General features: G+C 44.2%; 2 protein-coding genes and 1 long non-coding RNA gene across 3 annotated transcripts; 2 read left to right on the top strand and 1 right to left on the bottom strand.

Moving 5' to 3' along the window:
- Window positions 1-23,534: 23,534 nt before the first annotated feature.
- Window positions 23,535-31,332, top strand: LOC136508487 (uncharacterized). The gene is made up of 3 exons (XM_066503169.1): window positions 23,535-24,409; window positions 29,657-29,892; window positions 30,868-31,332. The coding sequence occupies exons 1-3, from the start codon at window positions 23,786-23,788 to the stop codon at window positions 31,118-31,120; spliced, it is 1,113 nt and encodes a 370-aa protein (XP_066359266.1). The 5' UTR covers window positions 23,535-23,785; the 3' UTR covers window positions 31,121-31,332.
- Window positions 31,333-33,067: 1,735 nt separating this feature from the next.
- On the top strand, window positions 33,068-51,691 carry LOC136507927 (L-galactose dehydrogenase). Its single transcript, XM_066502523.1, has 5 exons — window positions 33,068-33,334; window positions 33,435-33,666; window positions 33,778-34,077; window positions 49,249-49,377; window positions 50,365-51,691. The coding sequence occupies exons 1-5, from the start codon at window positions 33,174-33,176 to the stop codon at window positions 50,494-50,496; spliced, it is 954 nt and encodes a 317-aa protein (XP_066358620.1). The 5' UTR covers window positions 33,068-33,173; the 3' UTR covers window positions 50,497-51,691.
- On the bottom strand, window positions 35,022-35,555 carry LOC136507928 (uncharacterized). Its single transcript, XR_010771790.1, has 3 exons — window positions 35,532-35,555; window positions 35,324-35,442; window positions 35,022-35,241 (listed from the first exon to the last, which is right to left on the bottom strand). It is a non-coding gene; the product is annotated as an uncharacterized lncRNA (long non-coding RNA).
- Window positions 51,692-72,089: the final 20,398 nt, after the last annotated feature.

The raw sequence follows: 72,089 nt of genomic DNA, 5'->3' as shown, positions 1-72,089 counted from the left end.
CAGCCCGCCAAAGTAATTGAAAATGCCTAGGATTTTGATTTTGTTCTCCTTGTTTAATACTAATTAATTCTATAGCAACTTCAATACTTTGTAATAATTATTTTAAAAAATATTATTGATTAAATAATTATTTATTGTAAATAGAAAAATTTTGTAACCTAAAGTTTTTAATTTCTTTTATGAATACAGAATATAAATGTTACTAATACTAAGTATTTTGTTAATGCAAAAATATATTTGTAATTAAAAATTAATAAAACTAATATTATACGATAGGAAATTTATTATCATATTATTGTAACGTCAATGTTTCAATTTTTTCTTGGTTTTTTGACCAAAATAACAAGAAATTTATGTTGAACCTATAAAAATAAAGAAAATGTAGTATTTTTATTCTACAACTTTTTCAAATGAAAAAATGGCCTATATAAGGATTGTAGATCTTGATGAGTTGAACAAACTTAATATTCAAAACTTTTCAATTTGAGACAATATAGGGTTATGAAAACTAGTTTGTAGGTGTCGAAATTTAAAAATCACAAATTTGAATCATCTAAACTTTCTCAAATGGAAAGTTGACCAAAACAACAATATTATATCTTGATGAGCTGAACAAACTTGGTATTCAAAACTTTTCAATTTGAGACAATCTAGTGTTCCGAAAACTAGTTTGTAGGCGTCAAAATTTAAAAATCACAAATTTGAACCGTCCAAACTATCTCAAATGGAAAGTTGACCAAAACAACAATTGTAGATCTTGATGATTTTAACAAACTTTGTATTCAAAACGTTTCAATTTGAAGTCATTTAGAGTCCATAATACTAGAGTCAAAGTGTTGTTTTTTTATTTGACCAACTTTGACTTGGTCAAACTTGCTAAATGACCTCAGATGAAAAATCTCTGAATACCAAGTTTGATCATCTCAGCAAGATCTACAATTGTTACATAGCCCATTTTCCCATTTGAGAAAGTTTTATCAAACACTAGTCATAAATTCTTGAATCTCATATAGACTTTCTAAAACTATGTCACACACTTGTAAAATTTGAACTACATTTTATTCAAACTTTCTCAAATAAAAAAATGGCCGATATAAGGATTGTAGATCTTGATGATCTGAATAAACTTGGTATTCAAAACTTTTTAATTTGAGACCATCTAGGGTTCTGAAAACTAGTTTGTAGGCGTCGAAATTTAAAAATCACAAATTTGAACCGTCCAAACTATCTCAAATGGAAAGTTGACCAAAACAACAATTGTAGATCTTGATGATTTTAACAAATTTGGTATTCAAAACTTTTCAATTTGAAGTCATTTAGAGTTCATAATACTATAGTCAAAGTGTTGTTTTTTCATTTAACCAAATTTTACTTGTCAAACTTGCTCAAATGAGACACTAAATGACCTCAGATGAAAAATCTCTGAATACCAAGTTTGATCATCTCAGCAAGATCTACAATTGTTACATAGCTCATTTTTCCATTTGAGAAAGTTTTATCAAACACTAGTCATAAATTCTTGAATCTCATGTAGACTTTCTAAAACTATGTCACAACAGTGCATCGTTGTATCATGCGGGCACAACAATAAATTTCTTTTTGACATATGACCCTTGGTTATGATCTTGTCATAACCATGGAGTGTCTTTATCATTTAACATGATGCTTGGATTTTTCTTCACTATGAAGTGTGGAATTCGGACATTTCTTTCATAATCTTCTGACATGTCTGACTTGTCTTCAATTTTAACTATATTTATTTTCCCAGAAAGAACTATGTGGCGCTTTGGCTCATTGATCATTGAGTTGATGTCTTCGTTTTTTCCTCTCTTTGATTTTGTAGACATGTCTTGCACATAGAACATCTGACTCACATCGGCAGCAAGGACAAATGGTTCGTCTTTGTACCCAATATTGTTGAGGTCCACTGTTGTCATTCCATACTCTTTGTCGACTATTACCCCTCCTTCGGTTAGCTTCACCCATTGGCACCGGAATAAAGGAACTTTAAAATTAGGTGCGTAGTCTAGTTCCCATATATCTTCTATGCGGCCATAATATGTTTGTATATTCCCATTTAAATCTGTGCCATCTATGCGAACACCACTATTTTGATTGGTGCTCCTTTTATCTTGGGCAACTGTGTAAAATATATTCCCATTTATCTTATACCCTTGGTATATGAGGATATGCCATGATGGTTGCCTAGCCAACAAATACAGTTGCTCATCAATATTATCATAGCCTTGACATTCTTTTCGCAACCAACCACTGAAACTTTCCATGTGCTGACGCCTAATCCAAGCTTCAGTCTTCCCTGGACATTGTTCACCCTCGACGTCACTAGGATCATCACTTCTAATCTTATACCGCGCTACTTTATATACCAGACATTCATCCAAATTCTCGTATTCATTGCCATGGTAGAGGATGCAGTCATTAGGACATGCATGTGTCTTCTGGATTTTTAATCCTAAAGGGCAGACAACCTTTTTTGCTTCGTACGTAGTAGTGGGCAATTCATTTGGATTCGGAAGCATCTTCTTTATGAGGTTTAATAAATTCCTAAATACCTTGTCGGATACACCATTCTTTGCCTTCCACTGTAGCAATTCTAGTGTTGTACCCAACTTTTTTTTCCCCTTTTCGGCCGTCGGGTATAGCAACTTCCTATGATGCTCAAGCATGCGCTCGAACTTAACTTTCTCTTTTTCACTTTCGCATTCTTGTTGTGCATCACGAATGGCATCGCCAAGAGCATCACCGAGATCATCTTCTACCGCTACCTCTTCTTCATCTCTCCCCATTGTAGTATCATCAAAGGCACCATAGTGAGCAATAATGTCATCAATGTCTAAATCTTCTCCTTCACCTTCTTCCATCATGACCCTACTTTCTCCATGCTTAGTCCAACATATATAGTTTGACATGAAACCTAACTTAAGCAAATATGAATGAAGACTCATTTAGCTTGAATATTTCTTTAAATTCTTACATATGGCACATGGACAGCACATGAAACTATCCTGCTTATTTGCCTCGGCCACACCTAAGAAATAGTGCACACCCTCAATAAAGTCTTGGAAGCGGCGATCGGCATTGTACATCCAATGGCATGACATAATCTGCATTACACGATAAATTATGAAAACCTTGAACATAATTAAGTATTTTATTACACAACATAGATTACACACACGGTTGATTAATTAACTAAGCCTGGCTACAACATAAGCAATCTCAACTATCACTAAACAAATTAAAACTACAATGTACTTCAGTAACATAATTATTTCGTGACCGTACGCAACTAAAACAGACAAATCATTCTTCTGTTGAATATCAATAAGCTTCTCCTACTGGCTTACTGCCTCATCATCAGCAGCCGCTACCTTAAGCGCACCCGAATTCTGCACGTATGTAGCATAATCTTCCTCCTAGTACCAACCATCACATCCATTGCCCTCCCACTGAAATTAAAGCCAAAAAATATTTAGTCAAAAATATTCAAGAAAAGCAGGTCAATTAGCCATAATAATCAAATGCGTAAGAAACTCACATCGCGATCCGGGCACTTGTAGAAAACACGACCCTTGTTGGGTCCCTATCTCTTCACTCGATACTCCATCACAATCTTCAGCTTACACTTGCCGCAGATAATGAGAGGGAGTTCTGCCTCAGTCGTTTCGCAACCGAATAAGAGGCCGAGGATCCGGTACCAGTTGTCATCTACTTTCTATACTTATTTTTGCAAAGTAGTGTAAATTTCACATTTTCTAAAATAATATATTTAAATAAAACTAAAATTATTTATTTATCTAACTAAACCATGAAATATGTACTATGTATAATAGTAAAATACCAAACTATAAGTGATTTTATTATTGTAAATCATCATGTGATTTTGAGCTAAAAATGACATAGAAATCACATAGCTCAAAAACATGTTTCAATAAATAACCATCCGTACTAGTTGACCTTGCTTACGTGATCATCTCGGTGAGCATTTCTCTACCGGACGGCACCGTACTTGGCCAAGGAAGAGCTCCGATTCTATGAGGAAGAGAACACGGTCTTCCACGACCGTTGCCGCTCTCCCTCGTAGAATCAAAGCTCCTCTTTGACGTCCGTTACCGCTCGGCAGAGAACATGCTCACCGAGATAAACACGGTCCGCAAGTTCAACTAGTACGGATTTTCTATAATTTTCTAACTATTTTCTAAGTTTTTCATTTCATGGAAAATTTAATTCTAAAAAATAAAAGGCATGATTTCTAAGTATTTCATTTTATGGAAAAAATAATTCTAAGTGACCTGCTCGATATCGGCGAGCTCGCGAGCGTTTAGGTTGCCGAGGATAGTAACATTTGTAGATGACATTTGTAGATCTGAAGTTATCAAATATCCATCAAATTATAGCTCAAAAACATGTTTCAATAAATAACCATCCGTACTAGTTGACCTTGCTTACGTGATCATCTCGGCGAGCATTTCTTCACCAGACGACACCGTACTTAGCCAAGGAAGAGCTCTGATTCTACGAGGAAGGGAACACGGTCTTCCACGACCGTTGCCGCTCTCCCTCGTAAAATCAAAGCTCCTCCTTGACGTCCATTACCGCTCGGCGGAGAACATGCTCGCTGAGCTGAACATGGTCCGCAAGTTCAACTAGTACGGATTTTCTACAATTTTCTAACTATTTTCTAAGTTTTTCATTTCATGAAAAAATTAATTCTAAGATCACGTAAGCCACCGGGGACGAGGATGGCGCGTGCTTCAGCGAGGACGAGCGAGGTGTGATTTTGATGAACTAATTTAACTTTTGTTTATCCAAACATATATGCAAATCATCATGTGATTTTGAGATAAAAATGACATATAAAATTATAATAAAGTCCAACATATAAAGTTACACATACATCTACATCGCAAAATGAGATAAACTACTGATAAAACATAAGAGGATTAAGTTTGTTACCTCCAAAATCGAAGAGCAACACCAATGGAGGGGGAGAGAGCAAACCAAGCTGAAGAACAGAGGCGGTGAGTTTAAATGAAATGGCTCGGGCTCGAGGAGGAAGAAATGAGCTGGTCTATAGGCCGGGATAATTAGTCCCGGTTAGGGGGCCAAACCGGGACTAAAGATTAATCTTTATTCCTGGAGCATCACCCAAACCGGGACTAAAAGCTTTAGTCTCGGCTGGTATTACCAACCGGAACTAAAGGTAAACCTTTAGTCCCGGTTGGTAATAACAGCCGGGACTAAAGATTCCTGATCCGCGGACGACCGTTGGGTAGGAATCTTTAGTCCCGATTGGTATTACCGACCGGGACTAAATGATCCTTTAGTCCTGGGGGTAAAAAATGCCGAGGCTAATGCCAAATTGGGACATCGTTCTAAAGTCTATTCTCTAGTTGTAATCTAAACACTAAAGAAAGTGATTTAATATAAGTAATTTCTTTAGGTCAGAGATATTAGATAATAACTGATAATGCTTATGCTTTTTAAGATCTTATTAAGTTTGATGGATGCACGGGGGTTGATGGAGCAGTGGATATATAGTAACAAATTAGAAGACATTAGAGCCGTGTATCGACCCAGTCATAGAAAAAACAAGTAGTGAAACCAACCAACATGGAGATAGTGATAAAAAAAATTCTAGAAAGGATAACAAATATTAGTACGACAGTGCGGTATGAAGCCACGCACTGCGGCGCTGCCGCACCCGTACGTAGGAGTACTTGGATGTCGTCCAGGCTGTACGTACGTGTCGCCCGAATTTTTTTATTATTTTTTTGCCTTTTTTTTAAGTTTTTCACAAATATTCTCTGTAGGTATTTTTTTTAAATCTGGACCCTTATCTCGGCGTCATTGTTGGTGACACGGAGCTTACACGTCCCGGCGTCAAAGGGTTTGGCGTCTAAGTCTTGGACTGACATAGGCGTCGACGTAGACGTGGCAGTGACTTGGCAGCCACCTTGGCGCCGTAAATCTTGGTGCCAAGCATGGCGCCGTAAATCTTGGCGCTGAGCTTGACGCCAAGAGATCTTGACGTCCGAGCTTGACGCCAAGATCATTGGCGTCGTACCCTGTCTTAACTTCCTTCATTTGTCTCTTCCTCTCTCTCTCTACCGCTCCCGAGCCAGGGCGCCGCCATCGCTGCCGCACCGCCGCGCCCACCGCCGCGCAGAGCCCCAGCCGTCCCGCGCCCGCCGTGCGCCGGCCCCCGCCCGCGGCCCCAACCCGCTCGCGGCGCCTCGCCGCGCGGAGCCCCGACCGTCCCGCACCCGCCGCACGGAGCCCCTCCCGGCCTGCGCCCACGACGGCCCCGCCGTGCTGGCCGCCCGCGGCCCTAGCCCACTCGTACCGCCTCGTCCGTCCTGGCTCGCCGCGTCCACCGCGCGCATAGGCGCTCCCTCCAGCGACCCCGGCCGCGACATGGCCCCTGCTCCCAGCGTGGCACGACCTTGTCGTCGATCCCATCCTTCGCATCCCCATCCTGCTCTGGTCCCGGCGTCCGCGTCCGCGTCGCATCCCCGGCCTGCTCCGCCCGGCCATGACCACGGCACCTGCTCCGGCGTCCATGAGCCTACCCCTCCTCGCCTGCAGAGGAGGGGCTGGTGTCCTACTGCAAGGCCGCAACAACCGCAGAGCTCTATTCGCCTCCAATGTCGCATGCTTTGTTCATTGCATTGACTTGGATAGGTAAAAAATTTTAATAAGCAATGTAGGTACTTAGTTCACTTGAATTGTAGTGCTACTTTGATTATTTTGTAGTTTCTAGTAAATTTGATGATGTAGGTAGTTGATTTAGTTAGTGAGATAGATATAGTTAGATAAATATAGTTAGATAGCTAGTGACATAGGTACATAAATATAGTTATTAGATAGCTAGTTGATTTAGTTAGTGAGATAAATATAGTCAGATACATATAGTTAGATAGCTAGTGACAGTTATTTAGGTAGGATTTAGCTATGTAGTTAATAGATTGTATTTATATATTTAGGGTGTAGTTGGTTAGTATGTATTAGAGATGTACTATATAGTAGATACTTTGGAGTAAACGAACTGTATTTCAATTTTTATTTGAACTACTAGATGGACAACCTAGTGAGCATATATCATGGAGGCACTGTGGAAAGAGATCGCTATGGATATGTTGAGTTTGTTGACATGCAAAGCGTGCCTGTGTTATTCAATGAGAAGCCTTCATTTAGTGAGTTGGTTGCAAGGGCTCAGAAGGAGCTACATTACCATAGAGCTGATGATGATGGTGGCATCTCAGTAGAGGATGTACTTCACCTAGGTTCCCTTCCCAACATCCTAAGGAAGATTATCCCAATTGAGTGTGCAGACCAGTCGGAGAACTATATAAGATCGGCTATGAAGTGCCAATTCCAAAGTTTGGACGTGGTTGTGCGTCGGGTGTTAGTTGATCCCATCCCTCATGGGTTTTCCCCACCAATGGATCAGCAGGCACACTTCGACCCTCCTGTCCCGGAACCTGATATGGATGTGGAGGTTGCACCTACAGTTCTCGATGCTCAATCTGCCCCCAATGAGCTAGTTGGAGATGCTTGTCAGACTCATGATATTATGGCAGATCCTCCTCGTGAGATCCCTTTGACACAAAATCATCCAAGTAAGTGTCTTATCTGCATGGTTATTGGGAGCTTACCCCTTCCTTACATCTATTTTTTCATTCTTTCCTCATTTTGCTACTTATGTTACAAGAGACATTCCTGACAATGTGGATGTGCCCCCCTGTTGCTATGCAAGTGCACTGTGGAGATAGATTCTATGGCTCCAATAGTATTGAAATGATGAATGATTCGGAGCCATATGAGATGACAAGGGCTCTTGATTCTGATGATGATCGCCCTATTGGAGAGCTGGCAGAGAGTGATGTCGAGATGCTGAGGCGTATCTTTCCTGGCCGCCATGATCCAAGAGTTCATGAGTTCAGCGATCTTGCTCATTTCGATCAGGCGTGTGCAGAAGGACAAGATGATGAGCTCCTAGAAGTTCATGAGGCCAGCCCTAACATGGTAATTAAGAAGGGTAGGGTATTTAAGGACCTCCCTGCATTGAAGAGGTGGTTGTAGGCATTTGTAGTGATACGAAAGAGACCTTACAAGGTCTTGCATTCATATGCGGAGTGTTGTTACAGAGTTGTGTGTGACAAGAAACGTTGCCCATGGAGGGTTTATGCAAGGAAGCAAAAGGTCACTGGAAAGTGGAAGATCATAAAAGTTGTTGGGCCATACAATTGTGCTGACCATGTGCTGACACTAAAGCACCAGCAGTTGACATCTAACCTCATTGCCAAGCGATTGATGGAAATATTGCAGAGAGAACCCAACATGAAGGTTAGGACAATTATCAGGACCATTGAGACGTTATATGGAGGTTATGTGATAACTTATGATAAAGCTTGGAGGGCTAAGCAGCGAGCATGGAAGATGATATATGGGGACTGGGAGGATGGTTATGAGCAGTTGCCAGTACTTTTTAATGCAATCAAAGTGGTGAATCCAGGCATGCATTATGAGTACATCCCAAAACCAAATGCATGGAAGGATGGGAGGCAGATATTCTTCTGTGCTTTCTAGTGCATCCCTCAGTGTGTCGAGGCCTTTAGGCACTGTCGTCCTATCTTCTCCATCGATGGTACGTTCTTGATTGGCAAATATTAGGGCACACTTCTTATAGCCATATCCTATGACACGAACAATAAGTTGGTTCCTTTGGCATTTGCTTTGGTTGAGAAGGAGAACAATGATAGTTGGGGATGGTCCTTGAGGCTAGTCCGGATACATGTGGTTGGGCCTGGCAGGGAGGTTGGCATCATATCTAATAGGCACCAGAGCATACTTAATGCCGTGTGAGAGCAGATAGAGAGGTATGCACCTTTACACCATCATTGGTGTACTGGGCACCTTGCCGAGAATCTACTTCAAAAGTATGGTGTGAAGGATAACTTTGATCTGTTCTAGGAGGCTGCTCGACAGCTTGAGGACAAGTACTTTTAGAAAAAGTTGGAGCAGGTTAGAACCGCATCAAATGCAGAAGGTAGACAATGGCTCACAAGTTTGATGAGGGATTTGGAGAAATGGACAAGAGCTCACAATGTCGGTGGATGGAGGTACGAGTTTTAGTGCAGCAACATGACGGAGTCTTTCAATAAGTTGCTATTGGGGATATGTGTTATGCCCATGAATGTAATCGTTCAATTCACTATTACAAGCTTATGGCCTGGAATGATAGACACGCCCATGCATTGAAGTTGCGGAGTGATGGAGAGATATGAGCTCCAAAACCAAAGGCACACCTAGAGAAGGCAAATGAAAGGGCTGGCACACATGAGGTTATATGTTTTGACCATGCCACAGGGACTTATCAGGTCGAGCATAGGGGCAGTACAATGTTCAACAGCGAGGTCCGAGAGTCGAGAATGCATGTGGTAATCCTTCAAGATTTCACATGCACTTATGGTAAACCAAGACAGTACCACTTTCTATGTTCTCATTTGGTGGCAGTAGTTAGGCATCGTAACTATAATATCGAGAGCAGGATACCTCACGAGTTCAGTGTCAACACGCTTGTGCACACATGGAGCCCCTGCTTCATGCCTTTCTGGGACCCTGGAGAGTGGCCTCCATATGATGGGCAAAAGTACATTGTGGATCCAGCTTACCATTAGAACAAGTGTTGATCAAGGAAGAGGACGAGGCACAGGATGGTTATGGATCAGATAACCAAAAAAACAAGGCGTGGGAGAGGAACCCCATTTCTTATTGACCCAGAGCAGTATGAGTGCGGCAAGTGTGGTAGACTGGGCCATAATTCATACACTTGCCATTGGCAGATTAGTGAGGTGCGACTATTGGTTGTTTTCATTATTTCATATTTGTCATATTCATTCAATTAATTATGCACGTCTCAATTTGTGCTTATAATTGTGTCAATTACTTATACATTTCTAAGTTTATGTTTTATTGTATATTGAATTTCTATTTCATTGACTTTTTTGTAGGATGGCGCAATTCCACCTGCTCGACTCGGCGTACGAGGAGACCCACCGAGGACGTCTCATAGCGGAGGGGAAGTCGATGTGGGCGTACCTTTGGGACCAGGTTAGGGTTCCGCATGCAAGGTTAGAGCAGGCGTGCATTGAGTTCACGAACGAGCTAGACACGCTCATGGCGTCTAGTGTAAGTAAATTTTATTTCCCATGCTGGTTTGAAATGGTTTAGCATAGCATCTAACATCTTGTTTGGACATGTTGCAGGTGTCGTGGGAGTCGTACGATGGAGAGGGGGCACTTCCTTTTTAGTTGAGCAACATGTGTGGGTGCGACGACGACTTCTACAAGATGAGGTGCCCTCTAATCTATTTCTATGCTGTTGAGTTTCATCGGCCAGATAGAGTTGTACGCCAATTTAGAGTGAGATAGCTTTGGCCAACGGCTCCGTTCTCGACTAGCGTTGACTTACACAAGTAAGTATTTTACTATTTCAATTGTCTCGTGATGGTCCATTTCCATTAATTCCTATATAAGATAAAGTAATGATGACATACGTGCACTTTTAATATGGTGACATGTACATTGATCGAGAAGCATGTGCATGTATGGGCATTTCTTGTTCTCATCATTATGGCAAGTTATAGGACTATGGGTTTAACCCATGTTGTGATCTATTTTCTCTTCTTTCTTTGGAACCCACATGGTAACATTTTCCATAGTGAAGCTTACATACGATGATACTGTTACGTATGATTTCTTCAATCACTCTGTACCTTTCTTGTGAAGCTTACATCAAATAGTTGCATCATATAGCTTAGGTGCCATCATTTTATAGCATCAATTTCATCCCTAAGAAACTAACATCTTATGTGATGTGCAGGTTAGATCGTTAGAAGAACAGGAAATTTTTTTATTGGGAGAAGCACCACTAGTACTACATTGAACAATGGGAGCTGTTACACGACAACGTGGATGAGAACAACAAGCCGCACGTGAAACATGAGTACAGGCGCTACCAAGCTTGGTACCAAGGTGCGACATGTTGCAGGCGGAGGCTACAATGGACAGAAGATGACTACGCCAACATCGAGACCTCCGACGATGAAGACATGGCTTACGACCAAACTACTCGTGTAGGAAGGTAGGTGGAGGCAGGACCAATCTTGGATAGAGTGGTAAGTCAATTCCCTTATTTTTCTATGTTAAGTTGCATACCAATACATTCTGCGTTTGAGGTCTCTATTTTTGTTAGTGGCACCTTCGAGCCGTAGCATCCTTATAATTAATTTAATCATGCAAAATAATCATGCCTTCAGAAGAGGACTGGATGGAGTTTGATGCATGACCAAATGGATATTGTGATGACCTGTAGGTGACGGTACAAATTCTGATGGTTTAGTCCTAGTAGTTTTTTAGTGAAATTTTCTTCTACAAAAGAAAATAAAACTTGTTGCTATCTGTTGAGAAGTAAATATAGGAGTTTTAATTAGAAGCTAGCTTTATTAAAACAAGCTTTGTTTGGAATTTTATAAGAAAAAAACAAGCTTTGTTTGTAATTTTAGAAGAAAAAAAGTTCCTGATTATGGTTAGTTCATTACTTAATGCTTATGTTTGGTTGTGGAGGAGGCAACACACCACCACAATCTTACTGAGCAGGGCAATACCCTCAAATGCTCGGTTGAAAACATTAAGCGCTTTCGTCTGAGAGTTAGGGATGACGACACACTTAGCTTCCTAGACGTAAGATTTAAAATATTCTTTTAGATATATTATTAATACGTTAAATTCTTTCAGTTAACATAACTTTGTACAACAGAGGCTGTCACTTCGGCTACACCGTGCGGTTACTCATTGTGGTTGCAGGACAGCCATGACGCAAGACTTGCACGTTCCTTCCGCAGCCAGAGGAGGATTAGGTTCGTCTAACCAAGCACCTACAGGGTACATAGGCATTGCGTACGAGGACTAGGACGACGAGGTGGACCAGAGGCACGTGGAGCTTGGCCCGTCTTAGCTCCAGGACGCTCCCTCGACTCAGCCTGCACAGCATTCAGGCACTAGACGACGCCGTCCACCTGACCCTTACACTCCAGGCACCGACGCTCTTGGTCACAAAGGTAAGGGTAAAACTAGGAGATAGTGAGGGTTTGTGGAAGATGTTATTATGTACTATTATGGACTTTGTGGACTTTCATTATAAACTATTGTGGACTGTATGGACTATTATTATCGACTATGAACTACTATGGACTATAATTATGGACTATGTGGACTATTAATATGCTTATGTATATGGTTTAAGATGAATATGGCATATATTTGTATGTTTGAACATGTTGTATTGAGGTTAAATATTCATCTCATATTTGTGTATAGATTGCATCAAAAATAGGGGAAATTTTGCCAAAATTTTCTGCCTAAAGTACTTATTAATTAGCATCATCAGTTTTTTCAGTTCATTAAGTAATCAATTTGTTTTTTGTTATCAGTATGCATGTATGCCTCTCGGCCTACCGTATTGGTTGAGATTATCTTTTCTTTCATGTAAAAGAACCAAACATGATTATGTACAACATTGGTTGAGATTTTCTTTTCTTTCCTTCCATTTTATGCAAAAGAACTGAACGTAATTACGTGCATTGTATGCGTGTGAGCCAATCTTGCATGTGAGTGGCCGAGCACTGAGCCGTTGAGCAGCAGCAGAGTAGACTAGCGGGCAGGTACATTTATGTCATCGTCTCCAACTGCAGTTAGTAAAATAATGTAGCATTTATAGTGATTTGTCATGTCACCGTTGAATAGACTTTTCAGTGTCATTCGAAATAGTGATTGAAGTCTGAAATCAAATAGGCTTTTCAATCATGGAATCTAGGCTCTCCAGCGTTCTTCGATGTAGGCTTTTCAGTGATTCTGAGTAGGCTTTCTAGGAGCATTTACAGCATAATACAACGGCTAGCAAACCTGCCTCCGTCTATATATATGTGTTCTAGGATGTATTGCTAAACAAAAGAAAAATCAAACTAGTATTTGGTTTCGTTGGAGTATGAATGTCTGGAGGGTTATCTAGAGGAAAGGGTTTTGGGAGTGGGAGAGGAAATGAGGGGACAAAGGGAACTCCCACTGTGTGGGAGGGGTTTCTTGGACCTGATTTCTTTGAGGAACCAGTGTATCAGTTTTCCCCCGAGAGCAAGAGTGATTTCACTAAAGAGTGTCCTCTTAGAGGATACGATAAAAGAAAGGAAGATTGGCCAAAATGCATGCATGGTGAGGACTATTTAGTGCAGATGTTTACCGAGGGGATCGACGAAGGTCGTCGCTTCTTCAAATGCCCGCGAGCATGGGTAATTGCTATTACATTTCATTTATTAAATATGTTTCTCGAATACCCTTACAACTCACAGGACATACTTATTGTAATCTTCCGAGTCCGAAGAAAATTATAGGTTCACTAGGTGGGTCGATCCTCAACCAATTTATCTACATTAGCAGTATATCTACTACCTGCAAGACCAAATCTTTGATCTACAAAGGAAAGTTAGCAGCGGGTACACAGAAGACGAAGACGACGACAACAACAATGGTGCAAGTTCACAGGAGGCACTCTGTAATGATCCATATTACACCTGTCCTAATCACAAGAACAAGGGACCTCCGTCGTCACCCCCGCCACCACCATCATCAATAATGGGAGGCTACTATGGAGAAGGTGCAACACAATTTGTTATGTGGCCACACTACTAGGATGACCCTATCTTTTTCACATGACACATCCATGTGTTTGTTGTTTAGTTTAATTATCTAAGGCATGTTAGGTTAGTCGAAGAAATTATGTACTCTTGTTTGGAACATGTTCTCACATGTCATTTCGTGTGCTTATTGTTCGCTTCAATTACCTAAGGCATGTTAGGTTTAGTTTAGGACCTCTGTACCCTAGTTCGGTACATGTTCTCACATGCCATTTCATGTGTTGTGTGTGTTGAATTATATAATGTCCTACTTCGTTAGGTTTTGTTTGCAGCACGTGATCACATTTCACTACGTCTGTAATATTAAATTGAATATTATGACCACAAATAATGAAAACAACTACATAATGAAAAGTCCAATACTATGACACATTAAACAACACAATAATACTAGAAGTACGTGCCGACAAACTAAATAACACAGTATATGACCTAAGCATGCCCATACTTAAAGTGCATTACATGACAACATAATGAAAAGTCCAACAGTAGACAACATTGTTCATGAATAAACCATAGAACTAGCAAGTAATGGAGACTACTGAGTGCAACGAGGCCACTTTCCCTTTCTCAGGGCATCGGGATTCTCCTCCATCGCTGCTTTCGCTCAACGTGCACGCTCAAACTTCTTCTCCGTCTCCCCCTATACGTAGCAACACGCCTCCTTTTCTCCTCTTCCTTGTACTCCTTTTCTGCAACCTTCTCTCTATGTCTCTTCTCCATCATCTCCTTATCCTCTATCTCTCACCGTAACAGTTTCTGTATCCATTCCTAGTTTTCATGCTCGATCTTAGTGTCGATCTACTGCTCAAAATCACAGAGCGATGGAGGGGTCTGCAACCAATACAATTGTTACAAAACAAAAAAAATCATGCAAGATGTCATATGACACAAAATAATTATTACACAATATTAATTTCTCACCATCTTATTAATGCGGTGCTGACGAAGTGTAGGCTCAAACGCAAAATTAGAATACATCCAATACCTCTGCCTATACGTGTCCTCTTCATCAGACTTGACTACCTTGCAAGGATCGCCGCAAAAGCACATGGGCACTAGAACACCACTAGGCAAAGGCAATGGGTCGAACGCATTTCTGGTCATCCGGCCATAACTACAATTTAGCCATTTTCATTCTAAGAACCGAAAGCAATTAACATTAAACTCTACACCTAGGGTTTTCCATTTGATCCACAACAATGAATCCATAACATAATAACGTGCGCTGAGGTCAACTTGGTTTGCTAGCTTTTCCATATCATGACATCCTACGGTTATATAATATAAATATTAAAATTTAATGAAACCCTAAGTAATGACGATTCTTAAGTTGAAAAATCTGACTAATATATACCGAATCGATGTGAAAAAAAACTAGAAGGGAGCGAGGATACCTTGCTCTCGAAGATCTACAGATCAAATCAAAATTTCTAAGGTCCAATATGCCGATTCGTGAGGTAGGATGAAGTAGGGAGAGAAAAACTAAGTGGGAGGAGAAAGAAGAGGAAGAAGGCTAGGGCAGCAAGGTTGGGCGCCGGGTTAAAACATCACCTTGGTGCTAGGATCTTTGGCGCTAAGCTCTCAGCGCCAATATCTTCGGCGCCGAGCTGGCTGTCATGTCAGCGTCCACGTTGTCAACATGGTCCCGACCTAGGGGCCAAACTTTCTAACGCCGAGACGTGTAACCTCAGCGCGACCAACAATGACGTCGAATTAAGGGTTCAGATTTTAAAAACATACAGCATATTTGTGAATAACTTAAAAAAAAGGCAAAAAATAAAAAATTCAGACGTGTCGGCGCGTCGGAAGTCAAACAGACTGAAGTAAAGTCGGCATGTTGTTGGAAGAGTCGCGCGGCGTGATCCAAATAAAGCTGTCGACAGCGACGACACGCGATCCCCGCGCACCGCGCGTGTTGTGTTCCCAGGCGCACCTCGCAGGACACGGCCACGGGTAGTGGATAGGATTCGGACCACGGAGTCAGCAAAAACAAGCAGGTTTCTTTAATTTGGCCCGCAAGCCCGCAACCACAGGTGGTGGTAAACAATACGCCATCGCCATGCTGGAGACTTGGCCGACCACGAGTATTCTACTGAGGAATTGAAGGATTGTCTACTCCGTACTCGGGCACATAAAAAAGAAGATATCTTCTATATTCGAATTTTGACGCATGCATGGAAGAACAGCAAGACTGCTAGTAGCTACAGCTAGTGCAATGCGTTGTGTGTGGCGGCTAATTAGACGAGGATGGAATTGTCATTCTCCACGGCAACGAGATTTTCACCCTGTTTGTTGGTGGGTTTTTGGACTGGTTTGGATTGATTGGTGCTGATTTGTTGTGAGAGAAAAACATTATTGGCTAGTTGGTTTTGACTAGCTGAAACCAACAAGCGAACAGGCTATTTGACTTGGGCTCACGAATAGATTACTGTATGAGGAGCAAGGCACCAATTGGCCAAGCTTCATTCCTGAGTTCAAACTTTTCTCGCATATCATGCATGCGTCCATTATTCATGGAGCTAGTCTCTGAAATTATTCAAGTGTGATGGGGACGGCTATCAATATCTAGGGAGATACTAATACATTCCGTGCATATCTGCTCTCTACTAGTCTTGCTTCGTACGACCTGCATGTATGATTCTTGTAGACTACTGTAGATATGGGAATGGGAGGATGCCACGGCTGCACGTATATACGTACGCTTTGGCTCCGTAGTACCATTATATTACGCGCATCCAGCGACAGCGAGTGACTTTTGAAACGCGTAGTAGGTGGACGTGGCATACAATATTATTAGCGGTCCGCGTCGTGAGTTCGATTACATACGCACACACTGGCTTAAGGGCGTCTTTGGAAGAGTTTTAGATTCTTAAAAAAACAGTTTTTTCCTCTAATTTCTAAAATCTGGATTCTGAGCAAAAACTGGTGAGGTGTTTGGATCCACTAGTTTTAAAAAATCTGGCAACATTTATTGCTCACGGGGTAAAAAAAACTGGTAAAAGCTGAGCTTCTTGACAAAAACTGACACAAGAAACTGAACAAAAACTAGTCTAATTGGATCTTATCCAGAGAAACCAGATTCTTAAAAACCCGAGGATCCAAACATGCCCTTGGCTATCATCCTGTACGTGTACCTGCACGGGTGCACAGGCTACTGAATTTAAACTGATATAAATATACAAGTCTAAGGGCAGTCCCAATAAAAAAAACTAGTAGTTTCTATAACATAGGATACCGCACCAAAAAAGGTACTTCTTTCCAACCCATGGTTTCTATGAGTAATAACTATTTTCTCTTTCTCTCTCCCAACTCTATCTTTTCCTCCAATGGGAGTGCGACACGAGCTCTCTAGAAACTAGTGGTTTCTCCCCAATGGCGATTTCATGGTTTCTTAGTGCATTGGGTCAAGAGTAGATCTGGTTTCTTCATGAAGAAACAATTTCTATGATTTTTGCTCTCTTTCTTCATTAATTACGTTGCCACATCAGCGTTTTGCCTACGTGGCAAGTCATTTAATAAGAATAAAAACCATCATCAATGCATCATTGGGACTGCCCTAAGAAACCATTAATTTCATGTTTAGGACATATATACATCGCATTTAATTTAATTTAGCTATTATCCGGCCGCTTGCTATAATACAACAGTTGTACAAATACTGAAATTGACACGCCGATCGATCGACGCTGTCGGTCCACGTTCTCCATATGTCTGAATCATCCTAGGGCCAGTTTGGATGTCAAATTTTTTTGGCAAAATGCTACTGTAGTGTTTTCCTTGTTATTTGGCAATTAGTGTTCAATCTTAGTGTAATTAAGCTTAAAAGATTCGTCTCGTGGATTTCGTCTAAACTGTGTAATTAGTTTTATTTTTTATTTATATTTAATGCTTTATGCATGCATCCAAACAAAAAAAAAAGAAAGCTAGAATTTTGTTTTTTTCTTTTCTTCTTTTGAAACCCATTATCAGGTATACACGCAGATGCCTTCATCATCTGTCGTCATTGTTCACCGACTTCAGGTTCAGTAGTCCGAACGGAACGCGCCTGCTCCACTCCTGCTCCGATTTTGTGGGGACGTGCTAGCGTCATCTATCGATGAACGGCCTGTTCGGGAGCCGTATCATATTGTGGATTATTTACTGTTAGCTGGTTTGGTGTGAGAGAAAAATACTATTCTTGGTTGGAAATTTATGATCGTTTACGAGCAAGTGAACAGGCTGAGTATTCACGCCTGTCCATCTTGTCCAGCCGCAAAAATAAGTAGACGTATGTTTGCTATCCGGCTCCGTTCGACTTACCCTATATTTAATTTGTTTGGCTTGTTTTTTTAACCGGAATAATATTTTTCTCTCATAATAATTCAGCTGGAACAGTGTTTTCAGCCAGTTTCAGCCAAGATTCACATCAGCGAATAAGGCCAAGATTCAGATGCCGCACAAGCATGTTTCTGTTATGAGAGCAAGGCTAAAAATATAGTCGGCTTGCTGGCTATAAGGTTCCTTGCAGCCTTCTTTCAGCCTACTTATATAGTAGTTAGCTCTTTACAGTTAATACATGGCCCACTTGTCTCTCTCATAGACTTTCTTGGTTTTTGTGTCTAAACCGGTTGTAAGCTTACAGCCCGTTTCTCCTCTCTCTCTTCTCCTCTCTCCTCCACCTCAGTATTTAGTCGGCTTACAGTCCACTATTATACTTGCTCTGATGTTAGCAGTCACACGATAGGCTCGTCGCGTGCGCAACACAATGGCGGCTTGCGATTCAATTTATTGTTTTTCTAGCTAGTGCTGTTTTTGGCATTATTACTGTTTGCTAGCGTTTTGTTCGTTTGGTTTATAAGTCGTACTTTTTCAGTTAATGTATAGTATTTTTTCTCATAATAAATTAGCCAATAATACTTTTAATCATAGCTTATCAGCCAGCGAACCGGACATATATATATACTCGGTTAACTACGGGCCTATGAAAACCGTGATGGCTCAGTACACGAGGCACGTGATGTGTGCTAATGTTATAAAGCTAATTTCAGTGTAGAGGATTAACTAGTACTGCTTCTGTCATGAAAGATATGTAAATATATAATTCTATCTTTACTTAAATTATTTAAAAGTTAACCAAATTTATAAAAAAAACATCACTATTCAAATAAATTGTATTAAAAAATTAATAAAAGTATTTGACATCATAAATATCGATATTTTTTTATATAAATTTAACCGAACTTAGCATGCTTTAACTCACTACACTTTTTTAAATTAAAATCATTTGTTGATGGAGGGAGTACTCTCGTGTCATTAATAACTGATACAATATATACGCCGTTTATATTGGTTACCAGCTAAGTTCCCCGTTTACGAGTTTTCAAACACGCACCCAAAAATACCCATGTTTCAATTAGAAATGAGCGTGCCCGATTTAGGTGGACATATGACCAAATACCGCTACCACCGCTCTTTATTGCATTCAGCTTGTCAGTCTTGAACAGTTAACTCGGTCATGTTCGGCATGCGCACCGAGCTCAATTTCCGGCTTCATTTGGTCATAAAGCACCACATTATAAGTAAATCAGCCGGTTCGTTTGACTGTGGCTTGTCGTAAACAATCGTAAATTTTCAGCCGAAACAGTATTTTTCTCTCACACAAACCAGCCAGCAGTACTTCTTCACGAACCAGCAATGATACGAACCAGCCAACCGAACATGCTGAATATCGATATTTATGATGATGTGACTACGAGCAGGTCGTAGCAGGCAATGCCATTCGGTAGTGACGGGATAATAAATGCAATGCAACACAGAGTAGGGCACGACGCGTCGGTATCTACGGCACCAAGCTCGACGCCAGGATCTATAGCGTCGAGCTGCCTATTAAGTCACTGTCACGTCTGCGTCGAGCCCAAGACCTCGGTGCCAGCAGCGATGGTGTCGAGCAGTGTAAGCTCGGCGCCAGCAACGATGAGCGTCGAGATAAGGGTTCAGATTTTGAAATCTTTCCTCCAGAAATATATTTGTGAAATTTTTTCAAAAAAAAGAGCTAAAAAAAAAATCGGTCGATCAGTCCACGTTCTGCGTATGCCTAGCTGCATCATCCAAGTGTGCAGATGCCTTCAGCATCAAGGTCTGCCGTCAGCATTGTCCAAGGGAGTTTAGGTTCAGTCCGAACGCCTGCTCCACTCCTCCGATAATGGGGACACGTGTGTTCGCGTGATCGATGAGATCAGCCGGCGCCGTACGTGCTTTATTACAATCATCACTCGCTGCTCATGTCCGGCCGGTTTGCGCATGCCGCACGTGCATGATTCTGTTATCTTGGCGGGATTAGTGCCTGCGCTGGTAGGATTTTGGACTGATAAATTCGATTGGGGTTGGTTTGCTGTGAGTTGGATGGGTGATAAACCTTGGTAGGAAGCCATCCACTTTTTCTATCTGCCACTCGCCGACTCTTCTATCAGTGGGCGGCGGCCCAACAGCCATCTCCTACTCCCTCTCCTTTTCTCTCCCCTACACTTTGGATCCAAGTTGGCCCAACTCATTTCCCTTCTTTTCCTAGCCTTGGCCCATCATCCCAGCAGTGGCCACAGCTCCCCACCAGCAGCACAACACGTGCTGATAAAAGCCAGGACCCATTTATACAATTCGTTTTTTTTATGAAATGAAACTAACAGCAAACCTTTCAAAATTCGTATATCACCCATCCGACTCCGATTGACATATTTTTTATTTATAAATTTATATAGAATCTAACATTGACATAAAATAAAATTTATACCTAATAATAAAGAGGCAAAATTTTCGATTATTTTTTTTGTTCATCTATTTTTTTCGTCCACCTTCCCCTAACTACCGGAAGTCGAGAATTTCTTCTGTCTAAGACCCTAGATAAATAGATCTCTCCGAGCCTAAATAAACTGAATATGAATAGAAATCCTAATTCAAATAGAAAATAAATTAGACAAAATTTTATTTTACTTGGCAAAGTTTCCACCATGATATTTTTTTTCCTGCCACCCGTATCTACTCAACCACACAGGGATCTCTGTTCTAATCGGGTTTGTCAAAAGCAACCACCAAATCCTTTACGGATTAGGATCACGCACTCCGGCGTTTTTAAAATTGCACACATGCTGGGAGTTTATATGTCCATATATATATGGTAGTACGTACGTGTTCATACTTTTTTTCTTTTTTAAGGTGATGACTCCATGCCATATATAAAAATGGTATTTATTATGTATATACAAAACACAAGAAAAAGAAATATTTATGTGTACCTGAATATTATACCTAAAACAAAATGAAGTATATTTGCATACATTAGTACGACCGCACCACATACCAATTGTCGGATTGTTTTAGCTCCGGTAATGTCTAGTAACGTGATCGCGTAGACGGATCCAGATGGTAGTACACGAGACACAAGGATTTATACTGGTTCGGGGCACGGTGCGCGCTAATCCCTACTCTAGTGGTGCTGCTGCTCTTGTATTCGTATACTCAATTACAGGGGTTGTTGCTCCTAGCTACGAGGTAGATTGGGACAGCGGAAGATGGATCCCGTGCCCAAGGTCCCTTCCCTCCTTTATATAGGCAGGAGATGTAGGGTTACAGAGAGGACGATCGGACTAACAGATTGTATTCCTAGTTTATATAAATATCTTTACACAAATTATATTTTTGAGTATTAAAATATATTTTTGCCTGACTTCAAATTTAAACTACATGTATTGTTAAAACGATCCTTAAATTTCAATAAAATACTCATATGAGTGTAGTGTTGCATTTCAATGCTACATGTTAGAAACAAAAAATCAGATATTTGTATACTTTACAATTTTATTGTTTTGTCATTTCATATTTTCTGTAATTTAATAGTACCAAAATGTTTAAAAAAAATCCAAAACTTGGTTAGGGATTAACATACAATATTATAACATCCCTAAAAAGGTTTCATATAGAAACTATAATTTTTGTAACAATTTGATTTATTTGATGTTTATTTCAAAGTTCTGGAGGACTTTCTCCTGGCAAGAGAGTTCCTCCTACAGATACTACAAATGGTGAAGCAATCACCTAGTGTGTCACTAAATCCGTGTGGGACTATGGGCAGGGGACCTAAGTTGTCCATGCGGGACAATCTGCGTGTGCCCAGAAGCATTTATCTTTACTATTACCAATTTGGGGCTCTAATAGAGCTTCCACGTTAGATACGCTAGAAAAAAGAAGATAAATCCTAAAAATTTTCATAATAATCCAAAACATCGAGCTTTAATTTGCTAGAGTCTAATCGTCATAATAAATAATAGATATTTGATCTACTTTGTTTCATAAAAATTATCCACCTTTGTTATTATAATACATAAAGTAACCCCTTGGTTCTAAATTCCCCACCTCTAGCATTATTAATCGGTGCATGAAAGATAATTCAATGTAGCCCTCTAAATTTATATATAAATTGTCCACCTCTACCGGTATCAAACATAATTCAAAAGAACCCTCTAAGTTTGTATATTACCCACCTTCGCCATTTTAAAAGATAATTCACAATAGGCCACCTAAATTTGTATATAAATTACCCACTTCTATCATATACTAAATTATCTTCATATACTCTTATGAAAGGTAATGTAAACTAACCACTACATTTGCGTTCAAATTACCAATATATGTCATTACAAAAATATTAATTAACACATTTTTTATAAACATAAGCAATGGTGGTAATTGGATTTGATGGTAGAGAAGCAACTAATAGATGTGGTGGATCCAATGGTCCCTATCATTGTCCGGTCAATGAAAAATCTCGTAGTGAAGACCTTATGCCGCTGCCAGGCCACATCACAATTAAACATTTGAATGTAACTGCCGAGTGATTTTCCAAACCAGCAGTGAAAATCCGACGTATCAATGTGTCTAACACCTGCAGTACTGCCAATTTCGACAGTGATAGAAGGCTTCACTCCTAGGTCAATAGGATCACAATCATTTATTCGTTCGCTTCGCTGAAAAAACAAGCCGAAATATTGTTTCCGCTGATTTGTTGTGAGAGAAAAACACTCTTCTGACTAAAAAAACAAGCTGAAAAAGATGGATTATAAAAGAAGCGAACAAGGCCATTATATGGATCCTATGTCTTATGACCTGTCAATGAAGCTGGATTACTGCTGATTCTAGTACACACGGTAGTGATAGACCGATAGGGATTCCATGTTATGTGTATTGGTGATTTTGAACCTCCTCAAAACCAGGGGTCACGCCATCCACAAGCTCCGTCGAAGACGAATAAAAATACTGAACAGCTGGCATTTCTTAATGGCTAAGTCTTGTGCATTATGCCACTAGTCGACTGTTGAAGATTTTACTAAGGCCAGTCTCAATGGAGATTTCATAGAATTTTATGGACATTAAATATGCTGACATGGCACTGTCTTGATGAAGAGAGAGAAGATAAAAGTTTTATGGGAGTAGAGAGAGTTTCATGGGATGAAACTCTTCTGCACTGTTTCCAAAATATGGGTGTGTTGGAAACTAGAGATGAAACCTCCACTGAGACTGGCCTAAGAACATCTGTTGATTATCATTTCGAAAAAAGAAATGCGCATGCTTGCACATGGTCCCGTATATATACTTTGCTTTCGTTAAATAGGAACCTTACCTAGCACACATTCAGTCACAGCTCATGTCAGTGGACCTACACCTACTACACGAGGAGAATAAAGTTGTTACCACACCCACGGTACTTGCCCAAAGAGATGGGGGCATCTCAACGGCCACAAAAGATGCGTACACACCACCAGGGACAACATATGCTATTGGATCAGTTGGATGGTTCATCCCCACACCACATGCGATTCTCGGCTGCTCCTAGCTCTAGTCTCCTCCATCCACACTGTCACTGGTCTCCCACCAAAACAAAATAAAGCAGGCCGGAGAGCGAGAGCGCACACGACAAGGACCTGCCCTGTCCTGTAGCTTCCTGCGCCACCACTAGCAAAGCTAGCTAGTGCCTAGTGCATGCGGTGTCCATTGTTCATGGGCACATCCTGCCTCCGCGGCCTCTGCTCCTGCTGCTTCGACAAGCCTAAGCCTAACCAAGAAGAGCCGCCGATAATGGCCGCCGCTACAGCCAGCGCCGACGATCAGACGACGACCATCACCCACCGCACCGTGGAGCTAAGCACCGGCGTGCGCCTGCACCTGGCGGAGGCCGGCCCATCGTCCTCAGCCGCGCCCACGGTGCTGCTGCTGCACGGCTTCCCGGAGCTGTGGTACACCTGGCGCCACCAGATGCGCGCGCTGGCCGCGGCCGGGTACCGCGCCGTGGCGCCGGACCTACGCGGGTACGGCGACTCCGACGCGCCCGCGGTGGCGGACCCCGGGCAGTACACGGCGCTGCACGTGGTGGGGGACCTGGTGGCGCTCATCGACGACGTCCTCGGCGGCGAGAAGAAGCAGGTGTTCGTGGCCGCGCACGACTGGGGCGCGCTCATCGCGTGGAGCCTCTGCCTGTTCCGGCCCGACAGGGTGCGCGCGCTCGTCGCGCTCAGCGTCGCCTACACGCCCCGCAGCGCCGCGCGGAAGCCCGTCGACGGGCTCAGGGCGCTCTTCGGCGACGACTACTACATCTGCCGAATCCAGGTACCTCTAAAATTAAACTACCTGCATGTGATGCACCCAGGGCTGTGCCGGCAAAATCTGGGGCCTGGGTCTAAAATTTAAAATAGGCCCTACCCAATTTAGAAAAATAGAATGGCAATAATACATATGCTAAAATATACTCTTTTCTTAAAGAAATGTTTTATACAGCAAACCTCTAAAAGAAATAATTCTAGCAGTGAAGTCCTATGCAAACAGGCGAAAGTTTAGCAATCATATGGTTCTGGGATTCGCCCCGAAATGACTGAATTTCGGTGAAATTCACCCATTTCGATGAGGTCCGAAATAGCCAGAAATTTTCGATTTTTCAGTCAAGTCTAGAGTTCAAACATGCCTACAAGTTCTTATTTCAATATAGAATTGCAAACTTAACAAGCTATAATTAGTTCATTTCATCTTCATGCTTTTTGATCAAATTTTGGCCAAAATTCCATCAAATATAAGCTAAATCTGAAGAGTTTGACCGGTCAAAACGAGTGAAAACCGGTCCGAAATTACCAAAATTTCCGAGATTCATCCATTTCGGTCAGATCCGAAATATTGTCATTTGAATCCCAGAACCCCAATCAAAAGAAATAATTACAACAATATACAAAACTATATAAGACAATACCAAGCAGTTTGGGGCACTACGGACAGGCAGCCCACACAGCCTCTACGCAGACTTGAGATTTCCAGACCTATAGCGGAGACTGGGAGATAACAAACGACAGAGTGGCAGAACGACGTAGATCAATTAGACGGCTATCAGTTCGACGAGTTTGGTCGGCAGATGGACATGCAAGTGCTGGGTTGACTGATGCAGTATCACAGCAATTTCCAGACTCCTCATAGACTGTAAATTAATTTGAGGCCCCAAAAAAATCTGAGGCCCTGTACGGTTGCACGTCCTGCACAGCCATGGGCCACATGCACCCTTGCCATGCTTGATATTGCTTACTATTATATCTTGCTTCGTGTGTTGATTCAAATTATATTTTTTTCATTTTTTTTAAGAGGAAGACGGGTGTGATTTGATAGAATCCCTAGCGTTGCACTACTCATGTTCTTCGTCCAAAGTCATGCATCTATACCTTGCTTCGCCCGCGCTCTTACTTTGGTCGCTTTCACGGGTAGTGTCTAGTGCGCACATGTCCTTTTCCATGTCTCAGCATTGCAACTAGCGCGTGCTAGGCTTGTCCGGTCTATTTCCGTCACTGTCTATTTGGTTCATAAGGAATCCAAAACAAGCTAAGCCTTATGATATTTGTAGTTGCATTGTCTATTTTCAGTGCAGCTTCATCCTAATAAGTTACGGCGTCCATCGATTTTGTTCTCGAATACGCAAAAGGTTTGCACATCTTTGTATTGAGATCGAGAAATAGTGCAAGTTACAACGACGCGCCACGACTGACACACTAGGCGAGGGATAGTTAGGCGTCCACGGATTAAATTACTTACACAGTGCAACCCTTTTGCTTGGACCATATATATACACTATGTCTAGATACATAGTAAAAGCAATATATCTGGAAAAATCAAAACGTCTTATAATTTGGAATAGAAAAAGTATAATATAAAAAAGTGTTCCTTCTTTCTTTAATTGTCTTTTAACCAATACAATCGATCTTAGAACGCAATGGGAGTTTACTGTAAGTAGAACTTGATCAATATAAAGTGCCTTCAACTGTTTTTGTCCGGCAAAAGCAAGTCCAACTTATATAGCAATTAATATAATATCTGGCTGCTGCCTACACAATATCAGGGTCTTATTAACAACAACTAAAATTACGGTAAACATATGTTGAACTGCTTTTCCCCAGCAGTGTGTAGACGAACCTGATTAACCACTTCACTACTGAAACAGTTATCAGAGAGGACCAATGAGCAATGATTCGATCATCCATCTGCAGATGCGGCATTAGAAATATCTCGAAGCCCAGCGCAATCTCCAATTTTTTACTGTCATATCGTCGTCATCTTCCACCAATGCAAATTGCTTGCATGCCAATATGTTCACTGTCCTGTTCGTTTGGCTGATAAGGCATGGCTGAAAGTACTGTTGGCTGATTTGCTATGAGAGAAAAATACTGTTCGTTGACTGAAAAAGTACGGCTTATAAGTCAAGCGAACATGGCGCATGTTGAAAGCAGTTTCAATAGTTTTTGGATTTCAACAATCTCCAAAAAGTTGCCGTAGTTGGCAGTTGCTACTACATAAATCAACATTCATGTTGTTAATCACTATTGTTTAGATCTATCTTTTGAACATGAAAATCCATGTGACGCCAAGGATTACCCAAAACAATCAGCCTTTGATTAACATGCATGTTGAACAGGGGCGGAGACAAGGGGGCGGGCAGGGGCCTAGGCCCCCCTATGAATTTGAATTTTCCACTAAAATTTTTAAATTTAAATAAATTTTAAAAATTCAACACTGTTGGCCCCCTTAACATTAAAAAAATCAACTTTCTGGCTCCGCCCCTGATGCTGAACTAGTGCGATGATGCTTTCCTTTGTCCGTTCTCCGATTCCTTGCACGCTTTAGCCTTTTACGTATTCAATCCAAAGTATTTGGTGTAAGGCCGTGACGAATGTTATACTTTGCTTAAGAATTCTACCAACAGTAATCTCTTGCTCTATATTGGTCTCTGTCTTCGTTAGTATCCTTTCCATAGGCAATCTGAAAGAATCAACTTCATTTAATTTATTTCTTTTTAATAAAGGAATAATTTAATTAATTCAAGATCATTACATCGAGCTCAAATAATAATCATGTACCCATTTGTGGTCCAAATCAACTTTGTTTAGGACATCCTTTATACTTCAGCTACAAGGCACCTGAACTTTGTTTAGGACATCTTTATACTTTAGCTACAAGGCACCTGCTAGAGATGTCCAACCATCTTTTTTTTATGTTGTCAAAAAACCCCCCATCTTTTTTAAGAAAAATACAGCTGTATTTATTGCTCAGAATTCAAATTACAGTCCCGCAAAGTGAAATGCCAACTGCTAATAAATGCTCTATTCTCTTTTATCAGTTGTATTAATAGGCGTCACATATGACTCTAAATTCTAGGAAAAACACCACCTAGACGGTGTTTTCTGATTTATACAAGTACTTAAAAAGGATTTATACTAGTACTTAAAAAGGATCGCACGTCTAGGTGGTGTTTGATCATATTCTAGGTGGAGTACATATCTAAATAAGATATGGATATTAAATGTCCATATTCATATTCAGATTATTCATTTTGTGTTTGAACCCCTTTAGACAGATGCATATCGGTAATATCCGTGCTGTTTTCATCCTATTTCTGCCGCAAGGAGATCGCCTTGCCTGCGTGCGATCCTCGACATCTGAGCCAATGGTTAATTTAGCAACGTGAGCTCGAGAGAACCTGTCTCGCTCGCAATACAAAGCCTAGCTTCCCCTGATCTGACCTGCACTTGAATGCCCCATCAACATTAGCTTTTAGCCAGCCCGGTTTTAGGCGGCTTCTAGATCGCAGACTCTCTCCCTGAAGGCGTGTGCATTCCTTGCAGCCATAGAATTTCAACAACGGAAGCTTAGGTTTGGCACCAAAAGGAATTCTGCTGTTGTCGGATGTTGCATAGTCTCTACAGTACATGCAAAAAGAAACCGGAAAGATCATGTACAGAACAATTTATCAGATTCATGCGTGATATTGTTAAATACCTACAATGTTCTGCAGAGTAGTAAAAGAAATTGCACTCCCTCATTTGTGTCAAGCTTAAGCAGAAGGCTTAGCATACCTTGAGGATTCAAACACAAGAGTCGCTCCGCAATCATCCAACAAACTCCAGTACCGCCCGCATGACTTCTCTCAGGAAACAGGCATTGGCCGTTTCTCTTTTGGCACCATATGCGCGATAAATTTACTAGTCGATATGCAGACCTAGAGCCAGGGCAATCTTATAGCCTTGGATGGGCGCTTGAAAAAGCCGTCATGCAGAACTACAATGAGGGAATCACTTTTATGCTTCCAAGGTCCCCATTTGAGACCATGCTAAAAAATTCTCTTACTCGTAATCTAGAACAAACTTGTTTTCATTAAAAGGCTGCCTCCATCGGTACATGTAATCCAAAAGCCTTGTTTATCTCTACAAACAGGACATTTAGATTGAAAAGTTGCCCCTAAGAGTAAAATCTAGCTATGGCAAGTCATTCTTTGAAGCTTGCACCACAGTGGCCTTCAGATAAAACTACTCATCTTACGGCATATGTTTGGTACAGCTCAATTTCACTAGTGAATCAGCTTTCGTTAGTTTTAGCTCTAAAAACAGCTTTACTGGTAGAGCTGAAACCATTTTCATAAACGTTTGGTAAAACAACTTTTTAGGGAAGATAGCAGAGAGAAAGCTGGGAGAAACTAGTATTTTCAGATTCACCTCACTTTACCTAGAGAACCGTGCGTGTGAGGGGAGCTAAAAAAAGCTTTTAGGGAAAAGCTGTTTCGTTCGGACGCGTTTAGCAGGAAAAGCTGAAAACAGCTTTGTGAAGCTGGTAGAGAAGCTCTACCACACACCCCTGCTTTATACGTTGCATGCATCACATTTTCCATTTGACCCAAAGTTCCATCAAAATTGCCTATGACAGCATTTGTAGTAGTGGTACCTACCGACATCACCATGTTTCCCGTACCTCCTCCAACATTGTCCTATCGACCCTTGACGACTCCATCAGTCCCATCATGCATGGGAACTAGGGTTTGCATCGATCATACATGCCTGAGCCATGTTCACAATATCACACTATCAGTTTTAAGTGGGAAACCTCGTCACCAATCCCTTTTCACCCCCACCTTAGACTAAAGAATGAGAAAACGCAAGGACAGAAGGAACAAATGAGAAAGAGGATGGGAAAAAGGCAAAATTAATTTTCCTTTGGACTGGATTGTATAAGTCCTATCCATGAAATCTTCCAAGGGTTGTTTGGAACTACCATGGCAGACTGGAGCTAAAGCAATCACTTCAATATGTTTGTTCTGCCTTATTTTCAAGGTCCTTGATTCAAACCCTTTTCATATAGCGGAATTCTTAGGTATGCTTAATTCTCTTGCATGAATCAATTTGTCATGTCATACGTTTTGTTCCACTTCAAAAAAAGATGGCAATTATTGGTATTTTTGAGGCACACAAAGTGTAACGATGCATACATGCCTTTCAGGCTAGCAACACTATCTTTTAGCTAGTAACTAACTATGATAATAATGGATATTATATGTAGGAGCCCGGAGAAACTGAAGCAGAATTCGCACGCCTTGGCACTGAGCTAGTGCTCAAGAAGTTCTTTAGTTATCGCTCCCCTGGACCGTTGTTATTTCCAAAGAGTGGTTGGGGCTCACCAGACGATGAAGTACCTTTGCCGAGCTGGGTAACGGAGGAGGACCTCAAATACTACACCAGCAAGTTTGAGAAGACCGGCTTCACTGGAGGACTCAACTACTACCGTGCCCTGAATAAGTATGTTTGTTATTTGATACTTCCTCCATTTCAAATTAAAGTTTACTTTCGTTTTGTCCTAAGTTAAATTTCTCTAACTTACATGTTATTTTAAACATATTAAAATCTAAAATTTCAAATAAATGCAATGTCAAAATATTTTAATGTAGAATTTAATGCAACTATCTTGATGTTGTAGATGTTAGTGCATTTTCCTATATACTTGGTTAAATTAAGAGAAGTTTGTCTTAGAACAAAACTAAATAAACTATAATTTAGAACGGAAAGAGTAACTAGCTGACGGGTTCATGAGCTGTGAGCCTTGTCAAATGATGATATTATATTTCTCATATAAAGTTGGTACATAGTTTTCTCTGTTGTGTCTCATAAGTTTTGAGGGGGGATATTTTAGAAGATTGACTTAATTAATGCATTTAATTAATCTGCATTTGAAACATTGGTACTTAATAGATAAATAAGCAACATTATTATTATAAACTAGAAGTGAAAAAAAATATAGCAGCCCACGAAGGAACCAGAACCAACACTCTTCCATAAGAACTAATAAAGTTGGTTAGTATAGTGAGAATGGCTCTATTTTAACAAACAAATAACTTACATATATTTACTTTGATAAAGGTTGTAGGTCTAGTAAGGTTCATCCAAAGTCAAACTCTTTTAAGTTGACCATTAATATAGAAACTTCTATACATATTGACATTACTAGAACCATTACGAAAAGTTCTTTCACAATATAAAACTTTTTTATGTAAGACAATATGTCTAGATATTGCTTAGCGAAGCTGACTGAGGTTGACTTAAGACAACTAAGATAGATTTATAGTTCTGATCAGAGGAAGTATATTAATACTATTTAGATATGATTTATTTAATTATATGCTGCTTACAGTTAATTGATATTGTAGATTATGTGCATTATCAATTTCATGGATTACACATTCCAATGTAATAAAATCCTAATCTGTGTATATTTAGGACATGGGAGCTCACATCACCATGGACTTTAGCTAAGATAAATGTACCTGTCAAGTTCATCATTGGAGATTTGGATTTGACGTACCATAATCCTGGCATACAAGATTTCATTCACAAGGGTGGCTTCAAAAAGTTTGCTCCACTTCTTGACGATGATATTGTCGTCATGAAAGATGTTGGGCATTTTATCAATGAAGAAAAACCAAATGAAGTTAGTGAGCACATAATCAACTTCATAAAGAAATTCAGTTGACTAGAGTTCTTTAAATACACATGTGGTGCTATAAATCACATAAATGGCATGCAATAATTAAATATTTGGAATCATTATTCAGTTTGTTGGGTTGAGGATCTAAATGTAATTCATGTTCAAAGCTTGTCCAAATGATATTGTCTTTCGCTCCGCCATTGGACCGTGGAATGAAGTTTAATGTTATGATATGAGAAGTACTTTAATTTGCTTTATCTATCACAGTATTAGTTTCATGCAAACCACTTGAAAATAGTAAAATAGTGATGTCCACAAAAATGGGCCCATCACTGCTGAAGCCTTAGTGGCAGATGTAACCAAAGTGCATCAACTTTATGTCCTTTGTGTAGCGACATAGCAAGATTGGTCACTTACATATGATGAGTGACAAATGACTGGTGTTAACATCGATTGTCCCATCTAGAAGTGATATACATTATTTCCACTATAATTGAACCAACTTTAATGGACTATCATCTTTATCCTTAGCGCCTGTGTTCAAAAGCTTATCCGGTCTCTTTCATGAACGATTTTAAACAGCTAAAGTATTATTTGGTTTAGCAAAAGGGACGGTAACAACAACAGAACTCATTTCCACTGCTACCTATTATAGAGAAATCAATATGGTCATTTGTTTGGTTTAGCAAAATGGCTAGGAAATGTAAACGGAAAAAGAATGCATCAACAAAAATATGAAATTAAAGAGCTCAAAGGAGAAGGAAGGAAGTACACATGCCCCTTGATCCGATCCTCCCGAACCCAATTTGATGCGAATCGTCTTCTCCCCATGTCCCTCTTGCAAAACTTCCTTTTTACCGAAAATTCCATCAAAAATTCAAGAACACAGTCCATGGTTACGGTTTGGGGAAAAGGTTGGGGTCGAAGGGAGAGGGAGATGGCGAAGGGAGAGGGGATGAAATGGGTCATGTTCACTGTTTAGGATGCCGCAGAAGCACTTGGGTCGTTGGTGAGCGGGGTTGTTGGCGTCCTAGAGTTAACGCTGGAGCATGATGTAAGGTTGAGATGGCCAACTGGGGGTGAGAGGTGGGGTGAATAGTTGTATCTAAAACAATCACTTTGGCTAATCAAAACAAATGTAGAATTAACCTCGTCGATCTAGCCATGACTACACTCCTCTACCTTTGTTCACAGGACCCCTACAAAAAATATTAATCAAGGTAACAACTATGGTGCTGAGTTGGTAGTGGGATCTCACCTACACAAGATCTAGTTAGCAAGGTCACACAACCTAAGCTACTAGAGCACAAGCTAGCACAAAGTGAGCTCTCCTGCATATACTAGTGAGCAATGGTAAGCAACTACAACTAGCTACACTAGTACAAGAGCAACAACACTAGCCCAAGATATTACAAGTAAAGAGCTACTATCGGGGAGTGCAAACCACACGGGAGACAGTGGATGACATGATAATATTCCTCCCAAGTTCGGTGGCTTGCCAACCACCCCACCCGAGGCGAGTTGCCAAGTTCAAGGATTATCGATCCTCTCGCTAGCTTCCAAGCCCAGCCCGGACTATCCCTCGAGGTAGGCTCAAGGTGAGCACTAGACTTTGACTCGACCAATAAACTTAACACTCTCAATGCCTCACTTTTACTAGAGCTGCTTTCCGCCTTCACCGACCGGGACAAGGACAAGAGCCCTCAATAATATCTTTATCGGAGAACCGCACAATCTAGTTGCCAGCTTTTACGGAGTCACAGCGTTTAAGCTTTATAGGTGGCAACTTCCAAAAATAATAAACACGATCGTCTAGCGTCACATGACCCGCACATGCTACGAGACAAACTCGCTAAGAATCCAATAAGCAAGGTGGTACAGTAGCTGCCTAGCTGGCAAGACATCAAGCAGCCCAACTTTGTCATTGACATGGTCCGGTCATTCCGTGACCCATATGTCAGTTACATATATAACCTTGACCTTGAGGTAGATGGACTCCATCCGTGGCGCGCACACTCGCGCACCCACTCCAGTCCCCTCCCCTCCAACTCCAATCCGTCGCGCGCGCCTATCAGCAAAAGCCTGAGCCTGACGAGCCATGGAGCTCCGCGAGCTGGGCGGTACGGGCCTCCGCGTCAGCGCCGTCGGCTTTGGTGCCTCCCCGCTCGGCAACGTTTTTGGGGACGTGCCCCGCGACGCCGCCCGCGCCGCCGTCCGCCGCGCGCTCGACCTCGGCATCAACTTCTTCGATACCTCCCCGTACGGAACTCCTCACTCCCTTTCGTTTCCTCGCCTAGTCCCCTCTCCTCTCCTCCTCCGCTGACTGATGCCACTGGTCTGACCGCCCACCCGCGCTCAGGTACTACGGCGGCACGATCTCGGAGTCAGTCCTCGGCGACTGCCTCCGCCACGCGGCCGTTCCGCGGGATCGAGTCGTCGTCGCCACCAAGTGCGGCCGCTACAAAGACGAGGGTTTCGACTTCTCCACCGACCGCGTGACACGGAGCATAGACGAGAGCCTCGCCCGACTGGGGCTGGACTACGTCGACATCCTCCACGCCCACGACATCGAGTTCACCCATCTCGACCAGGTCCGGTCCCGATTACGGCTTCCGCTCACCATCTGTTTGACGAATTGCCAGGCTCCCGTGCAGTGAGCTGAGCCCGGAATCTGGGCACACTGACACTCATTCTTGCTGTAGATTGTGAACGAGACAATTCCCGCACTCCAGAAGATTAAGGAGAGTGGGAAGGCACGGTTCATTGGCATCACCGGGCTGCCCCTCAGCATCTACCCTTATGTCCTCGACCGGGTAGCACCAGGCTCGGTGGACCTGATTCTATCTTACTGCCACTACGGGATTAATGACACCTCCCTTGTTGAACTGCTCCCCTACTTGAAGAGCAAAGGTGTTGGGGTTATCAGTGCTTCTCCCCTCTCCATGGGTCTTTTAACAGATAATGGGCCACCAGAGTGGCATCCTGCACCAGAAGAACTTAAGGTATATCCTTAAATCTGTTATGTGCCTGTTGATTGAACAGCAAGCTTCCTAGAGTACAGTTTTATTTTTTGTGGCTGTTGCTTTATGAATTGTCAAACACACCATTTTTACTGTCCTAATAGGCATGTTGACAGTGTAAACCCCCCATATTTAGAATGACTTTCTAATATTCAAAGTTCAGCTAGGCGCTAGGCGGAATCTAGGCGCTGACCCATTGCCTAGCGCCTAGTCGGGAGTACTCGGTCCTAGGCGCTCCTAGGCGTTTTCCTAGGCGTTTTGGCAATATAGCCATAAATTATATATATATTATGTATATAACTATATATATAATATAACTACTATATATATGAGTCACAGTAAGTATAAAAAGAGGGTCAGTAGACATATCTGACTCCTAGCTGGCTTACTCTTGCATGTTCCTAGCTCCTGCAACACATTTTGACAGCTAGTAGTTAGTAAATTAGTCAATAGACAGCTAGCTGTTCATAAAAAAAAATAGAAAACACTAAGTTGTGACTTATCTGGATGATTTCAGCAGCCTCCCATCCATGAGCACACCATATCAGTAGCTGGTAATTACAATACAAGTGGATAGGGCAGTAATACAAGTGCACAACACAATTTATAAATAAAGGACAGCACAAGCGCATAGTTCTTAGTTCAGGTCTCACAAATCACAAAAGAAGACACACAGACACAAAGTGACACAGCTGTAGTTCATAAGACCAGGGCATCACAAAAGGCTTCACTACTAGATGGAGATGGTCCAGATCATATTTCTTCTTCACTGTAGTACATATCCTCATCGTCATACTCTTCTTCTTCAGACTCAAATTCTTCTCCTTCATAGAGCTCCCTCACTCTTGCACTTCTACGCAGCTCAAGTTGTTCATCTGCTCCCACTGCCTCTCCAATGACAGACCAAGGTATCCCTGTACCCTCCATCTCATCTTCCTCCCCATCTCTAAAGTCAACTAATGCACAATCATCCCCACCCTCTTGAAGAAAACCTTGAGCTTCAGTTGTATCACTAGACAAGAGAACATCAATGATTTTGTTTGACTTGATCTTTTCTCTCTTACTAAGCAGCTTGGAGTTGAATTGGATATACACCAGCTTGTTGAGGCGGGTTGTAGTAAGCCTATTCCTCTTCTTAGTGTGCATCTACAATTTAAAAAAAGCATTCTCAGTTCTACAATTTAATTGTAATGCTGCTGAAACTGAAATGTTCATAATAGATAGGTACCCCTTCAAACCCACTCCAATTTCTTTCACAACCAGAAGAGCTTGATGTCAAAGATAGGATCCTTGTAGCCATCTTCTGTAAAGCTGGTGTTTCATATCCATACAGTCTCCACCATGATGCTGAAATAAAAAAAACACCTCTATTAGTTCAGAAAACAGCAAACAACAAACAGCCATGAGCCATGCAAGCTTATAGGAAGTACCTCTACCTGGGTTGTAATCAAAGTTTTCAAAAGTCCTAGCAAACTTCTTGCTAAAGGGTCCTTCTCTATTCTGAAACTTCTTTAGTTCAATGTTGGCAGCCTGATGCTGCATGTCGTCATTATGATAATAAAATTTCTCAACACAAGCTATAAACCCTTTTGATATTTTGGGTTGATCAAAGATTGATGGGTCACTATCTATAGTGAGGATTCAGCAAATAGGCTGTCAAATGCAATGGAGAATCAAGTCTTCCATTCATCTTCTTGTCAATAACAGCTATTACATCCTTGAACCGAGCCTCAACATTTCCAAAGGCCTCTTTGATCTGTCTCTTTGACTTTAGTAGTTCTCCATAAAGGAAACCCATGGATGGCCTCACATCCCCATCAACCAAACGGAGGACTTTGACCAATGGCTCAAAAACAGTCAATGTTAGCTTCACATCCTTCCAAAAGCTTGGACTCAATATAGTTGCTGTTGCCTCTTTTCCTTTCTTTGATTTCACATCCTTCAATGAGTCCCACCTACTATGAACCACCATCTTCCTTAACTGGTCCTTCTCTTGCATGCTACTCAAAGTGAGAAAGTTTGAAGCAAACCTAGTCACTCCTGGCCTCACTACCTCTTTCCCCTCTGTGAAGTATCTCAAGCACTCCAATGTCCTTGTGTGGCCATAGACAAATATGGTAAATGCCTTTGCTTGGTCAACCACTTTCTTGAACCGAGTCATGTTGCCAAATCCTTGGAGCATAAGGTTGATTGTGTGAGCTGCACAAGAGGTCCAAAATATGTGTGGTCTCTTCTCTTCCAATAGCCTCTTTGCTCCCATGTTGTTAGAGGCATTGTCAGTCACTACTTGCACCACATTGTCTGGACCAATCTCTTCAATTGCTTTGTCCACAAGATCAAAGATGACCTCACTGGTATGTGAGACATGTGACATCTCCTTAGAGCTGATGAAGGAGGTTCCATCAACACAATTGGTGCACAGATTCATTATGCTTCTCCTCTTCCTATCTGACCAAGCATCAGTCATAATAGAACACACATTTTTCATCTTCTCGGCTTCACGCTCCTGCAGCAAACTCTTGGTTCTTTCATATTCTTCTTCCAGCAACTTCCCTCGCAGTGCATCCTGAGTTGGAGGTACAAGTCCTGGACCAAACTGTCCAATTGCTTCGCATATTTGCCTGAACTCATCATTATCACATGCATTGAAAGCAATTCCTGCCAACACAACATTGAAAGAAGCATAATTAGTGTTCAGTACAGGAAAACAACATCTAATGAACTTTGAAATGTAAAAACAGCATAGTATACTAGCAATTTACCATGTGTATATGCCCATCTTTCAATGTACTTATGCACCTCATTGGTTCTTTCTTTCCAAAGTTCCTTGTTCAGCTGTTGTTGCTTCAAAGAATCAGACTTGGTAGCTTTAGGATCAATAGCACGTGTCCATTTGTCAATGGGTCCTAATTTGTGGGGCTCTGAACTTCCAACACAGGTGACTTCATCTGAATCTGTTCCAACCCTAGATACATGAACTTCCTCTCTAATTTTTAGCTCACGAATAATCTTCTCCTCCCTCTTCCTGTTTGCATCAGCTAGCGCCTTCTTGCACTTCTCTTTAGCCTCCATAGCCTGTGGTGTTCTTGCTGTGCATTTCTTCACATTCTTTCCTTTATGAGCCAAATGCTCCTTCAACCTATGAATCCCTCCTCTCATCTCCTTGTCACAGAGCTTGCACTTCACCTTGTTCTTGTTGCTAGCATCAACAAGAACACCATATTTCCATCCAACATCATCTGAGTTCCTTTTCAGGAGATTAGTTGCCTCAGTTCCTGTTGCATCTGGTGCAGAAACACCTTGTTCTGTCGACATCCTACATTCAAATTCAAGAGTTCACCAATGAACCGCAGTACAGAGAACAGGGAACAAAGCATGCACATTAGACATTCAGTAAACTGCAACTGCAATCATTCAGTAGGAAATTCAGTAGGAACAGAGCATGCACATTAGATATTCAGTAGGTAAACTGCAACTGCAATCAAAACTAAAATTATTGGAAGACTTCACTGAACAAACACATTTTTACTGTTAACTAATGATGACAGCAGCACTAGTCTCATTCAGTAGACTCATTCAGTAAACAAAAGACTTCACTAAACAAACACATGCAAATTCAATCATACAGGGGAGATGAGCAGGGGAGGAGCTGCCGGCATGGGAGGGGAGAGGAGCATGGGAGGGAAGGGAGCTCACCTTGGGGACTTGGGGTGGCCGGCGGGGAGGGGTTCCAGTCGAGGACGAGCAGGACGGCGGCGGCGAGTCGACGACGAGCAGGACCGGCGGCGCGCGAGTCGGGGACGAGCTTGGACGAGCAGGGGAGGAGCAGAGGAGGAGCAGGACCGGCGGGAGGAGCAGGACCGGCGGGGAGGAGGTCGTCCGGCGGGATGGACCTCGCCCGGCGAGGAGGACCGGCGGCGGGGACGACCAAATCTTACGCGGGGACGAGCGAATGGCGCCGCGCTCCCTTCTAATCCTCCCGCGCTTGGGTCTCGTGGCCGCGCGCGGGCCTGGCCGCGCGGGAATTCCTCCTGCGCTCCGATTTGGCGCGCCAAAATTGGCCGCCCTCGAGCTCGCGCTCATCACGCGCGCCTACGCGCCGCGTCCACTCCCGCCTAGCGCGCCTCCGCGCCGCGATGCGCGACTATGCCCCTAGTCGCGGCGACGGGCTTCGCCCAGCGACTAGGCGCGCGTAGTCGCCGCCTAGCCGAACTTTGCTAATATTTCAATCATGCATCCACACCATTCTATCTTTTGGCCTGTAATTTTCGTACTTCTGCATTTCTTATCTATTTTCCATAAAGGCTCTTTGGAGCCCCATAGATGCCTGAATTCTACTTAGGAAATGAAAATATTCAATTCATATTCATTTATTTTTTGATGATTGTATCAAATCACAGGGAAGGAAAATGTCCGTAATTATATAGAGCTTATGGTTACAAATGAGAAGAATAAAATAAAACTTAAGGGCTTATGGTGAGGAAGTTTTGAGTGGGGCACTTGTGCAATGAGAAGGTGTAAAGTGTAGAGGGAGGGAGGGTCTAGGGTCCTTTGCTGGAACCCGAAAAGGGGAGGGAGCAGGGTTGGGGTGTCACTGAAAAAGTGGGCTTGGTCTAGGGTGGGTTGTGTTTTAAGAGAGAAGCGATGATTTTTTATGGGATCTTCGTTCGAAGTTAATATTGGGTTGGGAACTGATTTTAGAAAGCCTCATGTATTACAGAAGGCAAGGGACACTAGGAAGTTAGGAGCCATTTCAATCATTTATAGTTTTTTCTTCAAATTTTGATTTTTTTGGGTAGTGAAATTATTATTTTTTGTTTACGGAAAATAGGATTTTAAAATTTAGGAAAAATCCAGAAATAAGTTTTTGTTGTTTTGGCAAAAGCATCGGATGCTGCATAATATGCCCATTGCTCCTTTTGTGGTATAGTTTGCCAGATTTATCACCCTCTGTTCACTGTTGACAGCCCTCTGCAGCTATCCTTTTCAGCTTTTCTTACAATGGTGTTATTATTGAGTTCCATAGCTTCCCTATCCACTTTTAAACCTGAACAGGCAACAGTTGCACAATTTGTCCATTTGTTGTAAGATTATTAATCAGTTAAGTTAGACTATCTTTCATGCCTGTTAGCTGGGTAGTCGATCCTTATACAGCTTCTTCCCAGTGCCGACCCGTTTCCTTACTAGTTCAGAGATTTCCAAACATGAGGCATTGGGGCCAACCTTGTCACCTTCTACAGCTTGTCACATTCCCAGGAGATATCAAAACTGGTAGCTGTGGGTAATGGCAGGCTGTTGTTTTTCAAACTTTTTTGAACTAGGGTTATGGGACATTGTGGGGGGATGACCCCTGATACCCACAGGGCTGTACATGGGCCAAGCCGCTAGGGGAGGCCTAGCCCGCAAGACTACGCCGCGCGGAGCACAGCACAGGTCGGTATGCCTCGCAAGACTACATGAAGATCCTTGGCGATCAAGGATGATCTGTTCGGATATGCAAGATTCCGCAATCTCTGTAATTCAGGATAGAAACAACCGACCTGTAACCTTACCCCCCGAGCTATATAAGGCGGGTAGGGACCCCCCTCGTTTTCATCCAATCTCTCGTAATACAATCCATAAAGATACATGACGTAGGGTATTACGTCAAGCTGACGGCCTGAACCTGCCTAATCGCTGTCTCTTGCGTTTTGTGTCACCATCCGGTTCCCTCACGCGTACCTCCACCGATTCATCTACTACCGTGGCCATACCCCTCGGTAGACCACCGGACATATTTCGTCGACAGTGATGCGCCAGGTAGGGGGTGTGCGTGCTGAATCCATGGCGAGCCAGATGGTCCGCTTTCCGAGCTCCATGGCCCTTCTCAAGCCGGGCCAGATCTTCACGGTCAGATCCATGACCTGGGTCATCGGCCTCGACGGCAACGGGGAGATCGTGGAGGTGGTGTAGGATCACCCTGCGCCGATCGCGCCAACACCTGCAACGGCATCTCTGATTCCGGCGCCCCGCCGCTGGGTTAGGAGATCCATCAGCAATGACGATTTGATCGCATCCATCGATCGGGTCACAGACCACTTAACGGAATGCCAGCTCCTCGTGGATTCGGTCTTAGATCAATCTAGAGAGAGCGACGAATTTCTTGCACTCCAAGATCACCAAGTCGCTGCAACCGAGCGACCTGCTCGGCCACATCGTTCGAGGCGGCTAGATTCCGATTTGGTGATTACGACCACTCTAGAGGGGCACACGGTGCGGCGCCGTCCACTTCCTGCTACCGGCCTACGCTTGGCCGATTATGAGGTCCCGATGGAGAACCCGCCAGGCTGGAGGGTGCAGGATCCTCGTACCAGAACGCTGTCCACCACCTCTTCATCGACCACGCCGAGCGCGACCACGTCGACGACCTCTACAGGATTGATCTGCCTGAGGCAGGTTAGCCCGCGCCCGTGGTGAATATGGTGGCTTTTCGCCACCTTTCGGACGACTCCCTCCACAACGTCCTGGAGGAGAGCCCCGGTGATTACTCCGAGGGCTCAACCAAGACTGCATCAAGCTGCCCTACTTTCCCTCCGGGGTTTGGGGGCATGATTTTCCACGTCAGCCACGACAGCGCCATTAGGGACGGCGAAATCACCGACGAGCGCAATGCTCGCCTAGCGAAAAACGCCGATCGCCAACGTCGCTGAGATGCAGAGGCGGCCTACGGGGGCGACGTGGATGGACACGGCCCACCGCGCCGGGGGCGTAATCTGGAGGAGTTCGACATGGTGGGCAACCAGCCGGTCCACCAGACCCCAAGTGCTAATCTCACCGTTGCTTTCAACGAGCTCGAGAAACTTCCTCAAACTCTAGAGGTCGAGAAGGTCCGAGCGCATATCATAGCAGCTCAAGTTCAGCACCGCCATCGTTGTTGAACGAGAAGAGGCCGGACACGCATACAAAGTCCAGCGCCCAGTCTACTTCATCAGCGAGGTCCTAAACGAGTCTAAGACTCGCTACCCCCAGGTCCAGAGCTGTTGTATGCCATTCTGATCACATCTCGGAAGCTCCGTCATTACTTTGACGCCTACCACATAGCAGTAGTGATTGAGTACCCACTCGGCGACATGCCCCGCAACAAGGAAGCCAATGGCCGCATCATTTAATGGGCGGTCAAGCTCGGCACCTATACCATCGACTTCAGGCCTCGCCACACGATCAAGTCGCAGGCGCTCGTCGATTTCATCGCCGAGTGGACGGATATGCATACTCTTGTCCCGGTTGACCACCCCGAGCACTGGACCATGTACTTTAATGGGTCTCTCAACCTCGACGGCGCTGGGGCAGGTGTGTATTTCATCTCGCCATCAGGGGATAAGCTTCGCTATGTCCTCCGCCTACGCTTCCGAGCATCTAATAATACCGCTGAATACGAGGCGACACTTCATGGTCTCCGTATAGCTGTCGAGCTCGACGTTAAACGCCTCCAGGTGTGCGGCGACTCCGCACTCGTGATCAATCAACTCAACAAGGATTGGAACTGCACCAATGAGAAGATGACGCTTACTGCGCCACGATAAGAAAGTTAGAAGACAAGTTCTACGGCATCGAGTACCACCACGTGGTCCGGGCTGACAACCAAGCAGCCGATGAGCTGTCAAAGTTAGGGTCAACCCGGGCCGAAGTTCCAGCCGGAGTGTTCATCCAGGACCTGGTGATGCCCTCTATCAAGCAGGGGCAAGAAGGACCCAGCCCAGTCGCAACACCGGTGTCTCTCCGTACTTCATGGTTTTCGGCTCTGAGGCCGTTTTACCTGCCGACATCGCCTTCCGAGCACCCAGGGTGGAGAACTACAACGAGGAGAACTCCGACCAAGCTCGGCTCGTTGAAGTGGACAGCTTAGAAGAAGAGCGCCTGGTTTCATGTGTTCGGATAGCAAAGTACCTAGACAACATGCGAAGATACTATAACCGCAACGTCAACGATCAATTTTTCGTGGTTGGAGACTTAGTACTCCGCAAGAAGCAGAAGACTGATGTGATGCACAAGCTTTCCTCAGCATGGGAGGGCCCCTTCATTGTCAAGGCGGTCACCCGACCAGGATCCTACAGATTATGCGACATGAACGAAAGAGATGTCCCAAACTCTTGGCACATCGATCTGCTTAGGCGTTTATACCCTTGAAACGTTCATTTCAAAGATATGTACCTTTCATATTTGAGTATTCAATAAAGTTTTTTACCCTGATGTTTCTCCATATTGTTTTCTCCATGCTTTTTCGCTAAGCGAATCTTTCTCTGCGTACAACATCTTAAAGATGACATGCAAACTATGCCTAAGGTAAATCCCCGAACAATCATGTTGACGCTCGGATGTTTCCAGAGACGGCCCTGTCTCCAGCTTCTCCCTACACATGCACGAGCGTCCACCTTCTGCGTTATGGGTGGCCGGCAACGGCTCCATGGTGACGCTTTGTTCTTCCTACACGCACACGGGCTCCGCGCTCCGCGTTACGGTTAACAAGCTAACTAAGGCTGGAGGCTCAGCTACACACAAACTGTTCGGATGGTTTATATTAAATATAAACACAAAATCCACCATAACGCTAAGTGTTCATCAAAAGTTGCTAAGTACTTTTACACAACTTTGCAACATAAGTTTTTCCTAATCTACTGGGTACCGCTCCCTCCTTCCCTGAATAGGTTGACGTCTCCAGCCAACCTCTTCGCTGGTTCTTCTGCCTCATCCTCCAGCCTAGCGATCTTTGTTGCATCATCCCTCGGGCATACCCGGTCACCACCCGCTGGAGATCCACTGAAGGGTAGTGCGACCGCAGTTGTGCAAGTGCATGGACGACGGCTCCATGGGCGGCGCTGCGTGTGAACTCTTGGAAGTCCGACCACGCCATCCGGCACCGGTCCACGATTGACCAGGGTGGCGGGTCTCCAGGCAGTTGCTCTCTCCCTTCGGATGGTTCAAAGCCAATGCAGTCGAGCACGGGCTTGATCCCCGCCGTCATCGCTTCAATGGTGTCATCCCGCGCTTTCACCTGGTCTCCAAAGACCTTGAACTGCGCGTGCGCCTGGTGCCGATACTCTGCAAAAAAGCAGCCGTATGCTAAGCATGCGTCCAACGCTGCACAAGTAAAAATAAAGTGGCAAGCACCAACGTTGAAGATCTTCAGCGACCCTCTTGGCATTCTCCTCTGCCTCCTCCTTCCCCGCAGTCAGTTGCATGACAGCCTCCTGGGAAAGGCCAAACTCCATCTCCAGCGCTGCACATCACAGCCAGACGTCACACAACGCTGAGCATTAACAAAACAAGATCCAAAATCATACCTTTCTGCTGGTCGGTACTGTGGCTAAGCTGCTTGGCCAGCGACTGGCTCTCCGCCTCCATCTGCCGGCGCTCTGTCTCCAACGCTAGGACTTTCACCTCCAAATCTTCTCTGCGGTGGCGTTCTTGGAGTAGGCGCGCCTGGAGGTCGTTCACCGACGCCTGCAAATTCTTATTCTCCTTCAGCACCGGGGTCATCTCCTCTAGTTGCCGCAGGCGCTGCTCGGACACTTTCATGACATTCTGCAAAGAGCAAGGGGTCAAAAGACTGCGATCTTCAAGGGACACAATTGAATGATTTTTCAGGCTTACCTCAATGCGGCCGATCATTGCTGTCAGGTCGTTTCTCAGCCTCTTTGTCTTTGCGCTCACCTCCCCCTCCAGCATTTCAAACTCTTCACCGCGCTGGATAACTGTGCCGAGGAGCTGGGGAGGCGGAGTGGGCTCCTGCGCGATTTCTTCAACTTCCACAGCAGCCGCCTGCAGAGGTGCCCTCCTTGGTCGCTGCTGTGCTCGGACCGTCCAAGCCTTACCTCCGCTGTCGACGCTGCCGGTGCCGTCGCTTGCTCAGCAACCGTGGGTGGATCCCACGCCGCGCTGCTCGGCGCATCCCCTGTGGCCCTTGCTCCTGCTCCGACAGGATCAGCCTACGTCGCCGCTGCACTCCACAACCCCTCATCGCCCGGATCACCCTCGTCGTGCGCCCCACCACTAGGCGAGGTAGGTCCGGTAACTGGTGGCTCCTCCATTGCTGGGGCTATCGGTTCCGCATCCGCTGGTTGCACCACGGTGGGGGCAATTGGATCTGCTCCCCCTTGTCTCTGCTGGACGTTGGGAGTTTTCGGTTCCTCCACACGCCCCCACCATCAGCAGCAGAAGGCTGCAGGTCCTCATTCGACTCTGCACTTTAGCAAGCAAACAACTCGTCAAGAAACAAAACACCGTGCTAGAGAAGAATTGCGCAAAAAGAAGGGAACTTAGAATTGGGACTCCCATCGCGCTGTTCGGAACCGGCGCGCTCGCCCGGAACCGCCCAGTCCAGCACCCAAACTGCCCAGCGTCTCCACTGCCGCCACTGGAGTAACCCGCGCGGTCCCGAGGACTGCGGTGGCCACCTGCGCTGCCGCTACTGGAGTCGTCCGCGTGGTCTCGGGGACCGCGGTAGTCACCTGGGCTGTCGCTGCCGGTGCCACTCAAGCTGCCGCCGCTGGTGTCGCCCGAGTACTGTCGGGCATCGCCGCTCCGGCCTCCCGCATCCACCGCCTCTCACGCGTCTCCGCCCCAGCCGGGGCAGATGGCGGAGGCGTCATGGCCCTCGGTGAAGGAGGCGCCGCCGGTCCATCGTCTGACGAGCTCGACACCACCATCTGCCGTCTTCGGAGCTAGGCGGTAGCTCCAATGCTCACCGGTCTCTCCTCACGATGAGACGACCTTGCTGTTTTTCTTGTTTTCGGGGATGGCTCCTCGCCAACAGGCCGCTTCCCCTGGAGCTTCTCGCGGACATACGACGTCCGCTCGTCTTCATCTTCGTCGTTAAGGTCGGCCGAGCTGTCCTCACCAGCCTCCGAGCTGGCTCGACTCTGGGGACCCCTCGGCCGGGCATCAACACGAATGAGTACATCGCAACAGATAAGGAATCAAGCGAAACCAAAAAGAAGACTCTTACCCATGGTGGGAGGCTCTCCACATTGAAGGGCCTCTGCTGGTCGTTGATCCAAAGACGCCCAGCGAGGTTGAACATCATCGAGATGCGCCGTTTGACTTCATCCCGACTGATCTCCTCGGGTACCTCACGGGTCCCATCGGTCTCCCCTTGGAATTCATACCCGGGGTGTGCCCTCTCCTTGCTGGGCTGGACCCGCTGAAAAGTGAAATTTGTCGCTACTATGACCCCATCCAACCTTCTCCGGTCGATCAGCGCCAAGAGCTCCGTCACTTGCTCTATTCCGTTAGCATTAGGCCTCTCCGACCACTTGGCGTTGCTCACGGGGATCTGATCAACGTCGCATGCCACATACGGCTTCGCTTGTGGCATGTAGAACCATGGCTGCGCCCAATACTTCACATTTGTGTTCAAAGGGGTGGCAATGTATTGACCCACCATCCTATCCTGAAGCTGCAAATACGGCGCGCCTACGATCCTAGATCCAGATCCCCCCCGGGCTTTCAAACAGAAGAAGTGGCGGAAAATATCAAAATGGGGAAGAATGCTAAGATAGGCCTCGCAGAAATGGATGAAGACAGAGACATGAAGGATGGAATTTGGGCTGAGATTGCAAAGACTGATCCCGTAATAGTCAATCAACCCACGGAGGAACGATGGATCGGAACATCAAATCCGCAATAGAAGTGATCTTCAAAAACTACTAATTCATCGCCATGAGGAGTAGGAAAGCTCTCACCGCGAGCCGGATGCCATCCCGCCGTCACCCTATCGGGCAGCACGCCGTGCACCACCAACTGATGAGCACCGCCTCGTTGCTGACGGACTCCACCCACTCCTTGGCGTGATTGAGCTCGTGCGCTGCCCTACTCGAGCCGCCACGAGTTCTTTTCGGCTCCATCTAACAGATCTGTGGCTTGGAGGAGACTACGCGCTTGCGGTCGCTCTAATGGCGGAGCTGTTGCCGGGCACAGCGGTGCGGGCGCGAGGAAGAAGATGAAGTGACGGAGAAATAGTGGGGAATGTGCGTCGGGGCCGTGGCGCTCTTATAACGGTTCGACCCCTGACTTTTCGCCTCCCAGGGTTTTTGGGGAACCACGCCTGCCCCGTCGTGTTCTCTCCCGAAATCTCCGCGTGCCGTTGGGCCGCTACGACAAACCGCGTCTTACGCGGGCCGACGCAACGGAATTCAACGCTAAGCGTTGCTTCGACGGAGTTTTTTTAGACATTTACGACAAGATATTTTCTTTCTCTGACCCTGCTACAAGATATCTTTGCAATCTTCCAGCAGGCTCGGGGACTACGTGTGTACGCGTCATCTTGCGAAGACTGTACTTCTTTCTACACTGCTTGTCTCAGCAAGTTGGAAACTGGGTTAGCACCTGATGACTACTACTTTGGACCCTGGCACCATGTGATTACTTCATCTATTGTCAGGCTCGGAGACTAAGTGGTCACACTTCACCTAGCGGTGAAAGTGCTTATTTCTGGACTTGGTCTTCTACAAAGCGACTAAGTCGTAGACTGTAATCGTCCAAGCTCCCTGTTTTGGCTCTGAGAGTCAAATTTTGCCTAAGGCATCGATGCTAAGCATCTCTTTTCGCTCGTGAGGGACTAAGTTCCTCCGCGCTGACTAAGTCAGAGACGCTAAGCGTCCAACCTCGCCGCTCGAACTTAAATGGGCACACTTCATCTAAGATGGAGACTTCAAATTTTTTTTACTTGAGCCCCTTACATCCTTCTGACAAACCTCAACTTTGAGTGAGTCCGGTTTTCATCGACCAGTCCAACTGCTCGAACATCTACTTCAACAGCTCGGACGCTCGTTCAACAGCTCGGACGCTCATTCAACAGCTCGGACGCCCGTTCAACAGCTCGGACAAGCTCAAGACGGTGTTGCTCAGCGGATACAAGGCGCTTGGGGACTAGCTGTGGGGGGATGACCCCCGATACCCACAGGGCTGTACATGGGCCGAGCCGCTCGGGGAGGCCCAGCTCGCAAGACTACGCCACGCGGAGCACGGCACAGGTCGGTGTGCCTCGCAAGACTACGTGAAGATCCTTGGCAATCAAGGATGATCTGTTCGGATATGCAAGATTCCGCAATCTCTGTAATTCCTATCTTGTAAACCGATTAGGATAGAAACAACCGACCTGTAACCCTATCCCCGAGCTATATAAGGCGGGTAGGGACCCCCCTCGTTTTCATCTAGTCTCATAATACAATCCACAAAGACACAAGACGTAGGGTATTACGTCAAGCTGACGGCCTGAACCTGCCTAATCACTGTCTCTTGCGTTCTGTGTCACCATCCGGTTCCCTCACGCGCACCTCCACCGATTCATCTACTATCGTGGGCATACCCCTCGGTAGACTGCCGGACGTATTTCGTCGACAGACATGATGTTGGGGCCTTGGGGGATCGATTGCATGCTGCAGATGGGAAAACAGCAAACAGGATGAAAGAGCATATAATTTTCTTATTGCTTGATTTTGACAATGTCAGCAAGGATATCGAACTAACCAATCCTATCTTGTTCCATATTCCGGTCTAATTTATCTATCTTACCTTTTTGTTGTGTGTGGAAGAAACGACAGAGAGATATAGGATCAAACCTGATCCTGGTATGCAGAGCCATTGCAGGCTCCTTGATGCACCACCACCTATGCTGTGTTATGGGCCATGTTGGGACCTCCTGTGATGCTGCCTCGAGCTGATATTAATTGATGTTTCAGACAGCCAAATTGGTCTGCAATTAGTTCAATTTTTCTGTAAGAATCTTCAAGTAATAACAGCCCGAAGGAGTACGAATGTCCCACATGGTTTTCAAGCGTGTGGTTTGAGGACAAGCTGGGATAGGATGGGCCTGTCCTTGTTTTTAAGGATGGAACCATCCCATATAGTGTCCAGTTGGGAGGGATGGAACCGTCCATTTTTTTTGTTTGGTTAAGAGTGATGGGTCAAATGGGATGGATAGAGATTTTGACACTGTCAGCTACAGTTTGTGTGGGCCTCACAGTTGTAGTTGGCCCTACCGGTCAGCCTCAACATCTTTTCTTCTCTTCCTGCCATGCGTTTGCCTCGCCATGTTGCCACCAGGATGCCTGCTCGTCCTGCACTCCCTGTGCCACCGCTGCCATCGGGGCGCTCAGCTACTCGCACCAGCCTCCCCCACTATCGCTAGCCACTGCGTCGCCATCAGTCTGCCCCAGCTCTACTTACCCACCGGGCCCATCTGCTCGAGCCGGCCTTCGCCGACCCACACATCCCCGTCGAGCTCTGGCATGAGGAGTCGCGTGCCCGAGGCACCGCGAGCTCCAGGGCGGGGAGGACCGCACCCCAAGGGCTGTGAGCTCCGGTGTGGGGAGGAGCACGAGTCGTGCGTTGGAGCAACGAGCCGTGCGGTTGAGCCGTCCCTGTCGAGCCGTCCATGGCCCTGACCTGTGTTGCCATTGACCCGACGTGCTCGCCCATGCCCGCTTGTTGATGGAGACTGATGAAGATGGCGTGGACGAGGGACGTCCCCGTCCCACCGATTTCAGGGACTCGGTTGGTCCCACATCTTTGCAGTATATGCCTTTTAGGGACCATCCCAACCCCGGTGGACTCCAAACAAAACACTGTATTTTTGGGGACGGACCCGCTCTGTCCCTGTGAGCCCACGAACCAAACACACGACAAGATGTTGATCATGTCCTCAAGTCATCAGTTCAATATAGCATATATTGATGTGCACAGTGGATGCACACCACCGAACCACAGCAAATGTATTCTAAAACTACCTAAACTAAATCATACATAAGTGTAATTTATTCAATCTGAGTCCATAGGAACTAACAGAGATGGGCTAAAAAATTGCCACAACACCACAATAATTTATTTTTTTTCTTGAATCCACAGGGGAGTTGTGTGTCATTGCATTAACTTAATACCACACCCACACTCAAGCACACACCCACTCAATATTCTTGATGATATTTGTATCTTAACTGAACTCTCAAGGATAAACCGTTCGTGTGGAACTTGAGAACTCTGTTTGGCATAATAGTTGTTCATGCCGTCTTCTAGATCTTGCTGAAGATTTTTTTGGTTTGTGTTTATTTCTTATACATATTGTTCCAATCTCTGCTAGAAATTTATTTGACAAGTATAATATTGCCTGTTTATCAGTCAGCATGCAGGGCTGCAGCAGATCACTGTAGAAAGAAGGGGAAAAGCATTACCAAGCTAGCTATGCAGTATAGCTTGATGAATAATGAAGTCTCGACAGTTCTTGTTGGAATGAACTCTTCAGAACAGGTTCACTGTTTTATTTTATTTTTTTTGCACTTTTGTCTTCTATTCAGCTCATTCATATTGCTTGATGAATAAATATATTTTCTAACTCGTGAGCTGCTAGAGCATATTCTGGTTGGTTTAGGAAATGATAAGAAATATTGTTATCTAAGCTTGCGTTCTGAATATCATATTTCCATGCTTCCACAATCTAAACCAGATGTGAGCTGTGAGCAGATCTCCTGTTGACTCCTAGTATATTTGGCTTGGTCTGTATCACATGTACCCTAAAAGATTTTCATATTTCTTTCTTAATCTTAACTAGGAATAGATTCATTATCATCATAGTTTTATCACTGTGCTGTACAGTTCATCCTAAATAAGGGTAATATAGAGATAGCCATGTTAGTTTAAGCCTTTATTTTTCTTTTAAATCGCATCTATAAACTAGTTCCTATTTAGTTAGTACTTAGTACAGGTTTGTAAATTTGTTAAACTAGAACAGCTAAAGATTACCAAGCCAGTTCTCATATATTGTACAAGTTTTACAAAATATGAAAAGAATTTTTGGTAGTCACCAAGTGTATCACTTGATAATAAACCATGTTGTATCTTGTTTGTTTAACTATTGATTAGTAGCAATGAAGTGTATTGGAGCACTCACCTTATGACTGCAGCCTGTTGGGTTAGTCCTTTTCAATTCTGAGTTGCCACAGAACTTGCCACTTGCCATCATGTGTTGTCGTTCTATGGTAGCATCCTTTTTGAAGCAGGTATATATATACAAATATACATTCGACCTTAAAATGTGAAGTGAAACTGAGTTTTTTCAAAGATGATACCGTCGCCCATTTCTTCTTTCCAAAACAAGGCCAGCAGTGGGGTTTTTCAGTCCCATTTAAAGATTGCTGTGTCACCACGGAGAATCATTCAGTTTGCTTGTTGGGACAGAAGCTTAGGATGGCAATGTGGTGATTTCGGGTGTAACGTCTTGTGTTTCCGTGATACAAGGTGGAGGAGAATGTGGCTGCTGCACTGGAGTTATCAACATCAGGCATTGATGAAGAACTTCTGCGTGAAGTTGAAGCAATTCTTGAGCCTGTGAAGAACCTGACATGGCCTAGCGGCATCCAACAAGCCTGATGTCCAAAAGCTGCTTGCCTGATTTGAGAAGCTAGTGTGATGGACGTATCAGTGCTATTCGATTCAGTCAATTGTGCATAGTAGCATCATTGACTGCTGACTGCAAATTTGCAATCCCATATGGTTATTGAAAGGGACGATTGGGACTGTTGGGATTTTATGGTTGGGTCCTGTGGTAATTTAGGCGTGTGGAATGAAGGCGACACGAGCAATAAAAGATCGATGCTGATCACTGAATAAGCGTCTCACATACATCTGGAGTGGAGTAATGCTAGTTAATTTGGTTGCGCACCACATTAACAGGGAAACAAGATGTTGCTGAATTGTGCACCGAACATGGATTTCTTCTTTGACTTGCCTGTTGTCATGAGTATCAGTGTAAACTTATGCTGTTTACCTGTCGACACAATGTTTTTTTTTGTCAGTTCATACCAAAACTCGCGTAAAGTATTTATATAGATTGCTAGATATACTACAATATATTTTCCTATGGCTGATGAAAATTGGAACACGTTGTCTAAACCTGCCATCTAAAACATTCAGAACCTCGAAGAGCAACCCAAAATTGTGATGATGAGAAGGAAGCGTCAACTGTCAGGAGTTGAAAGAAGTGCGTGTGAGCTAGGAGTCCTTCACTGCTCGTCCATGGTCGCCGAGGCCAATGGCCCCCTCCACCGCCGATATGATCTTTGGTACAGACATGCCGCCTGAGGACGATTTCTGTAACAAATTCCCCATTCAGATCAAGAAACTCGGTAGGCACGAGGAGAGGAAGGCTGGTGATGCATGCTGGCATGCTGTTAATTACCCGTGGCCTCCCGGACGGAGAGGTCCGGGATGATGACGTCGGCGCGGCTCATGAGGAAGATGTCGCCGCGGACCCCGGCGCCGCGCAGCGCAACCGTCGCCGTGACGAAGCCCACCGCGTACTCGCGGATCCTGGGGTGCCGGATGATCACCACCTCCTTGAAGGCTCTTGAGCTCTGGTCTGAAATCATCAAGACGAACGAACGCATTTATGAAGAAGGAAACGCAGATGAACTTGGCGTGTGCTTATGTCATGATTGTTTGGGATGTGTTTATTTATAGAGTAAAGTGCATGTATAGTCCATTAACTTGTAAGGCTATGTCGATTTGGTCTATCAGCTTTGAAAGTATATTTTTATATCTAAAATCTTGATTATTGATGCATAAAGAGTCAGTACCCCTTCGTTTGATGTTTTATGTCTACATGGACATACCACCGTGACAGCTGAACCGGAATTCTTCCGGTCCAAACGGCCGGACCGGAAGCGTCCGCCGAACGCTGCGCGCCAATTCCCGCCGAAGGCTGCGCGCCAAATTTTTTTATCCGAGAATGGAGCAGCAGCCGTGCGGCGCATTAGTTTGTGGCCAGCTTTAATTTGTTTCTCTTGCTCCTTTCTTATTATTTTTCTTCTCCTTTTCTTTTCCTTTGTTTTTTTTTCTCTTTTTCCTCTTTTTTGTTTTTATCTTTGTTTATTTCATGTTTCTTTTCTTATGTTTTTTTTATGATTAATGTTTTTTTAATTTTTTTTATCTTTCTATAATTTTTCCTTTTTATTTTTTATTTCTTTTCCTTTTTTCTTTTTATATTTTTCATTTTGTGCTTCATTTATTTTTTATTTTTATTTTATTTTCTATTTTATGTTTTTTTATTTTTTATCTTTCTTTTATTTCCTTTCCTTTTCTTATTAATTTTTCTTTCCATATTTTTTCTTTTTGTTTTTTTGTCTCATGTAATTTTTCATTATTCTTTTCATTTTTTATACTTTCATTTACTTTATTATTTTTCTAATTATGTTTTTCTTTGATTCATGGTTTTTTATCTTTCTTTAATTTTTCTTTTTTTCTTTTTTCATTTCGTGCCTCATTCATTTTTTTTTTCTGTTTTATGTGTTTATTACTATTTTTATTTTTAATATTTTTTACCTTTCTTTTATTTCTTTTCGTTTTTCTTTCTTATTATTTTTATGATGTTTTGTGTTGTTTTATTTATGTTTATGTAGTATACATATGATGTTATATTTTTTTTTCTGATGTTCACGTGTTATACATATGATGTTCACGTGTTATACATATGATGTTATCTTTGTTTATTTCATGTTTCTTTTCTTATGTTTTTCTATGATTAATGTTTTTTTAATTTTTTTTATCTTTCTATAATTTTTCCTTTTTATTTTTTATTTCTTTTCCTTTTTTCTTTTTATATTTTTCATTTTGTGCTTCATTTATTTTTTATTTTTATTTTATTTTCTATTTTATGTTTTTTTATTTTTTATCTTTCTTTTATTTCCTTTCCTTTTCTTATTAATTTTTCTTTCCATATTTTTTCTTTTTGTTTTTTTGTTTCATGTAATTTTTCATTATTCTTTTCATTTTTTATACTTTCATTTACTTTATTATTTTTCTAATTATGTTTTTCTTTGATTCATGTTTTTTATCTTTCTTTAATTTTTCTTTTTTTTTCTTTTTTCATTTTGTGCCTCATTCATTTTTTTTTCTGTTTTATGTGTTTATTACTATTTTTATTTTTAATATTTTTTACCTTTCTTTTATTTCTTTTCGTTTTTCTTTCTTATTATTTTTATGATGTTTTGTGTTGTTTTATTTATGTTTATGTAGTATACATATGATGTTATATTTTTTTTTCTGATGTTCACGTGTTATACATATGATGTTCACGTGTTATACATATGATGTTATCTTTGTTTATTTCATGTTTCTTTTCTTATGTTTTTTCTATGATTAATGTGTTTTTAATTTTTTTTTATCTTTCTATATTTTTTTCCTTTTTATTTTTTATTTCTTTTCCTTTTTTCTTTTTATATTTTTCATTTTGTGCTTCATTTATTTTTTATTTTTATTTTATTTTCTATTTTATGTTTTTTTATTTTTTATCTTTCTTTTATTTCCTTTCCTTTTCTTATTAATTTTTCTTTCCATATTTTTTCTTTTTGTTTTTTTGTTTCATGTAATTTTTCATTATTCTTTTCATTTTTTATACTTTCATTTACTTTATTATTTTTCTAATTATGTTTTTCTTTGATTCATGTTTTTTTATCTTTCTTTAATTTTTCTTTTTTTCTTTTTTCATTTCGTGCCTCATTCATTTTTTTTTTCTGTTTTATGTGTTTATTACTATTTTTATTTTTAATATTTTTTACCTTTCTTTTATTTCTTTTTGTTTTTCTTTCTTATTATTTTTATGATGTTTTGTGTTGTTTTATTTATGTTTATGTAGTATACATATGATGTTATATTTTTTTTTCTGATGTTCACGTGTTATACATATGATGTTCTTAGATGTTTTTTTATGTTCACGTGGTATGCAAGTAATGTTCTATGACGTATTTTTTGATGTTCACGGAATATACATGTGATGTTCTCGTAGTATACAAGTGATGTTCTATGATGTTTTTTGTGATGTTCACATATTATACATGTGATGTTCTATAGTGTATTTAGTGATGTTCACTTATTATACATGTGATATTCTATTGTCTATTTTTTTATTTTTTTCCTTATGCTTTACTCTAGATTATGTTTTTTTTATGTTATGTATTTATTTATTTTTATGTATATAATAATACCAATATCGTGCACCTAAAACTAGAATAATGTTCTTCTAAATCAAGAATATTTTTCTTGTGACGACAGAACATTGTTCTCTAAATCTAGAACATCGTCTCTGCTCAACAAAAGAAAATATTCTATCTTTACGAAATAAATGTTCGTTAATGAAACTTTACCTAAATATATTCATGTGGGGTCTTGTTTTGAAGGATTTATTATAAGAAACACAATAGTGCAATTAGAATTCAATTTAGATAGTCGATTTGGTAGTTATGACTTTTTTCGTTGGTAAAAAAGAATGACGTCACTGCATGCAAGTGGGGTGCAAATCTATCAAATGGAAATGATTCTCTGGCAGTTTTAGCGCGTGTTCACGCCTCCTTTGTCCGGTGCACTGCTCCTCCATTATTCGCACGCGCCTGGCCAGCGTCGTTTGGGTGGGAATCCATCAACGGAAAATATGGTCCGCCCAATTGGATGCTAGCAGGCCCTAGCTAAACTGGCTGTCATCACACGCGCAAGGCCCATGACCACTTTGGGCCATACCTTTTTTGTAGATAGGCCCCTCAAAGCCGTGCTCCTCTCATTCCCCAGTCCTCCCCCTCTCTCTTCCTTTGTCTCCCGCAACACGACGGCGACGGAGGCGACCACGGTGCAGCGGAGGAGGGACGACAGATCTACGAACAGGAATCAAGGCTACGTGGTGGTGGAGGCGGAAGGGGAGGTCTCTAGGCGCTAGTTCCTGTGGTAGCCGCGATGAACCTACGTGATGGTGGTCATTGTGCAACGGCTGATGGATCCACGGCCTAAATACATTGAATCAAGTGCCATCAAAATCTATTTTTTTGGATTAAGAGGTAGTATATTGGTAGATGGTACTGTCAGTAACTACATTTTGGATTGTTTCTATTGGTTAGGGTTTGATGCTGTGGGTAGGGTTTGATGCTGTGTGTTAGTTAGGGTTTGTTCATTTCTATTTCATCGATATGGTAGTGACGTTGATCTGTTGCAGTAATGTAGGGGATGATGATGAAGAGTTCACAGTGGAGTTGCATCATGGGGTTTTTTTGTTGGTCAAGGTTCGAACAAATCTTATGTTGGTGGCAAGGTTAGCCATTTTGATCACTGTGAGGTGGATATCTAGTCAATAGTTTCGATAGATGACTTCCTTTGTCAGCTGCATTACCCCAAGGATCCAGACCGACAAGTGTATTGGCTTTTACCAGGCAAGGCTTTGTCAAATGGGCTTAGGATTATTAGTTTAGACGCTAAAATTATTGTCATGCAATCAATGGTTCATGAGGTGAAGAACTTTGTACTCTACATAGATCATCATAATAACATTTTAGGGCTCAATTGGGATGACATTGTTGCTAATCCAGTGCCAACATTTCCAAAGGTGTGTAGTCCACAAAATGTGATCAATGCAAGAAGGAAGGAGGATGAGAAGCTACCAGATTTCAACACTGACTTGAAGAGGACAAGTGAAGAAATGGATCCAGATAATGGGAGTGAGACCAGTGAAGATGACCCTGACTTTGTGGATTCAGAATATGAGGTAGATGCTGAGGATGATTACTTCTTTACTGATAATGTTGATGAGGGAGTTATAGAAGGAGTGGCTATAGGCAACAAGTTTAGCAATGGAAAGAAGTATGTCAGGTTCATAGATGCAGATGCAGATGATACAACTGATGAAGGAGAGGACCTAGACTTACCTGACATAGATGGGGAAGGTGAAGTTAGGATGAGGTTTTAGTCATTCATAGATAGTGACATGATAAATCCTAGATTTAAGGTTGGTATGGTATTTGATTCTGTGGTGGTACTGAAGAGGGTGGTCATTGAGTACAATGTTAAGGAGAGAGTGGACATCAGGTATCCAAGGAATGAGAAGAAAAGGCTGCATGCAGTTTGTGACAAGGACTACACCTAGGAATTGTATGGATCGGTTGATGGCAGGTCTCTTGGTAGGTTATTGTTGACGGTGAAAATGTCACAAAATTACACACTCAAAACACCGTCAACAACCTCGGTTTAAAGGAAGAGAGGCATGTCATGAAACATATTATTATCAATAACGAGTTCCACTTGTACCTTGAGATATTTTTATGCAGGAGATGACAAATGGAGGCAAATGAGCTGGTGGCCTCCATAAGTAGGTCGCCCAACCTGCCTATGGACCCACTAGGCCTTGCCAAGGTGGCACGATCCATGTGAAGTATCGCAGAGTCATTCCCCACCCTTGGATCACACTTGTGTTTTGGCTCAAGGGTGGAAGATGAAGTCACACGGATTCATGAGCCCACAATGAAGCATCCAGCGTGTTCGAAGTGGCTATCACACTCCATGACATGTGGGGACACCTTCTAGAAGGAAGTGGTGGGCCTACCTACCCATGGAGGCTCTAGCCCTCCACCGCCTTCCCCACACATTTAGCACATGCCAAATGACCCTGGCCCTTGGATCTAAGGCAGTTCTATGGCAGTGGATCTAATGGTTACATGATCAAGGTCACATGGATCAATTATGTGGCGCTCCTCCACCTCCACCTATAAATAGAGGGTCACTCCCTCCTCTCCATTCATGGTGGTGAAAAAGCCTACAAGCTCAAATGAAGAGGAGTTAGTCCACTTTATCTTAGTTGTGTAGTCTAGAGTGGGAGTTAGAGTTGAGTAGTGAGCTTTGCTCGGGTCTTCCAGAGCTGTCTTCTGGAGAGTCTGCTATAGCTCTTGTACCTTTTCCTTTCTTTTGTAAGACTTTACCTTATTTAATATATTACTCTTTCTCTAATTTACTCAGTCTTTACTTTGTGCAATATTATACTATCTATAGTATTGTTGTGGCTTATCTAGTCATAGAGTTGTTATATACTAGATTGTGATCCTAGAAACACACCTGTATTGCGATCATCGCCTGTCACAGGGTGCTCTAGTTAGCCTCGTAATTACAGCTAGAGTAGTGAGAGAAGGTGTAAGTGTGGTGCTTATACATGATCTTGCTGCCTTTGGTTACCGCTTGTTGCATGGATTGTTTGTGGTAGCTAGTAGGTGGTGACAGCCCTGTCTAGCCTTTGCATTCCACCACATGTTGTAGACAAGCTCTTAAAAGGTGGGGCTCCAGTAACAAGGTAGCTACTTTGGATAGGGGTTTTGTCTCCTATTATCTCGCCTATCGCCTAACATACTTGTTGTGAGATATCAATCTATGTGTCTCAATTGTGTGGTTTGGTTAAGTTATAGGAGTAGAGTTAGAAACATAGGAGTCCTATACTCTCTCATTGTCCTCCTAGCTAGCTATACTTACTAGTTATCTTATTTATCTTGGCTTGTTTCATCATCATCCCTTCCTACCATATTCCATTTACCCCCCTATACTAGTGGATACTAAGTTGTGGTACATAAGGATCTCTCTTTTATTATCATTCCTAGCTACCGCTTTCCCTTGGGATAAAAATAAATAATGATACCTTGGAATACTCCCGGGTGAAGTGCTACATTGGTATATTCTATGCGCTTATGAAATTATCCAATAGACACAAAAAATACCAACAAGCATTTCTGGCACCATTGCTGGGAAAGCTTTAGCCTTGGAATTTTAATAAAATTGAATCCAGAATTTACCATCAAATTAGTTATCAATTAGTGTAGGAGCTTACCCCTGTCTTTGTTTCTCGTTATTGTGAAGTAAGACAGTGTATGAGCGGTTTCCAAATGCTGAGAAATTTCATTGAAGATCGTGAGCAATTGTTGAGGAATACTATACGCCATAAAGTTCCTCCTCACAGGTTCATCTCAAACCTGAATCCGTTCCAGGAAGGAAGCTCCATACCACCACTTAAGGAAGCTATGGCTCAAAGGATGATTGCCGACTCTTGGCCCCATCGTCCACTTACGTAGCCACGGGACCCCAATTCAAATGGTGTATGCCACTTTTGAGCTAAAGCCTGCGCTTATCAACATGGTGCAAGCTAACCCATTTTGTGGGAAGCCTCATGAGGATGCCAATGCCCACCTTCAACACTTCTTGGAGGTGTGTTGCACCTTCACTATCAAGGGTGTGACATCAGATGCTATCCACCTTCGCCTTTTCCCGTTCTCTCTGCTTGGGAAGGCAAAGCAATGGTTCTATGCCAATAAGGATGAAGCCACCACTTGGGAGAAGTGCACCAATGCATTCTGAAAGAAGTTTTTCCTGATGGGCAATACCAGCGCCCTTTGTAGAAAGATTTCCAGCTTCCACCATTAGAGACATTTTTCTCCAACAAAGCTATCATGGGCTTGGAAAGTTTAGAAAACCCCTCTATGAATCTCCTATAGTATCCAGCTAATCCCAAGAAACCCCAAATCTCTTCCACATCGGTTGGTGGTTTCCAATTCAACACATCTCTCACCTTGATTGGATCTACTGCTATTCCACCATTAGAGACAATATGGCCTAGAAAAGAAACTTCCTTCAACCAAAACTCACACTTGCTTTGCTTAGCATACAACTTGTGTTCTTTGAGCTTTTGCAAGACCAACCTTAGATGTTCAGCATGCTCTTCTTCTGTTTTAGAGAATACCAATATATCATCTATAAATACCACTACAAACTTATCCAAAAACTCCATGAACACCTTATTCATCAAGTACATAAAGTATGCAGGTGCATTGGTCAAACCAAATGACATAACGGTGTACTCATACAAACCATACCTCATAATAAAGGCTATCTTTGATATGTCAGTTGCACGAATCTTTAGTTGATGATAACCAGAACGAAGATCAATCTTAGAGAAAACACAAGCACCTCTCAACTGATCAAACAAATCATCAATTCTAGTCAATGGATACTTGTTCTTGATAGTAACCTCATTTAGGGACCAATAATCCACACACATCCTCTAGGTACCATCCTTCTTGTCAACAAATATAACCGGTGCTCCCCAAGGTGATGAACTAGGATGAATAAAACCTTTCTCCTATAACTCCTTTATCTGTTTCTTATTCCTCTAGTTCATTAACCCCCATTCTATATGGACGCTTAGCTATAGGTGCAGTTCCAGGTAATAATTCAATAATAAACTCAATGTCACGGTCAGGTGGCATACCTGGTAAGTCATCGGGGAACACATCTAGAAACTCATCCACTACTGGGTCCTCCTTATTGACGCAATCCTCAAACTGGTTCACTATGGCTGTCAGCTGTGCTTGTACTACTACATCGACACTAATTCTATCCCCACTCAGTGCGGTCACAACAACTACCTTCTCTTAACACTGAATGACTACCGATTTTGCTTCATCCAATCCATACCCAGAATCACATCAATGCCAGTTGTTCTCAACACAATAGGGCTCACTTTGAACTCTACCCCCCTTAAAGATAGACTAGTCAGAAGACAATGATAAGAAGCTTGCATACTACCTCATGGTGAGTTTACTAGTATAGGATCTTTCATAGAACATAAGGGTATGCTATGCATTCTAACAAATGCTTGTGATATGAAAGAATGCGAAGCTCTAGAATTAAAAAGAACAGTGGAAGGAGTGGAATTGACATTGAACGTACCGAGCATGACTTCTGGTTTCGTAAGCACTGTCTCTATAGACACATGATTCACCTTTCTTGTGTTGGGTGTTGGCTTCTGATAACTATTCTGCCTCTATGGGGTCTACTGGTTTGGCTTTTCAGGGCAATTATAAGACAAGTGACCCTCTTTACCATAGTGGAAACACTTGTTGGGAGTGCTAGGGGCATTGGTCTTCATGGGAGTGTTGTTAGGCACTCCCTGTTGTGGCGTCTGCTGACCACTCTACTACTGGGGACGTTGATTGCCATTCTACTGCTGGTATGATGGATGCTGCTAGTTTGGGTTGCGTTGAGGGTACTGACCATGATTCCACTGATTAGGTGGTCCCTGGTACCTCTACTGGAAGCCTTGCTGAGGTTTGGTGCACGGACGAGTATTGCATCCAGAGGCCTGTCCTTGAGGCCTCCTCTACTTAGCCTCCATCTCTTTGCTCTTATTGTCAATAATAATGGCATGATTCAATAACGTCTGGAAATTGGGGTATGTATTGGACATAAGCTGGAGTTGCAAGCCATCATATAGACCCTTGAGAAAGCGGCATTGCTTATCAGCATCATCAGCCACCTCATTTGGAGCGTAACATGACAACTGAGCAAATTTGTCATGATACTCAGCTACAAACATAGATCCCTGTTTTAGAGCTCTGAATTCCTCATGCTTGAGCTCTATCAATCCTTTAGGTATGTGGTATGATTTGAAATTCTCTCTAAATTCTTGCCAAGTGACAGGAGGAGCATTAGTGGGACGTCTATATTTGAATGCCTCCCACCAGTCTTGAGCTTCTCCCTAGAGTTGTCCTGACACATACAACACCTTCTGCTGGTCATCGCATTGCGCTATGTTGAGTTGCTTTTCCACTGCATGAAGCCAATCATCTGCTTCTAGTGGATCAGTGGCATGAGAAAACACCGGGGGCGGCCCTTCAAGAATTCACCATGCTTGTCACACGGTGCTCCACCAATTGGTTGATTCTGCACCAGAGCGACAGGAGGAGCATTAGTGGGACGTCCATATTTGAATGCCTCCCACCAGTCTTGAGCTTCTTCCTAGAGTTGTCCTGACACGTACAACACCTTCTGCTGATCATCGCACTGCGCTATGTTGAGTTGCTTTTTCACCACACAAAGCCAATCATCTACTTCTAGTGGATCAGTGGCATGAGAAAACACCGGGGGCGGCCCTTCAAGAATTCACCATGCTTGTCACATAGTGCTCCACCAATTGGTTGATTCTGTTGATTCTGCACCAGAACTTGCATAAGCTGTGTCTGCACTGCTAGATCCTACTCAATAGTAGGTGGCGGTGGTGGTGGTGGATGTAGGGAACACCTCCATGACCTCAGCCTCTTCCTCTTCCAGACATCTGACATCCAACAAAAATATTCAAAATTTTAAGATTTCTAAGTTATAGGCACTTATAGAGATATAGAGTACATTCTGGATTTTTTTTGGATGAGTTCCAACATCAGTAGCTTGGTAAAATAGTCATATCTCGAGTTCTAGATATCCAAAAGAGGTGTTATTTACATGGTTGGAAAGCTGAAGAAACTATCTACAACTTTTATTCAAAACACATACCCAGATTCTATCGTTAGGTTACTAAAAAATAAGACAGAACCAAAACTGTTCCAGACTCTAGACTGCATAGAAACTTCAAATTGAAACAGCTATATCTCTAAAGCCAGATTAGGTATAGGGGTGATTCTAGAGGTATTAGAAAGATACTTAAGTCTATTTGCTCTCATAAAAATTTCATAATTTTTGGTCAAGTAGATTTAAATTAGCATTGAGATAAGTGCAGACTGCTCCAAAAAATAGATCCGAGAAAACAAGATGTACCGAACCCAATTATTTATTTATTGACTCAAACTTTAGTATTCTTAACTATGGAACTTGCGGACATGCCCACAAAGTTCCAGCACTCATTACAAAAATCCAACTCATACATAAACATAATAATAAATCAACTAGTCACACCAAAGTTCACACCGCACTAATAGACTTGACTTGACTCAACTTGACCCGTGCTACTAACGTCTTATTACATAGAAAGGAACTCCAACACCTATGATCAAAATTTATGGGGAAGCTCCTCATAGATCCTTGGCTGGTTGAGGCATACCCTTTGCTTGTCTATCACTTGTCGGTATCTCTTAAGGGTCGCCTCCTGTGCCTTCAACTAATCTTCTAGCCATCGATTCTTGTCTACTAATTCATAGGCATAGTGCACCATCACTTGCGTAGTGGGATCCATGCCTTTAGGGTCCATTATTGCCCATCCCAAGTCAGGGTGTTGGTGAGGGAGGAAGCGATATTGATATTCCTTCATATCATCAAAGCGACGACCACGGAGACCCATGCAGGCTACAACAACTGCATCTTCTATACTATCTTCCATGGTGGCACAGTGAGCGTGATGCGCATAGTTCAAGTCTAGCTGGTATGCTTCCTTCTCTCTATCCTAGATGGAGATGCACACCCTGGTCTTCCAATAAGTGTCCTCCAGAGGGTGTGATGCTCATTGTAGACGTACTCCACAGCTACATCCCAGTCAGCATAGTAGGTCTAAAGAATCCCCATAAGTCGGTGGTGCAAGACGGAGGATTCACACCCCATCTTGTACCAGATCTTTGTTGTCCATCCATTGGTAGGGGTAGGTTGATCTTGAATGGTGTCCTCCCCATCATCATCATCATTAGACAATACAACGAACTCCACTTCTTCGGGTTCTTCTTCTTTAGGCTCTTCCTAGAATGGCTCAGGAGTAGGTGCAGGTGCTGGCGAGTCAACTTCTTGCTCCTGGGGTTCCTCATCCTCACGTGGCTCCATGGACTCATACAAGCCACGAGGCGGGTTGTAGCCTCCGGTGCTGATGCGAGCGGTCTTATTGGCATGAGACATCTACAGAATTAGATTTAGTCAGATTAGAAGCAATAATTTTCATAACAAAGTGAGGCAAAAGAAGCATAAAATTTAGCAAATAACAAGGGTGAGATGGGAGCATGAAATAAGTGAAGCAAAAGAAGCTAAGATGACTATTGCTAACTAGGCTTGCGTCCTACAGTCAACATGGCCCCGATACCAATTTGTCACACCCGATTTTAAGGATAAAATGGGATGCATAATCTTATGTGCGCCCAGAGATCAATCACACACATAAGTTGACAAATTATAAATAGTATCATCACAAGTGTTTATTACATCATGAATAATAAGGCACAGTCTTCACATAAATGTAGCAGAAGAATAAAGAAAAATCTCCTGCGAAAGCTCCATATCATAGGGATGTCAACTGGTTGACCACAAGTCTAGTAATCCTCAAGAAAGTCGTCATTACCATAGCCATCTGTTACCCATCCAGGATTTTTATCCAAATAATGAAAATAAACAAGTGTAAGTACGTGACATACTCAACAAGTGCAACATGGGGTTCATGAGGCTCAAAAGTCTTGACACAGGTTTAACAAAATTTAGCTTTTAGTTGTCACAATTTTAGCATAAGAGTAGCAACAAGTTGTTTTAATCCCAAAGTGAAACACATGATCAATGTAAACATGAATAATGAATAGCATAAACGGATAATTCTTAGTGATAATCTATTCCATAAATGTTCCAAGGCCGCTCGTGACCATGAGCACGGCTAATATACCAGTTTTTCATAATGCAGAGGTTGTACACTTTCATTGTGAGTCGTGATACCTATATGCTTGGGTTTATAACTCCCAAAACACTTCCAAGGTGAGCAGGCGGGTTCACTATGAAGCCTTTCAAAGGTTCATCTAACAAGTTAGGGCCATTAGATTCACTCAGAAAATAGATGTAGAGTCCCCCTTCCTGATGGCACATGACGCGCAGCCTATACACATGGGGACAGAGGTTGCACTATACCCGATTCAGCAAGCCATTCTTAAGCCAATAAAGGTAACCACTAACAAGCTAGAAAAGGTCATCATACTAAGCTAAAGCCAGATCCATGTAGCCCTCATAGTTGTACCGTAAGTTCCGGATGATCACTTACAGATAAGTCCTTAGGGAGAATAATCTGAAGCATTTAGAAAGTAGCTAAACACTCCAGCCCCCTATTTCCAAGTTGCTAAAAAGTCTTATTTAAGTGTTCATTGCATATTCCATTAGTCAAGTTACAAGATCATGGTTTAGTCTAGCACTAGCAAAGCTACCCAATCCCATAGGAGACAAGGTATAAGTTCAATTTCTAGGGAATCCCTATCAAGGTGACACATGCAACATAAATTAAATGTATTAAAGTTGATAGGAAACAAGGATAATCCTATGCTATACTTGCCTTGAACAAAATGCTCATGCTGATCCTGCTCGTCAATGTAGTACTCTTGATCACCCATGAATTGCTCACCGTCTATACTCGATAATCACAGCAACATACAAGCATCCAGAAGCAATCATGCACAACAAACAAAAGCTATAGATTCAAATAGTACACCAACATCATAAAATCAAGATGAAAAGTTTGTAAAATGATTCTACGTCTTGCTACGAACACACAGACGCGAAGATCACGAAAATCAGAGCTAAAACGAAGAAGTTATGAATTAAACAAGATTTCCTTTAATAAAATAATAGATTAAATCTAACCTTGAATTTTAAAAGTTGAAAACATACTTAACAGTAGTATTAACATGTAGATTATGCAATTACGAACCTAACGCAAGTTGAACGGGTCAAATCAGAGTTAAAACGAAAAAGTTATGGCCTAAAGAAAACTAGTGGCAAAACTGTAAATAGATGAAAACGTATTTTGAATCTAATCCGAAAGAAACTACGTTTTTAAAAGAATAAAACATAATGGGGGATTACATCATGGACTGTGGATTATAATATAAAAAAGTGCAGGGACTCTTTAGCAAAACAGACCCGCGAAGGGGTATCTTAAGATCTGGACCGTTGGATCGGGATCGAACGACGCAAATTAGATCGAGACGAGGAGAGTGAGCATGGTCACCGAAAAAGAAGGTCGGCGCGGTGGCTGCCATGAACGGTGGCGAGAAGCTCACCGGTGCACATGAATCAAGGCCTACGAACCACCGTTTGGCGAACCAAGAGCACGAGGGGAGAGAGAGCGACACAACGAACACGTTGGATGGATCGGAGGAGCCTACGACGGCACGGTGGTGAGCTCACACATGATTCGGTGGCTCGAAGCTCTGGCGGAACTTCGGCAATGCGACACAAGCGACATAAAGTGTAGGAGAAGGAAAAGCAGGTACCAGGGCTTGCTTACCTCGCTTAGAAGCTTAGCAAGGCAGTCACGGAGGCGGAGAAGCGGCGGCGTGGCAAACCGACGGTGGTGGTGGATCTCTGAGCTCACGGCAGAGCTGTTTTAGGGCACAGGGCAGTTGCGACTTGCTTCCAAAGTTGGATGAGGAGGCGGCGGCGGGTGCAAGGCTCGATATTTATGGGAGGGCCGTGCATGGAGCGCACACCAAGACTAGGGCACGACGGTGGGGCGGATGCGGACTCCATGCGCGGGACAGTCCGGCTCGGTGACGAGAGGAAGGGGATGACCCCGATAGGTGGGTCCTACCAGTCAGCGAGACAAGGAGGCGGGTCCGGCTGACAGACAGAGATGAGGAGGCACGCTTGCAGGCTTCCGCTGCTGGGCTAGGGCGCTATAGGCCCACGCGGAAAAGGGCAGGGTTGGAGCAGGCTTGCTGTTCACCTGGGCTACTTGATGGGCTTCCCGAGCTAGGCTCGCGCGGGAGGGAAGGAGGGAGTTGAGTGGGTTGCGGAGTGGGAGAAAGAGCAGGGCAAGAGAGAGAGAGAGTGAGGGAGCAGACTTGGGCCTTGGGGCCGAAAGCCAGGGAGGGTGAAGAGAGGGAAGATAATTCCTTTTTGTTTTCTTTTCCAATCTCCAAAGCAAATTTTCAAATCCAAATTCAAATCAATTTGAATTTTGGTTTCAAACCACGCAATACAAAAATATTATACAGCAGCATGAATGCATAAACATGTAGGTAGATCCTATAATTGATTTTAATTTAACAAAAAATATTACTTTTCTAATTTTAAATGGTCACAAAAATTCTCATTTAAATCAAATTCACCTATTTTAAAATGGTGCAAATTTTTGGGTGTTACAATCATGGACTAGATCAATTAGAAGCATATTTTGAGAACATTTTAGACTATTAGTTTGGTAGATGCATAAATATTAATCATGAGACTGTTGAAGAGGTGTCGGGTACCTTAGAACGGGGTACCCCGAGTGAACATCAAAGGGGTCGCTAAAGTCCCATCAAAAAATAAAGCTAGAAGGTAAGCCATAGGCCCCTCACCCGCCACGTCCAAGCCCACCAGGCCCTCCGCCTCGCCTCGAGCCTCATGCAGGAGGTCTCGGCGTCCTGACGCAATCTCTGCCTCACGTGAGGCTCTCCATGGGAGGCCTCGGCAGGGAACACGATCTCCGCCTCGCGCGAGGCTCTCCACGGAAGGCCTCGGCAGGGGGTGCATTCTCCGTATCGCACGAGGCCTCTCACGGAAGGCCTCGGCAAGGAGTCCGATCTCCGTCTCGTGCGAGGCCTCATTCTCCGTGTCGTTCGAGGCCGATTCGTCCACAGCCCGTCACCCCCCGCCTCGACCGACCCTCCCGACAGCGCGTCATGTCTCATTAATACTTCAACCACTCTCGCAATCTCAGTCGGACGATGGCTCGACGCCACAGAATGGCCGACGGGACCTGAGGTCGCATCAGCGTCATACCGGCTGGGACAAGGCATGGCGGGGATTACCGGCCACTGTGTTCTGACGCTGTGCCCATGATCAGCGCCCACACTACACTATGTCCCACGATCCCCACCTCAAAAACAACATTGCACGGACAACTTGGCCTGGGTCATCACCGCCTCCAAGCCAGCGCATCAGATCAACCGCCCACTCAGGGCCTCGGCACTGTGCACCAAGGTCTCGGCTATCTTGGGGTTTATGCCCGCCGAGACCCCCCACTGTGATGCAGCCTTGGCACCAACCAAGCCTCGGCCTCGCGCACAGTCCATCCACAGCGGCTTGCATGTTCACCGCCACACCCACTCCGAGGCAGCCCAGGGGTTCCCATGACGCATAGGGTCGGACGTGACCAGCACGTCGCCCCAATGCTCCAAGGATGGACTACTCCGACAACCACGCCGCCACAGGAACAGGCCACAGGGCTTGGACACACCGCCCCTGTTGGCACGATGCCATATAGTCAGCACATGTACTGCCCTTGTCCTCCCTTCAACTATAAAAGGAGAGGACTTGGGCCACTTAGAGGGGGACAAGAAGAGGAGAACACCTTGTAACACACACACACGCACATCCCAGCCGCCTGAGAGCAACATCTCAAGCGGCCCACATGACACCTTGCCGAGACCTAGGACTAGCTCCCTCTCTCCCCTAGCTTGTAACCCCCTACTACAAGCATTTTGGTGTAAGGAATACAAGATCGATCTCTTAGACTGGACGTAGGGCATCGATCGCCTGAACCAGTATAAACCTTGTGTCTCTTTGCATCACCATCCAGGATTAGGGGCACCCAGTTCAAATTCACTAGTAGGTTGAGGACCCCCCCGGTCTGAAACACCGATAGTTGGCGCGCCACGTAGGGGCCTCTGCGTGTCAGTTTCGTCATCTCAGCAAGTCCCGGATGGTAGACCCCGTATGACCATTGTGCCTTGGCACGGTGGTTTGGTTTGGGAGCCTAGAGTTCATGTCTCTAGGGCATGAGTACGACATGGTACTCCTCACTCCTCGAGCCCCACCAACCGACGATGAAGTCACGCACCGGCAGCCCAAGCACAGGCGATGCCCGGGCGGCCGCTCTTGCCGCGCTCGCTAGGCACGACGTGAGCAAGACCACCCCGACGCTACGCAAATCCGGGGTAGCACGCCGCTCCCCACCGATATCCTACGACCAGCTATTGGCACAGGGTCCCTGGCTATGGACCTGTCTAGCCTGAGCTTGGACAAAGGAAAATCATCGGTGACACGCGGCGATACCCAGTCATCAAGCTCCGCTCCACCACTCCCTAAGGAGCCGATCCCGGCGGAGCAGAATCTGGCGACGGCACCATCCCCATACCCCTTTGGGTTGAGAAATGCTGCCGCCTCTTATGCCTACGCTTACGCTACCGCTCACAAGGATCCCTCAGAACACCGCCAGTGCTTCATTCTCGACCTAAGCACCCACGCCGACTCCTCGGAGGAGGATGAGGCATGGCCCGGAGTGGATTTCTCCGGACTCCACGACCCTGGGGCTATGCGCCAGTTCTTGGCTGCAAGCGACTACTGCTTAGGCTACTCTGACTCCAACGACGAAGGCACCTACAACCCCACTCGTGAGTGTTTTCACATCGGGCTTGGGATGCTGAGAGCGGGCGAGGAGGACGAGGGGGCAGGTAGCCGTTCCCCACTTCGCCTAGGTACAGACGCCGCCACACCTCCACGCATTGTCCTACCGGCCGCATGAAACAAGATCCCTGCCCTTGCGCGACCTCAACGCCCAGACCTGGAACAACTCCGTGAGCTCTAGGCCAAGGTCAAACAAGACCAACTTCTTCTACAACAGCTTCGAGACTCTCTTGAACAGGAACAACGAGGTCACGGCGAAGGCGGAGAAGCCCGACGGAGGGCCCACGATGTGCATCACCGCATCCATGATGACGAAGGGAGTGAGCAACCCCTAGTCTTCAATCACGCTAGCCAGAATGTCATGGCTACGGCAATGCTGGTCTGCGCAATGCCCGAACCTTCTACCACGGAGGGGCACCGGGTCCGTGGCGAGCTCCGGGATCTCCTAGAGACCACCGCGGTTCAGTAGGCCGAGAGTTCCGCCTCCCGATGGCACAGGGGCATCTTGAACCTACCCGCGGCACTGCCTCGGCAGGACAGGGAAGCCTTGGCTCGTCTTGAGCCCGCTCGAGCACCGATAGCCCATAGGGTCCCCGTGCTTCTGGACTGCCTTGGCAATCGACGCGAGGTGTAGGGAGACCATGAGGTGGTCAGCAGGCGACGATGCCACAACAATGAGGGGCCTGCTCGGGGCTACCACCCAAACTAGGGTGGTCGCTATGATAGTGAGGAGGACCGCAGTCCTTCTCCTAAACCGCCAAGCCCTCGGGTCTTCAGCAGGGCCATCCGCGCTGTCCTTTTCCTGGCCCAGTTTTGGCAACCAGCCAATCTCACAAAATATAGCGGCAAGACCAACCCCAAACTCTGGTTTGCCGATTACCGCTTGGCCTACTAGCTAGGTGGCACAGACGATGACCTGCTCATCATCCATAACCTCCCCTTGCTCTTGTCAGACTCAGCGTGAGCCTGGCTCGAGCACCTTCCTCCCTCACAAATCCACGACTGGCGCGACTTGGTTAGGATCTTCATCGGGAACTTCCAAGGCACGTACGTGTGCCCTGGGAACTTCTGGGACCTTAAAAGCTGTCACCAGAAGCCAAACGAGTCTCTCCGAGACTTCATCCAGCACTTCTCCAAACAGTGCACCGAGTTGCCCAGCGTCGGTGACTCGGAGATCGTCCAAGCTTTCCTCTCCGGCACCACCTACCGAGACCTGGTTCGAGAGTTAGGTCAAAACGTACCACGCTCCGCTGCTGCGCTCCTCGACATTGCCACCAACTTCGCCTCGGGCAAGGAGGCTATCAGAGCCATCTTCCCCGACAGCGACACCAAGGAAAAGCGAAGGGACAAGGCCCCCGAGGCCTCGGCCTCCCACCTCCCCAAGAGAAATAAAAAGGGGCACCTAGGGAAGCAGGAGGTCCTAGAGGCCGATCTGGTTAGGGCCGCAGAACACAAGAATCCCTGAGGCCCTAGAGGCCCTAGGCCTTTCGACGACATGCTCAAGAAACCTTGCCCTTACCACCAAGGCCCAGTCAAGCACGCCCTCGAGGATTGCTCCATGCTGTGACATTACTACGCTAGGCTTGGGCTCCCTAACGACGACACCAAGTAGAAGGCACCGACAACCGGGACGAGGACAAGGATGACGGGTTCTCCGAGGTACGCAATGCCTTCATGATCTTTGGTGGACCCTCGGCGTGCCTTACGGCGTGGCAGCATAAGAGGGAATGCCGAGAAGTCTTCTCGATCAAGGTGGCCACCCTCTAGTATCTCGACTGGTCTTGGGAGGCGATCACCTTCGATTGAGATGACCACCCTGACCATGTTCTGAATCCCAGACAGTACCCACTGGCTGTCGACCCGATCATCGGCAACACCCGACTCTCCAAGGTGTTGATGGACGGAGGCAGCGGCCTCAACATCCTCTACGTCAATACCCTGGAGCTCTTGGAGATCGACCGATCAAGGCTCCAAGGCGACGTCGCCACCTTCCATGGCATCGTGCTAGGGAAGCGCACGCGACCCATCGGGCGCATCGACCTTCCCGTCTGCTTTTGCACTCCCTCCAACTACCGCAAGGAAGTCCTTACCTTCGAGGTAGTCGGGTTCAGGGGAGCCTACCATGCCATCCTGGGGCGGCCGTGCTATGCCAAGTTCATGGCAGTCCCCAACTATACCTACCTCAAGCTCAAGATGCCAGGCCCCAGCGGTATCATCACGATTGAGTCCACGTACGAACATGCATACGACTGCGATGTTGAGTGCATCGAGTACGCTAAGGCTCTTGCGGAGGCCGAGACCCTCATCGCCCACCTCGACCAACTCAGTGGCGAGGCGCCTCACTCCAAGCAGTCGCACGGGGGCATTTGAGCCCGCGGAAGCCGTCAAACTTGTCCTGGTCGACCTCACCTGCCCCGACGACCGAGCGCTGAGGATCAGCGCCACCCTTGACATCAAATAGGAAGCTGTGCTCGTCGACTTTCTCCATGCAAACGCCGACTTATTCGCATGGAGTCCCTCGGACATGCTGGGCATACCGAGGGAGGTCACCGAGCACGCCCTAGACATCCAGGCCAGATCTAGGCCAGCGAGGCAACACCTGCGCTGCTTCGACGAGGAAAAGCGTAGGGCCATCGGTGAGGAGATACAGAAACTCTTGGTAGCCAGATTCATCAAAGAAGTGTCCCACCCAGAGTGGTTGGCTAACCCTGTGTTAGTCAAGAAGAAAAATAGGAAATGGAGGATGTGCGTAGACTACACCAGTTTGAACAAAGCCTATCCAAAAGTCCCCTTCTCATTACCCCAAATCGATCAAATCGTTGATTCCACTGCAGGGTGCGAGACCCTGTCTTTCCTTGATGCGTATTCTGGTTACCATCAAATCAAGATGAAAGAGTCTGACCAGCTCGTGACTTCTTTCATCACACCATTTGGCATGTACTGCTACGTGACTATGCCTTTCGGCCTCAGAAACACAGGTGCCACGTACCAGCGGTGCATGACCTAGGTCTTTGGCGACAACATTGGGCGGACCGTCGAGGCCTACATGGACGACATCATGGTCAAGACCAAAAAGGCCGAGGATCTCATTGACGACTTAAGGATAACCTTCAAATGCCTTAGAGAGAAGGGCATCAAGCTCAATCCCGAGAAGTGTGTGTTTGGGGTCCCCCGAGGCATGCTTTTGGGGTTCATAGTCTCGGAACACGGCATCAAAGCCAACCTAGAGAAGGTCTCAGCCATAACTAGCATGGGACCAATCAGAGACCTCAAGGGAGTACAGAGGGTCATGGGATGCCTTGCGGCCCTGAGCCGCTTCATCTCATGCCTCGGCGAAAAAGGTTTGCCTCTGTACCAACTCTTGAGAAAATCCGAGCATTTTTCTTGGACCCCCAAGGCCAAAGAAGCCCTCGATAGACTCAAGAGGCTGCTCACAAATCCTCCCGTCCTAGTACCCTCGGCCAGGGACGAGGCCCTCTTACTCTACGTCACCGCAATGACCCAAGTGGTCAGCGTTGCCGTAGTGGTAGAGAGGTAGGAAGAGGGGCATGCTCTACCCACCCAACGTCCTGTTTATTTCATCAACGAGATGCTCTCCGAGACCAAAGCACGCTACCCTCACATCCAGAAGCTGGTCTACGCCGTGGTCCTAGCCCGGCGCAAATTGTGTCACTACTTCGAGTCGCACCCAGTGACTATGGTATCATCTTTCCCCCTAGGCGAGATAGTTCATAACCGGGAGGCCTCAGGTAGGATAGCCAAGTGGGCCATCGAGCTTATGGGGAAACCTTGACTTTTGCACCTCGAAATGTGATCAAGTCTCAGGTCTTGGCCAATTTCGTGTCTGAGTGGACAGATACCCAACTGCCACCTGCTCAAATTCAGACGGAGTGCTGGACCCTGTACTTTGACGGATCCCTGATGAAGACTAGGGCAGGCGTAGGTCTGCTCTTCATTTTGCCCCTTGGAGTACACATGCGCTACATGGTGCGGCTCCACTTCACTGCCTCCAAAAACATGGCCGAGTACGAGGCCCTCATCAACGGCTTGCAAGTCGCCATCGA

The sequence above is a fragment of the Miscanthus floridulus genome, chromosome 15 (genome assembly GCF_019320115.1).
Source record: "Miscanthus floridulus cultivar M001 chromosome 15, ASM1932011v1, whole genome shotgun sequence".
In the NCBI taxonomy this organism is placed as follows: domain Eukaryota; kingdom Viridiplantae; phylum Streptophyta; class Magnoliopsida; order Poales; family Poaceae; genus Miscanthus; species Miscanthus floridulus.
This window is presented reverse-complemented; position numbering and strand designations above follow the sequence as displayed.

Bases quoted from the DNA above. Each gene is read 5' to 3' on its own strand.
- LOC136507927 (XM_066502523.1), top strand. From the start codon at position 33,174: ATGGAGCTCCGCGAGCTGGGCGGTACGGGCCTCCGCGTCAGCGCCGTC. The intron at 33,335-33,434 runs GTACGGAACTCC...ACCCGCGCTCAG, and splicing joins AACTTCTTCGATACCTCCCC to GTACTACGGCGGCACGATCT. The intron at 34,078-49,248 runs GTATATCCTTAA...CCTGTTTATCAG, and splicing joins CTGCACCAGAAGAACTTAAG to TCAGCATGCAGGGCTGCAGC.
- LOC136508487 (XM_066503169.1), top strand. From the start codon at position 23,786: ATGCGGTGTCCATTGTTCATGGGCACATCCTGCCTCCGCGGCCTCTGC. The intron at 24,410-29,656 runs GTACCTCTAAAA...TATTATATGTAG, and splicing joins ACTACATCTGCCGAATCCAG to GAGCCCGGAGAAACTGAAGC. The intron at 29,893-30,867 runs GTATGTTTGTTA...GTGTATATTTAG, and splicing joins TACTACCGTGCCCTGAATAA to GACATGGGAGCTCACATCAC.